General features: G+C 34.3%; 1 pseudogene; it reads left to right on the top strand.

Moving 5' to 3' along the window:
* Positions 1-33970: 33970 nt before the first annotated feature.
* On the top strand, positions 33971-34069 carry LOC132315223 (small nucleolar RNA R71; annotated as a pseudogene).
* The last annotated feature ends 38020 nt before the right edge of the window (positions 34070-72089 follow it).

Raw genomic sequence — 72089 nt, 5'->3', positions numbered from 1 at the left:
ATCTTTTCTTGAATTCTTCAAGAACTTAAACTCTAAATTTGTAAAATATAGTAAAAGGCTTTGTCCTATACCCAATTTAGGGCTTACAAAAAAAAAAAAATTAAACAAGATTGAATAAATAAATCCTATTCGACAATAGGGAAAACCAATCCTTATTGGATTAGCCATTTACAATGCCGCCTCTATTAATCATGTAATTTAATAATAAATTAAAATTTGTACTGGACCATGAGAGAGATTAAATTAATTAATCTGCACCTGCAATCAAATTGATATGCACAGAAATACATGTATATGTCCATGGAAAATTGAACATGAAAACTGATTGCATTTTAAAACTGGTATTAACAGTAACAGTGCATAATTTCAACTCTAAACAAATATAATAACAAAATATTTTATTCATTAATTATAAACCCATTAACCACAAGTTTAATACCAGATTCATAAGCATTTTGGTGTCATTCTCATGCGTGGCCCACTTAGTTATTATATTATATTATATATATATATATATATATATATATATATATATATATATATCCCTTTATGAACAGCCCATCACATAGGTGTGAACCTATACATATAGGTAATCTTGTATTAAGCAAGAGTATTGTGCTACTCTATTCATTGTTTAATAATAATCTTAAATAAAGTATGAGTTTCCAATTAAACCTCAAACTAATAACCATGTATGGACACGTACAACCATGGTCAATTAATAATTTTATTATGGGCTAAATCATAATTTTATCCTGGTAATCTTTTGAATACCTATTGTTCACGACACCCATCACATGGGTGTGCACTGATCACCATAGAAACCAAAAGCGGCTACCAACATCATGTCATTTATTTATGTATTTTTAATCTGTGAAAACTTACTTTTTCACATTAAACTGAAACACTGAGTTTCAAACACTGAGTTTCAAAATGATCATTAAATAGTAATACATGAAAGACCAATAAAACCCATGCGGTTGTCTATGGTTCATTGAAATAGTCCATCCATTCACTTAATATAATAATATATATTTAAATGAAAATAACAAAAGAACAAAATTAAAAAATTAAAATTCAATGGGTTCAGATCCTTTGCGAACACGTCGACATATTAATGCTATCAAAATTAATTCCAAAATCATCAATAGCATTTAAACAACAACTATAGACATCTACACAGTCAAGAATTAAAAATCATTTCCATGATTTGATGAAAAATACATGAGTGACTTTGATACCAATTGAAAGAAAAACGGAAGCGATTATAAATTTTTTGAATCTTAACACGTGATATTTCACCAAATCAAAAATTATTGAAAAGGATCGCATACCTTTTAACGATTGATTAATCGTCAACACTCCGAGAACAACAGTGAATTGGATTGCTCCTCCGGCCTTGAACACTAGTAAACCTTTACCTCTATAACCCCAGAACATACAAGTTTGTGGAAACCCTATATATCTCACTAGGTTTTTGCGTGAATAACCAAATAATCAACCTGAGAGATATATCGCATATATAGATAGGGCTAGAGATGAGGATCAAAATGGATTCTTATCCTAACTCCAATTGGATAGATCCATCTTATCAAATTAATTACAATAAGCACCACAATAGTATTGTAATTGCACTCTAGGATTTAGAAATTACAACTAGGCCCTATCCTACTAACACATATAAGCCCCTCCACTACCGAATATCGATAAGTAGCCTCAAGAAAAAAAATACTGTCCCACCTAAGGCATACTTACTTCTTATATTCCTTGAGACCAATTTAATCCTTATGATCACTGAATTAAATTCTTTTATAAAAAAGATTTTTTTTTTCAAATAAATATTTTTCTAAATAAATAATAGAAAATTAATTTGGTAAACATTTTACTAAAATGCCCTAGCCAGTTCCAGTGATCAACTTATTAAATTGCATCGAGGGGATATTCTAACTCTTATAATGAGTGTGGATTCCATGTTGAGCATTTGTGTTCCCAGAGCTCCAACATTAGCTACCCAAGATACCGTGGTATTGACCTTAAAAGATCTCATACATTTATAAGTCAAAGTAACTAGTATTGAAACTTGAGTTCACTAAATCCCTTAGAATTTAGAACCTATGAATTTAGCAGATAAGAAACACACCAAAATAATGACAGTACATTATATGGTGTGATCTTATAGTGATCCAGTTCAGTGTACTCCAAGCATACTAACACACTGTCTAGAGTCAACTACCCCAATGGTCGAGACAAACCATTCTATCTTATAGAGTTCAAGTGTGTTATAGTCTTACAGATAAAAGTGCCCAACTTTTATGCCAATTTGTTCATATAAAGATCCATATGTCTTATTTTGCCTTCCACACACTACATGAGAGACGGAATTGAAAAAATATGTGAGAAATGGATTCAACAGTGGTTTAGGGTGTAGAGAAAATCCATGAATGGACTATTCAACTATATATATACAAATGATCATATCTACATGATGACATGATCTAACTCGCTATCCAGTTAATAATTTCATTTCTCTCTTCGCCACCTCTACAAGGCTCCGCCACTAGTGGTACATGAGAGGATCCATTGTCTTAATAACATAGGTAACTCACATATATGATATGGTTCACACCCTTAACATATACCAAAAATGAGAGATTAAGACATAAAAGTGCAAAATGAAAATAATTTTCAGATGATAAAATAGTGTATTCCAAAATTCATTCTCTTGTAACTTACTTTTTCGAAAATATTTTCAAAAACATCTCGCAATGCTTGTAACTAATTACTAACCATACAAGTACGTATTTATATAAGCCAATTATATGCAAATAATTATTCATTCAACAAGCAATGCTTGTAATTAATTACTAAACATAACGCATCCCCATGTATCTGCAAACGATGGCACATGAGCTGTGTATACCAACACTTCTACAACATAATTCACAAATAATGCTTATAATTAATAAGATAATAAGGTATTCTTATTTGAGATGCATTGAAGACTTGTTTGATTGTGTTCAAATCCAGAGAGAGTGGCTTACACTTGAAGACCTGATTGATTGTGTGGTACATCGGTGAAAATACTTCCCTGTGTGTGAATACCCCAGCAGGTCCTGCCTATGCAACATAACATATTTTAATTACATTAAGCAAAATATATACACACATATATTTTGTTATAAATCTGATGTGATATGTTATGATGGTCCATGCTTTCACATAAATTTTGGCCTAAGAGAAGTAGGACCATGAAAAAATTATGTAGTCGAACTCAAGTAATAAAAGAATATATTAGACTTTGTCAAGCTAATAAATGAACATAACCATACTAACAAATTTATTAATAAAATGCATATGACGAAGACCGACTTGAGTGACAAAAATGCCTTGTATGAAATATATGTGCTTGACGATTAGGCATGTCAACGGGTGGGACTAATCAAATTCATGTCCAATTTGTTAATTAAGCTAACGGATTATTGAATTCGAATCGGATTCGAATTAAAATCATATTCACTTACATGTATAATTATAAGGTTAAAGAGAGTGGAGAATTGTACTATGCGTAGTAATTTTACCCCGTATTTGAAAAAGTGTTCAAAAAACACTCATATTCTTTTAAAATTGTGCAAAAACACCCCTCTATCATAAATTTGACATAAAGTAATGTTGTAATGCCCATTTTGCCCTTTTAATCTTTCAAAAATGCCCACGGGTTTGTGTATGCTAATAGTCTCATAATATAGGAGTGTCCCAAACCCTTTTCTCATGGTATATATTTTTGCTAACAGTTTATTATCTTTCAGTATAAATCTCTCTCTCAAAATAAAAAAAAAAAAAAATTTGTTGTTACAGTTGTGAGATTTATGTACAGTATATTATATGGGATGAAAACCTCAGTTCCTTTTATAATTATAAAAAAGAAAAAAATTATTCCCAATTTATTTTTTAATGTAGTTTTCATTTTTCATTAAATATAAAATTAAATTAAATTAAAGATACTTATTCATTATATATAAAAAATATACATTTAATGTTTTAAACTTTAAAATTTTGCAATAAATTTTCACTTTTATATATATATATATAGAACGATTAGTAAGTTGAAGCATCTTCAAGCCGTTGCTTAATAGAACGGTTAGCACGTTGAAGCACAACCGTGCTCATAAGTCAAGGAAAGCTCTCTCAATTGCATTATTTCCAATTATAGAAGGAATAGTAGGAGCACCTGGATCCTTCTACTTGGGAGGATTCACTCACTTGCTCAGGAAATTGGGATGACTTTTTAATTTCCTTTTTTGGGTGCACAATTCCTTTTAAAAGGTTGAGAAAAAAAGAGAGGAAAAGAATCTATCAAATAATCTTTTTGTTTTTGTCATTTTTAATCCGAAAATCATACAATTACTAGAAGAATCCACGAGCTGATGGACTCCAAATTATAAACCAAGTGCAGCAAATCATATATATATCCTTTTAACACCGAGTAGTTTGATAAATATTATCAGATAACCATTCAAAATATATATATATATAAACTAATATCATTTCTACCTGTGTCAATTTTTTGGTTAATTTTAGTTTAGGTCATAATACTATCGCTAGAATTTATATAGACGTGCTCATTCCTGATGGTTGGTTGGGATACATTTTACTCAATGGCTAAGATCTTTTCCTTAGAAGACTCCTCTAAATAATCCTAGATATTTTAGAATTCTACAAAATTCTCTTACAACTTTTCTAAAATTTTCCTATACAGTAGTAGGAACAATGGTAGAATCTTCTCTCAAATGTAAACTTGTGAGCATATGCACTCTCACAAATATCAAAATCTTTTATGAATTTAAGAATCCTAGTGGGGAAAGTAAATTTTATAACCTCTGGTTGAAGAAATATAATTTATATAATTCAGAAAAAAAAAATTAAAAGCAAACAAAATAACCATCGACAATTGCAAGAGTTATGATATAAACTAGAATGACTTTTTATTAAAAAATATTCAGATATAACATGCGTAGGAACAGACTCTATTCGACTGGAACTTCATTGTCATTGTCTATTTAGTTGATTTTATTTGGTGCCCTCTTACTTATATAAGGCTATTTTTTTTTATTTTTTATTTTTTATTTTTCTTTTAAAAACAACTTTGTACTTGCGACATTCCTTTTCACATGTTTCAAAAAGAAACAACTAATTTAATTCTTGTTTGGTATGGTAAGAAGGCCTGAGATTTATTTGGTGGTACATTGATGTTGGTCTTATGAGGTGGTTTGGTATCTTGTGGTTGATTGTTTCTACCTTGCGTACAAACGGAAATTAATTCATTTATCTCACTTTTCGAGCATTATCATATCTACTCTATAATTTGTTAGTCTCGAATCAACTTGTCTCAGATTTTTGATTCAACTCATCTCAGATTTACTTTAGTTTCAAGTTAAATATTTGAGCTAAATCTTCTTATGCTAACTTGGTGGGGAGTGGGAGTGATTTAAGTCATTCAATTACTCAATCACAGAATGTTAACGTTGATATGTTTGGACAAGAAGTTGTTTCTATTTAGGAATTCATATTGGGGTGTTATATAGAGGGGTATTTGCATAATTTTAGAAGGGGTAATTTTAAAATTTTATGAGTAAAAATACAAAAAAATTATAAATTTAGAGATATAAAATATAATAATAAAAAAATTTAGTAGGGGCAGATGCCTCCACTGAGCCTTTCATAAATCCGTCCTTGGCACTTCATTGGCCCGCAATATTCAACTCCTGCATGTCTGTGGAGATCATATAGTCTGCTTTGCGAACCTAGGCAAAAGACGAGAGCTAAGAGCCTTTCAGTGAAATCAAGCTGTTGACATAGAATTTGTATATGTTAGATATATGTCTCTCATCACTTGTTTTTTTCCACAATGAAGAAACTTCTCCTGTCTTGAGATTGTAAACAAAATAAGTTTTAAATGTCTTGAGATTGTAAACAAGGTAAGTTTTAAATGGATCTATACCATGGAAGATTACCAAGTCTCTATTTTTCAATGAGAAAACCAAATAATGATCCAGAGACCAATTTTTTTCCTTTTTTGATACGTAACTATTCAGAGACAATTCATCATTTGGGACATTTGTGTATGGATATATTTATCTATAGGAAAAAAAAAAAAAAAAAAAAAAAGAGGTTCAAGACTTTACAAAGTTGTGGATTTTAGTAGCACCAAATTTATTTGATGTGGTGATGAATTTATCTAATAGAGTACGTATTTAAATTGGCACAATTTTCACCAATAAACCAAATTGTAGGTTTAAACATTACCAAATAATTTGTCTTATATATTGGAGTATGCATGTCAGCATCATATTGCAAGCTCACATTTTTCCTTTTCTTAATCCAAAAAAATAACTTTTCTCACTATTTAAAGTTTCTTAACCTAACATCACCAATATCTTCTACAATAAAAAAGTTATTTGCCCAAAAAAAAAAAAATAGTAATAATTACCGAAAAAAACAGAAGGTGTTCATAGGGTATTGACTCTAGTAAATTCAATTCAGTTTGTATCTGTTACAGACAACTGGATCTAACATAATAGCTCAACAAACCTAAATTGATCTATACTAACGATTTTATATTCTGAGCTTTGTTTGATGCGGCAAATTGCAAAAAAAAAAAAAAAAAAAAAATTAAAATTGAATTATATACATGTACCCAATACACAAAAATATTATAATGTAGGATTCATATTAAATCATATTATTTATTTTTATTTCTTTCTTATTTTCTTCCTATGATTAAAAATTTTGGACTTCCAAAGTCAATTAAAATATCATTTTCCTTTCCCAAATAATCCCACAATTCTTATGATGAAACATCCTCGAACATTACTAGATTTAATAAAATAAGAGAATCATGAATCAAAAGTTATTAGAAAGTGATTTGATGGATTTTGTTGATTGTATGGGCCTGGTGGGCCTAGTTGAGTTACTATTGGATCACGTATGTTGTTTCTTTGGGCCTTCCCAAGTGTACGACTTTAGCCTGTTTGGCTTGGAATAAACCATATATATATATATATATATATATATATATATATATTGCTTGAATTTTTGAGGAAAAAGAAAAATCCATAGTTAATCAGAACTTGCACATAGTGTCCTCTCCATTACAATACAGGCTAAAGTTTCTCTACTCTCTTCTCTCTCAATGGGATCTATTTTTATTGATGGTTTATGTACTGGTATATTTTGTTATCATATATTATTTACCAGGGGCGGAGCCAGTATATGCCTAGGGGGGGCACTTGCCCCCTCTGGCCTGGCCCCGTCTACTATAAATATAAAATTTTTTTTATTTTATATTTTATATGTGTATATATGGAATTTTTTATATAATGACCCCCCTCAAATTATTAGTTTTTAAAATTATCTCTTATTTTTTTAGTTTTTTCCTAATTTATTCTTCGAATTCCTTAAAAAAAAAAAAAAATTAATTATTTCCTTTTTAAGTTATCATTTTTCTTACTTTTTTTCCCTTCTACTCCTTTAAATAAGTTTTTTTTTTTTTTTTTCCTTTCTACTCCTTTAAATAAGTTTTTTTTCTTAACATTGTGCCCCTCTTAAACTAAAATCCTGACTCCGCCCCTGATTGATCTATTATATTATTATAATATTTTATTTATATAATTTATAGGATAAAATGCAAAAAAAACAAAAACCCCTAAACTATTGAGAGACATGTAACTAACTCCTTGAACTATCAAAATTGTAAAAAACTCTTGAAACTATACAAATTTGTTGTAAATGACCCCATCCGACGACGTGTCGGTTGATTCTTGCCGTTAAAATGATCAAGTGCGGGCACGCGACACGCAATACATATTTAATGACCACAATGCCCTTATGAGTATTAAATAACTCTATTACCCCTTATTATAACCATTATACCCAAACAACTCTTTAACTTACTGGTACACCCAAACACAATCTTATGTTACTGTTATACCCAAACACACCCTTTTGTCTATAACATTTCTATCTATATACTCACATATATGTATGTATAGTTACAAACACTATTCATCTTCTTTTTTTGTGTCTTTCTGGTAAATAAAAAATCTTGCTGCCCTCCCTTTCTGTAATATTACTAATTTTAAAAGGATTTATTTTATTTAAATTAATTGCTTTACTTGAATTATTTAGCTAATTGTTTATTAAATTATTTATTGTGTAATTATTTAATTATTATTTTAATGTAATTGGTTATTTGATTTCTTGTTTGGTTATTTGTTTTTAATTGTTAAATTACTTGTGATGTGTTAATTGCCATTATTTTTTCTAATTGTTTATTTAATTGTTTAATTTCCTATTTAATTATTTTATTAAATGTTTTAATTAGTAAAGGATTTGGGTTGAATGGTTTTGGGCCAAAGTATTTGGGCTTTGGGGTATTGGAGAAAGCTTTGATGGACTATTTGGGCTTAAAGCCCATGGTTATTTATATATGTGGATATATATACATAGATCTATGTATTTATATAAATTATAATTTATATTACATGTTTATATTATTTTGTGCATCATAGTTATATATATATATATATATATATATATATATATATATATATATGTATACATACATACATACGTATATTTATTTGGATGTCTGACTACTAGGAGGATTAGGCTTATTTTATATTAGCCTATGGGTTCGTAGTAGCAAATATATATGATACAATTGTAGAAGAGAGGGTTTTATGTGAGGAAAAGAGGGGTGGCAGAGAGATAGAACAGAGACGACTAGAGAGAGAGAGAGATAGAGAGAAAGGGAGGCCAGGCCAGGGAGAAGGAAGGAGTAAGCTGGCCTAGGAAGAAGTGCTGGAGTCGGAAAAGAAGGCCGGAGAGTTCGTGTTTGATTTTCGATCTGAAAATCATAAGGCGAGTTATTTTTTACTCTTCTCCTTAGCACCTATAAATTCTACATTTTTTGTTTGGCTTTAGGGAATCTAAACTAAGAAATTAAACATGTTTATATGCTGTAATTTGATTTAAAATTGATCTGTATATGTGTGTATATAGGTATATACAATGTTAAATATTACAAATTAATGGGTTAAATATTTGTTTTAATTGTTATAAATTTGGATTCTTGTTAAACATTAATTATGGGGATCGTAGGGAACTTAGATGCTGATTTAGGATCTTAAAAACCTACTATCGGGAACCAGTGCATGAGCATGTACTGTGATTTGTGCTTCAACCCTAGGCAGCACTCGAGGTAGTGCTCGAATACTGAGGATTTGTGCTCGAGCACTGGGTAGAGCTCGAGCACTAGAAGGCTGTGCTCGAGCCCTAGGACTAAAATTTCACTAAAACTTCCCTTAATGACTCCAAACTGATTTGGGAGGTCCCAAGCTTGTACTTAAGCTTTGGGAATATCGCCATAAGCCTTAAATACATGAAATTGGATTATATTGTCATGATGGAAAAAATTAAATCAACTAATAAGATGTAAATTAATTTATTATGATATTTCGAATGGGTAATTAAATGCATTGACCCGAATTATGATTATAACTATGTATGCTGGTGTACTTATGATCTACAAACACGATCTATGACCGTATTTATATGATTTACCATTATTAGATATGGTTAAGCTGAGAATTAATGTATATATGTGATGGAATTTTTGAGATGACTACTAAGCTTTGTTCTACGTGATATATTGCCGTTGTTTGATATGACTATGATTCAATGTGTGTATGTGATGGAATATGTGTTCTGGCCACTAAGTTTAGTCTCACATAAATTGTGCCATTATTAGATATGGCTTTGATGATTTGATGAGTAGATGGGCTGGCTAATAAGTCTAAACACGCTACATTATACGATTGTTGGATATGGCTTTGTGGATGATATTATATTAGATATGTACGGTCTGATATGAGTTTGCAGTCTCGGAATTAGTGGTTAAGACTGATGCGTATATTGTCGGAGACGAGTAGCGTGTATAGGTGATTTGCTTGCCATGGTAGCATAATGGACTCTTGGCCACTTTGTGCGCGATTTCTCAGGTGATACCCTCTATTGGGTTGAGGCTGCCCTATACATAATGGAGAGTCTATTAGTGTGTATATATATGTATGAGTTTTGGTTAGGGATGTATTGTTTATCGGTTCTCTGAATTGGATTGTAGTAAAGATGACTTGCTTGTGGGTTTGACCTATCACTGTTATATTTTTCAAGTCCACATCACTAGCTTCCAGACTTAGATATTGTTCGTGCAGATCAGAGAGCATTCATCGTCACTCTTCCGGAGTTATTGATGTAGGATACTATCTTCATTTAGTGTATTCACTAGACTTAAACATTATTATTACTTTCAGTTATGGGATTTTAGGGGTCCAGCCTTGATTTACAGATTTTTAAGTTGTATTTTGGAGGTTATTATTGCGATGGATATTATTGGAGGATTTTTATTAGATGGTTTATTTATTTATCATTTTGTTTCCCTTCAGCGTTATTATTTATTTTTATTTTTCTCTTATATTATGTGTTTGATTATTATTAATTGTTTTATATCCTCCGATTTTTGGGCGAGGACTTGATCAACCTGGTGGTTTAAGCCGTGGTTTACCAAAAAGTTTATGCAAAAAGAGAAGATGTTAGACTATGATGAGTGTGGCCAAGTTTTACATTTATAATTTGCCACTACTACCTTTCACTAAAAATATAGTGAGGGCGAGCAGGGATCGTCCCAAGGGATTGGTGGGTCGTATTAGGTTGTGGAATCGAGATTAGGGTTAGTAGGTCGAGTGATCAAAAGATTGGTTGGTGATTGAATTATACAAATATGTAATTTAAACTAAAGTAAATAATTAAATGTAATGGAGAGAAAATAAGAGATAGAGATCTTGGGATTTAGAGATCACCACTAAGTATAGCTTTTCTACACCCTTAATGAATGATTAATGAGGGAGGAAACATGTATTGCAACTATAGTGTGTGTTTGTGGTTGTTTCAACAAGTATGGATGACCAATTAAGTATATATTGTCTAAGCAACATGGTAGATAGCACAATATATCAAACTAAGTCATTAATCATTTCTTTAAGCTCACAATCCAAACACATCATAAGGTTAGAGACATATGCTACTTGTTTTCATAAGTATGGAACATCAAACAATAAGCATAGATTGTCCTCCCATTTAACATCTAAACTACAACTACACTACAATTAAGCTAATGACATAAAATTAAACTAATTAAACTAAGGGAGAGGCACAATCCATCAAAAAATGAGAATGAACCATCAAATAAACCATAAGGGCATTCTATTAAGCACTATGTCTTGACAATCTCTAGATCCATAGCATCAATACACATAGACATGTATCAATAATACAAAATCTAGAGACAAACACATGAAAATCTGTTCTAGTATACATAGACATATGGATAGAATGAAATGATCAATTGGAAGCATTAAACCACACAAATCATTGAATAAACAAGATCTATGTATATAAATATGTCAAAACATGTATCACAATACAAATCCCCTCAAAAATACATAAATCAAAATGTAGAAAGCATGCTTAGGGCTAACTCTAGCCCCAAGAGGATGTCTAGCCACTCATGGATGGTGTCCTCCAACCCTCAAGGGCTAACTTCATGGCAGAGATTGCTCTTCTTCTTGGTTGATGGAAGAACTTCAAGCTTGTGTCTCTAGCCTCCTCTCTTCTTTCCTTCCTCTCTAAGAACATGATATGGAAATTGTGTCTCTAGTGTATGTATATCTATATAAGTATGTATATCTATATGCTCTCAAGAATGGCTCATATTCCTTATATAGGTAGGTTAAATATCACCCCCAATGAGCTGGGCTCGTACTCCAATATTCCCTCAAATGATTGGATATGAGACAACTTTTAATGAGCTGGAAATTGAATTTTCTTGTACTTGGGGAAGTTCGATTGATAAGTGTTTAAATGTTGCACATTTCAGCACCTAAGTTAGGGTATTTCAGTCTTTGCATCTATTTTAATTTCATGTTTTAGTCCTAATTTATGTTTATGTGTATTTCAGGGCGATAAAGTTAAAATGAGCTAAGAACGATCCATTAAAGCCTTTTTGGAGTCAAGCAAAGATATTTAGAAAAAGTTCAGAAAATGAAAAAAAGAGGTCGTAACCTATTGCTCGTATAGTGTGTTTATTCTTTGAAAGCGGTCAATCTCGGGCCTTTGATGATGTTCCCAAGGATGAAGAAGCAAACCAATTAGTTCGGAGCCAAAATGGAGCTAAATAAGGCTTAAAGGAAATTTCCAACTATTGGGGGATCGATCCCCTAGGGTGGGGTGGGGGATCGATCCCCCAGGACTTGGCAACATTACAGATTTTTTTTTTATTGTTTGGGCTTATTTTGTGAACTATTGGGCTTCAATAAGGTTGTTACTTAAGGCCCAGTGAGCCATTAGATTAGAGTTAGTATTTATTTTATTTAGGTGAATATTATTTTGATTATTAAGTTTTTAGTATTCGGTATCGATATTTTTATTCTCTCTGGAAAAGACAAAGAGGAAAAAGCTAGGGTTCTTGAGAAAAGCTCAGAGAAAAAGAAGAGGAGCCAGATGAATCAAGGGATGGGGCTTGTTGACATCTTGCATCCATCAACCATGAGTGGCTGATTTTTCAACTTAGGGTTGGATAAACCCCAAGCATGTAACCTAATTCTTAACTCTTGACTTTTGGGGATTAATTTGTGTAATTTATGTTATAGCCTTGATATATATATATATATATATATATATTAATTGTTTCATTTGATTGTCTATGTCAATTTCATATTGTCTTTTATGTTTTTGAATGATAATCAATTTCTACACTTGATTTCTTTGTGACTTGAATCTTGTGATGGCTATACATTGTATTAATTAGATGTAATTGTGTTTTGATTTGATGGAAATTGCTTTTATTAGATGGGTTGTACTACAAAATTAGGTTAATATCTTGTCTAAATAGTTTAATTTCAGGCTTAGTTAGTTTAATTTAAAGTTAACTAATTTAATTGCAATTTAATTCCTAGGTAAGTAGACAATCCATACTAGTGCTTGAAATCCATACTTATTGTCACAATTGCATTACCCTCTAGATTAATGTGTGTTGAAATTGTAACTTAAATTGATGAATCATGCTTTGAATTGGTGAATTACACTAAACTTAGTTTAATTGTCATTAGGTAGTTGATTCATGCTTGAAATTGATGGTTTATACTTTTTATTGCAATTATTAGCCACATTCTAGATTACACATTTTTATTCCCCAATTAGTTAAAAGTTAATGAGTTAGGGAATGTGCTTAGTGGTGAATCCTATACCCTAAGTCTCTTTCCAATCTTTTATACTGTACTCTTTATTTACATTATTAAGTTTAAAATTAGTCTAATCACAAAACCAAACCTTTTTAGCAATCACATAAGCACTAAAGTAGAATTCAATTCTGAAAAACCTATAATTGTTTAGATCTCTTGGGACGATCCCTGCTCATTTCATACTCCATAGTAAAAGTGTTTAGTGGTTTTATAAATTTTAAAATATGGTGCCCACTTGACATTATTTCTAAACCTAAAGTGTTGTGCATTATTTTGTGCACAGGCTTGGTCGCACCATAGTTTTGGCGTTGTTGTCGGGAATCGCGGTGTGGCAGGCCTTCAATTCCGGCGGCTTTGTTTTCCTTTATAAAACGCTGTTGGGTGCGATGACAAGGGTGGGGTTGCCGTTCCTGAAAAACAGCAGCGCCGACGTTTAAGTTCTTCTCCGGTCGCAGCTGGGTTCTTCCGGCGAGCTTCCTAGCGATTCGCGACTGTTTGCGAATCGGCTGTTCTTTCAGCGATTTTGATTTGGCCGACGGTTTTTGAGTTTGTGAATCACCGTTTTCCTTCCAGCGATTTTTATTTCGCGGCTGTTCGTCTTTCCGGCGTCGCGGCTGTTCGCTGTTCCTTTCGGCGATTTAGATCGCGGCTGCTTCTTCCAACGGCGATCAAGGCTGAATCTTCTCCGGCCGCGATTTTCGACGATTTGGGTTCTTCTCTTCCTGATTTCCGGCACCGGCTGGATTCTCTCCAGCGATTTTGGCTGGATTTCGACTGGTTTTGCTTCAGATCTTGGTTGGGTCACGATGGGTCGCTGTTCTTCACTGATTTTTCTGGGTTGCGTTTCCTACCGGCGAATTTCTGAATTACCGTTTTCTTCCGGCGAGCTTGTGAATCGCCGGGTTCCAAAACTATGGTGCGACCAAGCGTGTGCACAAAATAATGCACAACACTTTAGGTTTAGAAATAATGTCAAGTGGGCACCATATTTTAAAATTTATAAAACCACTAAACACTTATACTATAGAGTATGAAGAGCAGGGATCGTCCTAAGAGATCTAAACAATTATAGGTTTTTCAGAATTGAATTCTACTTTAGTGCTTATGTGATTGCTAAAAAGGTTTGGTTTTGTGATTAGACTAATTTTAAACTTAATAATGCAAATAAAGAGTATAGTATAAAAGATTGGAAAGAGACTTAGGGTATAAGATTCACCACTAAGCACATTCCCTAACTCATTAACTTTTAACTAATTAGGGAATAAAAATGTGTAATCTAGAATGTGGCTAATAATTGCAATAAAAAGTATAAACCATCAATTTCAAGCATGAATCAACTACCTAATGATAATTAAACTAAGTGTAGTGTAATTCACCAATTCAAAGCATGATTCATCAATTTAAGTTACAATTTCAACACACATTAATCTAGAGGGTAATGCAATTGTAACAATAAGTATGGATTTCAAGCACTAGTATGGATTGTCTACTTACCTAGGAATTACATTGTAATTAAATTAATTAACTTTAAATTAAACTAACTAAGCCTGAAATTAAACTATTTAGACAAGATATTAACCTAATTTTGTAGTACAACCCATCTAATAAAAGCAATTTCTATCAAATCAAAACATAATTACATCTAATTAAAACAATGTATAGCCATCTCAAGATTCAAGTCACAAAGAAATCAAGTGTAGAAATTGATTATCATTCAAAAACATAAAAGACAATATGAAATTGACATAGACAATCAAATGAAAGAATTAATATATATATATATCAAGGCTATAACATAAATTACACAAATTAATCCCGAAAAGTCAAGAGTTAAGAATTAGGTTACATGCTTAGGGTTTATCCAACCCTAAGTTGAAGAATCAGCCACTCATGGTTGATGGATACAAGATGTCAACAAGCCCCATCCTTTGATTCATCTGGCTCCTCTTCTTCTTCTCTGAGCTTTTCTCAAGAACCCTAGCTTTTTCCTCTTCGTGTTTTCCAGAGAGAATAAAAATATCGATACCGAATACTAAAAACTTAATAATCAAAATAATATTCACCTAAATAAAATAAATACTAACCCTAATCTAATGGCTCACTGGGCCTTAAGTAACAACCCTATTGAAGCCCAATAGTTCACAAAATAAGCCCAAACAATAAAAAAAAAATCTGTAATGTTGCCAAGTGTGATAACCCCCGATTCTAGAGCCACGGGTGATACAGTCCGAGCACAGATCCGAGAGATATCAGACAATCAATATGTAAATAAGCAGGAATAAAACTGAAGTAAGACTTAAATAATAATAAACAGAAAGAATACTAATATGAAAATCTTTGAACCTTAAATAAATAAATATAATTTAAATCCGTACAACTCGGGAATCCACCCAGTGGACCCCTAATTCCAAAACTTTAAATAAATTTACAGAATTAGAATCCAAAACCAAAATAGAAAGGAAATCCTATGTAACTGGAAGAGTGAGTGTCTGTATCTGCATCAACACGATCAAACTCTAAGCCTGGTACTGGCGAATACCTGAAAAATAGAAGTGGGTCAAGCCCACATGCAAGTTCCAATCTACTACAATCCGTACATAAACCCGATACGCTGATACATCATTGATAGCTCGGTAATATCTACAATAGTCCATATATACATATATACACACTATAGGATGCTCACTAGCCTATAACATAGTTCAGCCTAGGTAGAAGGTGACCTATAAAACACGCTTTTCAGCGGCCAAGTACCTAGACCTACCAGGGAACATTAGCTATATCCAACTACTCAACCTTTGTGATATACGGACCCTAACCGTGATCAAGAGACTTAAGCTCGTATCATGGTACCATAAATATATATATAAATTCCTTCATAATGCAGAAAGATAAAACAAACATCCGTTATGTCGTTCAACTGTTTTAGTTGACAGGACATGCATCCATGTAGGATTTAACTGTTTTAGTTAATCCATTCCGTATGTATGAAGGGGTAGGACTTAGCATTTTGATCTAATCCATCCCTGATATGTCACCGTCCCATACTGGTACATATAATGCATATGATTCGTGTACAATGCAGAATCACTTAAACATCCAATCCATCCAAAACCAAACATAATAGAAATTAATTATAGACAAGATCCTATTATGCATCCAACATATGATTAGAATCATAAATCCTCCAAATAAACTGTTAAAGTACTGATAAACACTTTATATTATTCACATCCATACAGTTGATAAACAACAATTGAAATAGTTCATCAATTAACATCGATAGCACGGTATAATGATTGTCAGAAGTAAAACCTGAGCATATTATGCTAGCATTCCCAAACCATCCTTTTCCATACTAGTTCGTTACTATAACAAAGGTTAGTAACTAACTTCTCCTTAATCCTTGACGGCGTGTAAATTAATAACTACATCATACGACGTCTATTTAATCCTCTATCTTTAAACCTGTGCATGATATTATGACATGCAGAAGTCCAATCTGCACCGTAAATAAAACCCTAATGGTGTTTCATATTAGTCCATTTTTAATGGTTAAAGCACAACCGGCACGTAACACCTCCTCAACTTCTGACAGCATGTGACTTAGGATTTAAAGCTCAAGCTATCTATAACCAGATCCTAGACCAACCTTTCCGGCCTTCATTAAGTTGTATATATAATTGATACACCATTCCACAAATAATTCCTTAGCAGTCCGTTTAAGTTCGCTAACATAAACTAGCAAATTAAACTCTCTTCCACAGCACGCCAATACAAAGTTTATGTTTCATGAATCCTCCAAAGATTATTACACTATTATATATTAATTATTTTTAGAGGCTTATAGGTTAATTCTAATTATTTAGAACTCCCCTTCATTTTTCAGAAATTTCCTTTGGCCCCCTTAAGTCAGAAAGTCACTCGAAAACACCCGTAGGTGTTTTCCTTCAAAAGAGGCGGCTCCCCCATCATGGGAGCCATCTCTAAAGCACCTAGAGCCGGCTCCCCTACATGGAGAGCAGGCTCTCTCTCCATGGGAGCCGGCTCCCTTCATTAAGGAGCCGACTCTCTCCCTGAGAGCCTCCTCCCTCCTCCTCTGATCTTCCTCTCTGCTACTGGTGAACTCTAACCTTCAGTTCTGAATTTTTTTAAAGTTTCATGGTTAAATCAGAGTCTAAACAGCCCTAGGAACCCCTTATATTCAAGTGTAAACCAATTGACAAAAATCGAAACCAAACACAACATAGTTTATGCAAGAAACAGGTTTCAGTTTTTTTTAGACACAACAAAATTTACAGTCTGATAATCTGGGATCAAATTTCTGTTTTTAAGTTTCCAGTGTTCAATTATAGTCCAAACCATCCTAGAAATTCCTTGGATTCCTTACGAATTAATTTACAGAAGTTTAAAACCCTAATCAACATAGTTTTATGCAAGAACCAATTTCAGTGTTTTAAACCATAAACAGATTACAGTCTGATACGTTATGCGTCAACCATTAATTTTAAAGGTTGAATTAGTCCCTGGAGACTAAAAAGAATGCACAGAACACAAGTTTACAAGAAAGAGAGAATGAAACTTGCCTTTAGATTTCGTTTTGAAACCTTACAGCAGCATCGTCTCTAAGTTTCAGAATTCTCTTATACTGCTCCCACCTCTGACCATTGTTCCATTCCTCTGTTCTTCCTCCTTAGCTTCATTGATTAATACTACGTGAATAATGTTTTATTTTAACCCTTGCAGACTACACAAGAATATACACATTGAAGTGTATACAACCCTCTCTATGTATCTCTGTTTTTCCTCTTAAATTACCTCGACGTGAATAGGGTTTTCTCCCAAAAACCCTTGCAACATATATCGTTATATATATATATATAGACTCCTCTGAAACCCTAATCCCAAATCTAGTAATCCTAACCCTAAGTCCAGCCCAACTACAAGTCGGCTACCTAATTACTTAATCATAACACCCTAAACCTAATTATCACCCAACATGGTAATAAACAAGTGACCACAACAGTTACGTTCATTATACATATATCTGGAATAAAATTAACTAACTAATTAATTAATTACCCTTAAACATAATTAAGGAAAATAAATAAATAATTATGACTAAAAACCACACAGAACACACATACAATTTCAAGTCAAATGAATAATAAAATAAAACACACTTAAACAATATTAATTTAAACACACAATTAATCAATCAATTAATTTAAACAAATACAATAAACACAACTAGTCAAATAAGTACATAAGTCACTTAGATAATCAAAATTAAATTTTCATTTTATCCTTTTGAAAACTAGGGGTATTACATTCTTCCCCCCTAACAAAATGAATTCCATCCTCGGAATTCACAAAAATCTGAATTAATGTCTTTGCAAAATTCATTTCAGTTTTCATGTGGCACAGCCCCTTTAGATGAGCGCCACCCAAATTCCAACACATCTAACCATATACAAGATTCCTATGTTTAAGAAATAGCATAAATGTGCAACTCCTAGATTGTATCTAGCAACGATCCAATCTTACCCAATATTTAATGAAGGGTAACCATCCCTCGTCCTTCCAATTCCATAGAACTAACACATAAAAGTCCTATGCATCCAGCGCTTAACAAGTTGGTAACGCTAAACAATAGGCTACTGCCGAAACCAATAACCAAAACCTGTGAAGAGTCAGTGCGATACATAAAACTGACTTTCCTCCAATACACATTGCTTCTGATACGGAAAACCGCTCAACCAACCCTTCCTTGATAGAAAACTCCCATGTACGAGTTCAACTAGCTACAAAATCCGATTGTCGCCTCCAAACCGTGAGCACTCATTACCAAAAAAGAGCATGGTTCTCCAATGTATCCTTACATAAAGTCAAGGTCTTATTAGATAACCTCGCTTCCTTGTCGGACTAACCATTAAGAGATCGACACAACCCGACTATCTAAAATCCCAAACATTGTCGCACGAACCTCCTTGTGCCAACAATAGCACAGATAATATCTGAAACGGTAAGTAACACTTTCAATTACCCATGCCAACCTAGGATACATATCCTAAGCATATTTGCCATGATCAAATATTATTTCGACCAAATGTCCTGTCTAGAGATGTGAAGCATAGTTGTTGCTCCAATACCTTCAGAAAGCTCCTTTGACATAGCACCAGTTATCATCCATATTGAATAACCACATGCTATACCTCCGTTATCAGCGCAATGTACAACTGATAAAAAACGCCAAATATTCTAAGTTGACCACTTCCATTCCTCTGGTAACAGCAGGTGTTATAATTTCCACATGTTAAACCACAGCGGTTTGCGCAATAACCACCGAAGGTTCAATTGCCATACCGGTTGATAAGATCATCCTCTTCCCTATTACTTCCACCAGACGTAGCTTAACGCAAAGTGTGAATCACCACATCTATCCATCTAAGCCGTCCCGTGATCCGCGCTATTCGTAGGAACTGATATCTTACTAGTTCCCAAAATAGACAGCAACTGATTTAATTTTATCAGTCAATGATCTCCCAACCAGAATCCTGACCCTTGTGTAGAATCAGTAATCTCTCATCTAAATCCGTGGAAACTACTCTGTCAGTCCCGCTCTAGCATGAGAAGTGGCCGCAAGGACCTAATGACCTCTGACGGTCCATCTAGATTATTTACCAGATATCAGACTTTGAGACAGATATTAGATGTTCGGTCTTATCTTCAAGTCTTTTACATATTACTTTTCTAACATAAATAAGTGTCGATTAGACATCCCGTCTAACTGCAACCGCATATGGAAATCTTCAAATAGTCAACAATTTCCGAGCAACAACTACTTGTTGCGAACAGTAACCTAAAAAAAAAAAAAAAATTTCCATATTATTTGTGCAAATGAGTGACTCTGCCTCCTCCTTGATATGCAACTCCAGCACCTCCTCCTAATGACACTCCCTGATGAAAATAAAATTCTTGATTAAGAATTGACTGATGACTAGTAAATTCGTCTACTATCCTCAGTCGGTGTCATTCCAACAAGTACTTAAACCAGTACCAAAATCCTCTTACTGACTTAGGAACACCTGTTTAAAATTTTCCTAGAAGATATTTAGCCAAGCCAGTTCCTTCGATAAACCAGCATAACGTTACAGCTTATCCAATGAATCTATATCATTTGACTCAAAACTGCTGGTTTTTTTTTTTCTCTTATCCCATCCTGAACACATACTACAACCACGCATGTCTAGGTTCATTTGATTGACTAAAGTTAGATATACTAACCAAATCCTATGATCACATGCCTACAATCCTAGCGTAATTAACGCTATTCCTCCAAAACGGTAATTAAGTGATACTTGACGAAAAAGAAACGCATAAAGCACACACAATAAAACACAATAAACTCCTACGTAAAACATCGTTCCTCCTAGCAAAGAAAATCTCTTTTACAAATCAACTTTACCGGATTGGTTCACAATCTCCTTTTTTTTTTTACAGTTTCAGAGGAAATCATCCAACCTCGAAACATAAGCTCAAATCGTAGCTCAAATCGTAGCTCAAAGTAAAATCCATTTGCTTTAGCAAATTCCAAAAGCTTAACCTTCATCCTCCTTATACACGGAATGCAAACCGTCTAATGTAGCTTTAAAAAAGCACTTAAACCGTCCCAACCTAATCTCTATACTCCCCGGAATGTTATATAAAATCATTGCCTTATTCCGAGAAGAACCCCATTCAAATCCTGAACCCTTGAAGAGTTCCTTTATCTACCTCTTTAAAAGGTAACACGAAAGGTTAACTATCCACCTTAACTCTATGAGTATCGTTCACTATACTATTAGCGAACAAGATCACTTGCATGTGATCCTTGATTTTCAACATTTAATACCCTCTTTCTTGGGTTTGTTGAAATCTCCTCCACTAGAATCCTCTTTGGACTCCTATTCCTCGGTTGTCTCCTTTATGAGAATAACTAAAATCGTGTTAGTCCCTTTATACGGGGACCTAAAACACTCCTATATCCCTCATTGGCTTATACTTCTAAAAGTAGTGCCAACCGGAACTAAACCTTAAATCCCAATTTCTGCTTCTGATAGAGAACTCGATAACGTACTCCTCTACTCCTTCAGTCTGATTTGCTGTCGCCGCAGACCCCATCCTCCTTCTAGTGTCAACCATTCCATAATTATGGAATATAATTGACATCAGGAGCTCCTCCTAATGAACCGTAAAAGAGTACAACGAATCCTAATATGGCTCTAAGTTTTTAAGAGACGCAACGCGGAAGACTTCTAACAAAAGACACTCCTAAGGACACTAGAACCTGGAGTGCTCTGATACCAACTGTGATAACCCTCGATTCTAGAGCCACGGGTGATCAAGTCCGAGCACAGATCCGAGGGATATCAGACAATCAATATGTAAACAAGCAGGAATAAAACTGAAGTAAGACTTAAATAATAATAAACAGAAAGAATACTAATATGAAAATCCTTGAATCTTAAATAAATAAATATAATTTAAATCCGTACAACTCGGGAATCCACCTAGTGGACCCCTAATTCCAAAACTTTAAATAAATTTACAGAATTAGAATCCAAAACCAAAATAGAAAGGAAATCCTATGTAACCGGAAGAGTGAGTGTCTGTATCTGTATCAACACGATCAAACTCTAAGCCTGGTACTGGCGAATACTTGAAAAATAGAAGTGGGTTAGGCCCACATGCAAGTTCCAATCTACTACAATCCGTACATAAACCCGATACGCAGATACATCATTGATAGCTCGGCAATATCTACAATAGTCCATATATACATATATACACACTATAGGATGCTCACTAACCTATAACATAGTTTAGCCTGGGTAGAAGGTGACCTATAAAACACGTTTTTCAGTGGCCAAGTACCTAGACCTATTAGGGAACATTAGCTATATCCAGCTACTCAACCTTTGCGATATACGCACCCTAACCGTGATCAGGAGACTCAAGCTCGTATCATGGTACCATAAATATATATATAAATTCCTTCATAATACAGAAAGATAAAACAAACATCCGTTATGTCGTTCAATTGTTTTAGTTGACAGGACATGCATCCATGTAGGATTTAACTGTTTTAGTTAATCCATTCCGTATGTATGAAGGGGTAGGACTTAGCATTTTGATCTAATCCATCCCTGATATGTCACCGTCCCATACTGGTACATATAATGCATATGATTCATGTACAATGCAGAATCACTTAAACATCCAATCCATCTAAAATCAAACATAATAGAAATCAATTATAGACAAGATCCTATTATGCATCCAACATATGATTAGAATCATAAATCCTCCAAATAAACTGTTAAAGTACTGATAAACACTTTATATTATTCACATCCATACAGTTGATAAACAACAATTGAAATAGTTCATCAATTAACATCCATAGCACGGTATAATGATTGTCAGAAGTAAAACCTGAGCATATTATGCTAGCATTCCAAAACCATTCTTTTCCATACTAGTTCATTACTATAACAAAGGTTAGTAACTAACTTCTCCTTAATCCTTGACGGCGTGCAAATTAGTAACTACATCATAGGACGTCTATTTAATCCTCCATCTTTAAACCTGTGCATGATATTATGACATGCAGAAGTCCAATCCGCACCGTAAATAAAACCCTAATGGTGTTTCATATTAGTCCATTTTAAATAGTTAAAGCACAACCGGCACGTAACACCTCCTCAACTTCTGACAGCATGTGACTTAGGATTTAAAGCTCAAGCTATCTATAACCAGATCCTAGACCAACCTTTCCGGCCTTCATTAAGTTGTATATATAATTGATACACCATTCCACACATAATTCCTTAGCAGTCCATTTAAGTTCGCTAACATAAACTAGCAAATTAAACTCTCTTCCACAGCATGCCAATACAAAGTTTATGTTTCATGAATCCTCCAAAGATTATTACACTATTATATATTAATTATTTTTAGAGGCTTATAGGTTAATTCTAATTATTTAGAACTCCCCTTCATTTTCCAGAAATTTCCTTTGGCCCCCTTAAGTCAGAAAGTCACTCGAAAACACCCGTAGGTGTTTTCCTTCAAGAGAGGCGGCTTCCCCATCATGGGAGCCGTCTCTAAAGCACCTAGAGCCGGCTCCCCTACATGGAGAGCCGGCTCTCTCTCCATGGGAGCCGGCTCCCTTCATTAAGGAGCCGGCTCTCTCCCTGAGAGCCTCCTCCCTCCTCCTCTGATCTTCCTCTCTGCTACTGGTGAACTCTAACCTTCAGTTCTGAATTTTTTTAAAGTTTCATGGTTAAATCAGAGTCTAAACAGCCCTAGGAACCCCTTATATTCAAGTGTAAACCAATTGACAAAAATCGAAACCAAACATAACATAGTTTATGCAAGAAATAGGTTTCAGTTTTTTTTAGACACAACAAAATTTACAGTCTGATAATCTGGGATCAAATTTCCGTTTTTAAGTTTCCAGTGTTCAATTATAGTCCAAACCATCCTAGAAACTCCTTGGATTCCTTACGAATTAATTTGCAGAAGTTTAAAACCCTAATCAACATAGTTTTATGCAAGAACCAATTTCAGTGTTTTAAACCATAAACAGATTACAGTCTGATATGTTATGCGTCAACCATTAATTTTAAAGGTTGAATTAGTCCCTGGAGACTAAAAAGAATGCACAGAACACAAGTTTACAGGAAAGAGAGAATGAAACTTGCCTTTAGATTTCGTTTTGAAACCTTACAGCAGCATCGTCTCTAAGTTTCAGAATTCTCTTATACTGCTCCCACCTCTGACCATTGTTCCATTCCTCTGTTCTTCCTCCTTAGCTTCATTAAATAAGGGTTTTTTTTTTTTTTTTTTTTTTTTTTTTTTTTTTTTTTTTTTTTTTTTAAGAAAGAAAAAGAATATGTATAGACAACCTACAAAATAAATAAATAAATAATGAGCTAAGTTTAACGTCTCTAGCAAGACCGAATGCTATTGAATTTTTTTTTTTTAAATATTTAAAATAAATCAATTCAAAATTTTATATTATTATTTGTTTTTTATTATTTTTATATTTGTTTATTTTATTTTTATTTTATTTAATTTTTTCCTTTTCTTTTTTCTTTTTTATTTATTTATTTTTATTTATTTAATTTTTTCCTTTTCTTTTCCCTTCCCCCCCCTTTTTTATTTTTTATTTTTTTAAACATCACAAGCTCGCCGGAGAAGACAACCCGCAGCGCTGGGTAAACTCAGTCCAAGAATCGCCGGCGAGACCCAGCAACCAAGCCGTGACGCCGGAGAAGAACTACGAACAGCCGCGAGAAGAGCCCAGCCGCGTTCGTTGGAGAAAGAGCAGTCGCGATGGCTATTAGAGAAGAACCCGGTAATTCAAAAGGTCGCCGGAAGAAAACGGCGACCCAGCCACGACTAGAGAAAACGGCGATGCAGAAACTCGCCGAAAAAATAAAGCCCAGCCGAAATCGTTCTGTTGCTGTTTTTTTTATTTTTTTATTTTGACCCACAAACTCGCCGGCGATAAGCCCAGCCAAAATCACCGGCGAGACCAAGCCGAAATCGCTGGAAACAGCGACCAAGAAAACGGCAAACAGCGACCCATAAAATCGCCGGAGAAGAACCGCGAACTAGCCGCGATCTACGGAGAGAATCCAGCCTTGATTGGCGGCGAAACCAGCCTAAATCGCTGGAAAAACTCAGCCTCAACGCCGGAGAAGAACTACGAACAGCCGCGAGAAGAGAAGAGCGAACCGTGAGGGTTGGACGATGAAATTGGGTTTAGAGATTTTTGGGGGAAGAAGTAGAATTTCAAGCAACAGAAGAGAGGAATGTATTCGTGGTTTCAAGGGCTAAGGTGCGATCGATCTGCTTTGATAGGGGATCGACAATTTTAAGCAAAAAATGTCCCCTTCACTGTTTAATGAGAAGGGGAAAATACAAGTAAAATGGGATCGATCCACATGGACGGGAGATCAATCCACTTGGCCTATTTTTTTGTTGCTCTCTGCCAAGAAAATGGGATCGATCTCCTACCCATTTTGGGGATCGATCTTTCTTTTTTTTTTTTTAATTTTTTTTTTTAAAAAAATAATAATAAAACAAAACAAAACTAAAAAGAATATATACACTAAAATGAAAAATAGACAAAAAATAAAAATAAAAATAATAATAAATAAAATTGAAATAAAATCACTTATCAACCTATACTAACTAATACTTTTTTAATTTTTTTTTTTTTTTTTATAATGTTTTTGAATAAATCAAAACTAACATGAAATATATATAAAAATAATAAAATTAATAATAGTAAAATAGAAATAAAATCAAACACCAACCTACATTACTCATTTACAATTTTTTTATATTTAATTTATTTAATTTATTTACTTTTTTTTAATTTAAAAATGCATAAATGTACAAAAGAAAAAATAAAAATAAAATAATAATAAAATGGAAATTAAAATGCAACGAAGGAGAAACTCGATACAACTAGTGTTTAACGTCGCTAGAAAGACGTGAGATGTTCTCAATCTTCAAAGTAAATGACATCTACCAAGAGGGCAGATTCCACATTTCTTTGAAAAGTTTGTCCATCAATGTATGGTTTAAGCCTTTGACCATTAACTTTGAAGGTCCCTTCATCTTTTAGATTTTTAAGTTCAACCGCCCCATGAGGTGAGACGGAGATAATTTGATAAGGGCCTTCCCATTTGGTTCAAAGCTTTCCAGGGAAAAATTTGAGCCTAGAGTTGAATAACCAAGCCTTTTGACCGGCTTCAAAGGACTTTTTCACAATATGTTTATCATGAAATGCTTTTGTCCTTGCCTTGTAAATTTTTGAACTATCATAGGTATCATTTCTCAATTCCTCTAGCTCATTGAGTTGGAGTAAACGGTCCTTTCCAGCCTTATCAAGATCAAAGTTGAGCCTTTTTATTGCCCAAAGTGCTTTGTGTTCTAGCTCAACTGGAAGATGACAAGGCTTCCCATAAGCAAGTCTATATGGAGACATACCTATTGGAGTCTTGTAAGCTGTCCGGTAAGCCCACAAAGCATCGTTCAATTTTCTTGACCAATTTTTTCGGGTCGGATTGATAGTTTTCTCAAGAATATGCTTGATTTCCCTATTTGACACCTCGACTTGCCCACTTGTTTGGGGATGGTAGGGAGTGGCCACTTTATGTGTGACGGAGTATTTCAAGAAAAGTTGCTTCAAGAATTGATTACAGAAATGTTTTCCTCCATCACTTATCATAGCCCTTGGCATACCAAAACGAGCAAAGATATTTGATTTAACGAATGCAATTACCATCGATCGATTGAACTTGTGGTGAGATCGATCGAACATGGCTGAGATCTATCGAACTTAAGCTGGATCGATCCTCTATGGTGGCGCCTTTTTGGATAAAGACAAATCTGAGATATTTTGGGGAATAAGACAAAAGTGGTAGGTGTGGTGGTACAATTGGATAAGATAGAATCTTTTCGATCGATCGGAAGAAAGTTGGATCGATCGAACTTTGTGGGATCTTTGGATAAGGACAAAATACCTTGGATCCACTTGAAATGTCTAGATCGATGAATTTTCGATCGATCGAAGATTTCTTGAGATCGATGAACTTGCTGAATTTCCACTACTTGATTCCTTTTGCTCCATTCTTTGATTCTTCTCAAGATTACTTCAATTATGCTCTAATTTAGCTGAGTTAGCTTATTTTGGGGATAAATACCTGAAAATGGAAATAATACAAAATCAGTCTAAAACGGGAAAGTAAGATAGATAAAGGTTCTAGAATACCTAAGCCTAAGAGGTTTTAATGCGCACTTTTCAGCGCTCATCACACCCCCAAACTTAAATATTGCTAGTCCCTAGCAGTGAACTAGAAAGTAAATGAATGAAATGAACAACTATACAACTATGACTAGAAAGCAATAAATGAATAGCGCCACTTTTGTAGGAAACACGATTACATTTAGCATATGCAACAAGCCTTTTAAACCCCTAGGTTACCCCTAGTGGACGAGTAAAGTCTCGTGAGGGTTTTCAGAAATGATACCCACAAACATTAAGCTCATTCTCACAAAAGAGATACCAATATTGCAAACAAGTATTGGGAGAAAACTACCTCAAGTATGCAAATTTTTAAATATTTCCAAGCAATCTCCCAAAATTTCAACATTAAGCAAGCAAGTATGGTCCTCCACACATCAAGAAAATGATTATGTAAATCAGAACAACTCTAGAATCCTCCATCAAATCATTTCCCACTTCTCACCTTTTGGGAGAAGTCCTCACTTTTTTATTGCTTTTGCAACTTCTTTTTTTTTTTTTTTTTTTTTTTTTTCAAGTTTAATTATTAACCTAGAGTTTGGGCCTTCCACCTTTCGGTGTGAGAAGTTCAGTGCTTGATGAGGCTACAATCACGGTTACTTAGTGAAAAGGGGTTGTTATCCACCTTTATCAAAATGAAAGCTTTCAATGTACTACTAGCCCAATTGGGATATAACCAATTCAATAATCAACAAAACATATACTCCACAAATGAATGCTAGTGTGCGCCTGTGCTAGTGTAGAATACTAGAGTGAATCTCAAAATAATCACAAAATCAGGATGATGTGGACCACAAGTGCAAGCATGATATTAATCTTTCGAAATATTTACTCCTAAATGGCATCCACAAGGCATATAAGGAGTGTTGGACTCTCAAGTCAAGCAATTTTCAAATTTTAAGCAATATAGTCCTCAAAAGATCAAAATCATATCTAGTTATGGACCAATCATAGAAAATTCCTCAAATATACAAGTCATGTTCAAAATTTTGAATTGAAAGCAAATATTGCAATTAATATCAGAACCCTCCCCCCCCTCCCCCCCAAAACTTAAATGGCACAATGTCTTCAATGTGCAAAGAGAACAAAGGAAATAGTGTACCAGTGTAACTAAGCAAATAATGGCCGGGGCACAAGTATCCAAAGTAGGTGGCATAGCCCCCCCAAACTTGGGATTAACTATGGTTCTGAAAAGATGGCACTAGGATAAAAGTTCATTAGACAACAAAGGGGATAAAAACAGTGCACAATGGACATGCAAGTGTAAATGGGATAAGAAATTGAAGTAAGGAGAGAGGAAAAAGGGTTGTCCTGAAAATTCGGGCAGTACTCTCTTTCACTGAAGTCACTAGGATGCACCTGATGGAGTCAATCATAGACAGATATATCAATACGCATATATGACATCCAAAAACAAAGTATGCATAAAAGAGAAATAAAGTATAGTACAGTACATCCAGTGTCTAGGCCAACAGACTGGCCGCAAGTATATAATAGTAACAAAAATATGGCAGATATCACAGATATATAATAGGAGAAGAAGATATGAAAATATCAAGTAGAGGAGGAAGGACGGGCAGGGCGTGCTCCGCGGATGTCTTTGGATAGATCTCGCAATGCGGCTAAGACGTCTGAGCGGAGAGAAGAAATATCAGCCCGAATAGAAACCATGCTATCCTCCAGAGTCTGAAGATGCTCTCCGAAGCTAGGTATCTGAACTGGAGCCTCAGGTGCTGCTGGATCGGGAGAATGATGATCCTGAGCCTGCTTCTCATCATGAACGGGCGACCCAACTAGAGAGTGATGCTCTGGGTCCTTTGTGGGCTGCTCCAAATTAATGTCCATATGCATGGTAGCCAGATCGACTGGTATATCGTTCGTCGCCTGTTGTGCTGCTACTGCAGCTGCTGCCTGCTCCAACTCCTCTCTCTAGCTCCTCAGCTGCCTCCACAGCATCGTCCTATAGACTCTTGAGAAGAGCCTTGTAGCTCTTATCCCAGTCCTTCTTTTGGAACATGCGGGCCCCAGACTCAGTACGCTCCCGTGGCTAGAAGGGATAGCACTTGTCTCTCAGAATCTGTATGATGAGATGGCCGAATGGGAGATACTTAGCCCGTTTGGGCTTGGCCTTGCTGATGTGATCAACATATAGCTTCATCATAACGCTCCAGATGAGCGCAGGAATGGATAGCCAATGCCCTATATAGAAGGTGTACAGAGCTATCAGATAATCGCCGCACCCCTGTATCTTGTGGCCAGCCATGAAAACATTTCGGAATAGCACCGAATCAAAGAACCAAAGGTCGTTTGGCAGATAAGTCCGAGTAGCGAAAGTCTCATCACCTGCATAGTGACGTGTGAGTGCCACGGCCATGTCTGCATAAGAAGGCCTCCATAAAGTAGACTATGTAGCCTGGAGATCGGGAGGGCAGACGTGTGGACAGCGGCATGATCTGGATAAAGTGTCCACAGTAATACTGATGGGGTAGCCTTCAATGGTAGTCCGCAGCTCCCTCAGTTTACTCGGGGCAGGTCGGAGGTTCTGGAAGAACATCCGGACCAACCTCGGGTACACTGGATAAGTAACAGGTAATATGGCTGAATTGCCCCTCCGGTCTATGTCGTCATATGTTGCTCTGGTAAGAACAGACCAGGAGAAGAAGTCTATATCAAAGACCAACTCATGCGCCACCTGAAGGCGTAAGTATCTCGGCAATGGCCGATCTAAGTCCTGGGCTGGCTGAGCTAGTGGTGGTGATGGAGATGGTATGTGCTCAGGCTTAGTGTCAGCCTATGAAGAAGATGCCTTAGCCAAAGACTGTAGTCTACTGTCAGTGGATGGAGATTGAGGTGCAGTAGGCTCTGCTGGCTCCTCCTGAATATGAGAGGGCTCTGGCTCATGAATGGGGTCCTAGACGTGAGATGGACCTGCTTGGTCGTCTAACCTCTGCCTGGCTCTGCGGTGATAATGTCCACGAGCAACAGTCTTGACCCTAGCCATGGCCTGCAAAATAAAAGAAAACTCAAAAAGGAAGTCAGTACTGGTATAAAGAATTAAAGTACAGTATATAAAATCATGTATGTCAAATAAGATAGACAAAACAGATAAGGAACATGAATCTATACAAGTGACAATGAATAAGTGACATGATGTGAAACATGTTTGACAGTATAAGTATGGAATGCATCCAATGTGGAAAACACAGGCATTGGGCATGTATGAGATAGTATGAAACATAAAAGATGGTGTGTGAAGTGTATGATACAAATCTGTGAAGTTCGATCGATCTTGAATAAGTGAGATCGATTTGTTACAGATCGATCTGAGAAAAAGTTCGATTGATCGAACTGTGACGTGAAATTCGAAAAGTCACAAATCTATGACGTGGATGGCACGAGGGCCTCACGAGCAAGCTCGTGGGACCCACAACATAACAAATCAACAAATTTGGTCACTTTCCTTGGCCCATGATCCCCAAAATCAAGAATTAAAATAAAAAATATAAAACGATATATATACATTTATATACATATATACACAAAGGTTCAAAGCTTCATATATGGAAATAATCATCATCAAAACACCTTAGATCTAACATATAAAGCATGGATTCATGAAGGTAAAACTTGAATCAAAAGAGGGACCTCGGATCTTACCCAAAACAGAGAAATGGGATGAGAGAGAGATTGAATTTGAGATCCGAGATGAGGGAGAGAGATTCGAGATGAGATGGAGTCGCATGAGGGTTCGCTGGAGGTGGGGAAGTGAGTTGCATCGGCGAGGGACGAAGATGAGGGTGTTTGATCAATCTGTGGTATCGATCTAATAACCCTAGGTTTGATTTTTAAAAACGTTCCTTTACCAGTTCGATCGATCGAACTGAATTCTCAGATCGATCAAACTTCAATCGATCTCTTCTCACTAAAAGACAAAATTATTATTATTATTTTTTGAAATATAAATTAAAATAAAAGAAAAGAAAATATTTTTGGAATTTTTTAAATTTAAAATTCAAAACAAAAATCAAACTTAAATTAAAACAGTAAATCAAAGAACAGAGATCGATCTCAGAAGAACTCCGATCGATCGAAAATGCAAAAACCTGCAGACATGTTCGATCGATAGGATAGAGAGGCTTTTTGATGCAGGTTAGATGCAGGTTCAAATTTTTTTTCTAAGTGTTGAGACTGCAGATCGATTCAAGATGAAGTTGGATCGATCAAAGAACTAAAGATCGATCTAGGAACAAGTTCGAACGATGGGACAGAGAGCTGAATTATATAGGTTTTCTTCGAACAATTGGACAGAGAGGTGATTGGATGCAGGTTAGATGCAAGTATGGAGTTCGATCGATCGAACCTCTTTGGAGATCGATCGAACTGATGCAAAATGCTCATTTTCAACATAAAAATGCATGCAATCCTAATCACAGTTGTTAGCAATGTAAATGAACCTAAAGCAAATATCTAAACTTCGCAAGAAATGAAATTTAAAATAGAAATGAGGGAGGAATAGGGTTATGACACCCTACGAAATGCACTAGTCTTTAATGTCTCTAGCAAGACGTTGGGCTCTTTTAGCCCGGATCAAACATCTTGTAATGCATCCCCTCCTTGAGGGTGATAAGTGCTTTGAACTCCACCTAACAAATGGTTCCCTAGAAAACTTGTTGGATTAGGCTCAAAAGAAATTTTTGGTTCTTGGTCAAAATGATCTTTGGGCTTCCATGCCCTTTCAAAACAAGATTTTGAAACAACTTTCTTGGAATTTAGGGTTGAAGATAAACTTTTTGGAATTTTGGTTTCACACAAAGACTTTAGTCTTTCACATTCATGGTCATGATATTTCTCTACAACATTCACTTCTTCATGCTTGTTAATTGAATTGGGGGTCGGATTGAAGATATTCAACTTCACCTTCATGTGGCTAAATGAGATCTTCATTATCCCCGTTCTACAATTAATGTTGGTGTTCACAGTTGCCAAGAAAGGACGGCCAAGGATAACGGGAATTTGGCTCTTGGCATTCGGGACTGGTTCCGTGTCAATGACAACGAAATCAACGGGGAAGAAAAATTTATCAATCTTAATCAATACGTCCTCAATGATACCCCTAGCCTTTTTGATGGATCGGTCGGCAAGTTGCAAGACCACCGACGTCGGTTTTAAGTCTCCTAAGCCTAATTTGACATATACCGAGTATGGAATAAGGTTAACACTTGCTCCTAAGTTTAAGAGAGCCCGATTAATAACATGGTCACCAATGATGCATGAAGTGGTAGGTGAACTGGGTCCTTGAACTTTGGAAGATTGTTATGTTGCAAAATTAAGCTTATTTGCTCGGTTAAGACCACTTTCCTAGGTGCTTGGGTTTTGTTCTTCCTCTTTTGGGTGCATAAGTCTTTTAAAAACTTGGCATAAGCCGAAATTTGCTTGATTGCATCCAAAAGTGGAAGATTGACTTTTACTTGCCTAAACACATCCATAATTTCATTTGTTTTGGCCTTTGCTTGTCAATTGAAATGGATCCTTTTAAGGCATCCAGAAATGGAGCTCTTGGCTCAAAAACCTTTTCAGAAGTTTTTTTTGAAGTCTCTTCATCATAAGAAGTTTGAAATTATTTTGCAAATCACTTTTCATCAAATCAGTTTTCAAATCGCTTTTCAACACTTTCTCACTTAAATGATCATGTATATGCAATGAATGAGGAATATGATAAGAAACGGGATGGGTGTCAACTTTGGGTTGCACCGGTTCACTCTCTTCATTGGACATGCCCACTTAGTTGTCCATAATCTTCCCATTTCTCAAGGTAGTCACCGCATTGGCATGATCAATTGTGTGACCTTCCAATAAGGAATGAGTCTCCACAACACATTGTTGCTTGGGTGGGGTATTCAAAGGCATTTTCCCTTTCTCTCTAGCATTTAAAGTACTAGCTATTTGCCCTATTTAGGTTTCTGGCTTAGTAATGGATTGAGAATGAGAATGAAGCAATTGAGTGTTCGCCTCTAGAGTGCCTAGAGCGGTCAAAACTTTCTCTTCAAAAGCAGGAATCCTAGAATTTCCTTGAGAATATGATGGTTGATTAGGAAAATGAGAATTAGAAAATGATTTCCTTGCGATTGAAATGATGATTTAAAACCTTGGGAACCTTGGCTTCGCATCGGAGGTGGAACATACTTCCCTTGAAAACCACCTTGGGAAGGGTTTGAGCCTTCCCCTTGGTTTCTCCAAGAGAAATTCAGGTGATTCCTCCAACTAGAATTATCGTGATTGCCATAAGGATTGTTCCCTTGATTAACAAAAGCTGCATTGACTTGTTCATGATGCTCACCTTGCACATATCCATGGGGACAATTGGAAGTAGAATATAAAACACTTGAACAAGTCATACATGTCTTATTGGATGCATGATGGGAATGGTTAGGGATGGAAGATACTTGATTTTGCCGAGTTTTGGTTGATCAAGAATTGATCAAACCTTTGAAATAAGAATTTCATCTCGGCAGCTATTTCATTGGAATTGTCAACTAGATGTAAGCCAACACTCTTCCTTCCATTTGAATTCCTACCATTCTTAGAAGATAAAGTTCGATGCAAGGAATTTTCACTCATGTTCTCATAAAGATGCCACACGTCATCCTCATACCTATCAATGTAAGAGCCACCCATGGAAGTATCCACCATGCCCTTGTAATTATCGGATAAACTCTCAAAGAAATATTGAACTAATTGCCATTTAGGCATGTCATGATGTGGACACTTCCTAAGCAATTAATTGAATCTTTCCCATGCCTCATGGAACGTTTCCCCATCCTCGTGTGAAAATTCTCGAATTGAGGTTCTCATGGCATTGGTCTTAGAAACCGGATAGTACTTCTTCAAGAACTCTTGTTGCATTTCTGCCTAAGAAGTTATTGAAAAAGGCCTAAGATTGTTAAACCAATATTTTGCCTTGTATTTAAGGGTGAATGGAAAAAGTTTAAGCCTTAAGACTTCTTCCGGCATGTCCGTGTATCTCACGGTGAAACATACTTTAAGAAACTCATCCAAATGCTTGTAAGGTTCTTCACTTGGAAGTCCATGATAGTTAGGAAGCATTTGAATGATTTGTGGTTTGATCTCATAGTGGTGTGCTCTAAATGGTGGCAATTGAATACATGTGGGTGCATTGTATTCATTAGGCATATAGTGATATCTTAAAGTAAGGGGAGGATTAGCAATTAGAGGTGCAACATGGGCACCTTGATTGCCTTGAACTATGGGAGGTTGTGGAGCATGCATTGGCCTTGGCATTCCCAATGGAACTTGGCCTTGTTGTTGTGGTGGGTGAATGAATGGCCTCGACATGGCTAATGGTACTTGCATGTTATCATGGTGCACATTGGGGTGGAGGATACCTTGTTGGTCTATGTGACCAAGGTCCTCCACATGGTCCTCATTATATACTTCCATTGATGGAATGGATTGACTAGACTTCCTTTTCCCCTAGGGTTTCGAACAACAGATTCAAGATGAAAATTAAAAGGGACAAGAGTAGGTTTCAATGATTTACGACCATGCATGCACAACAAAACACAACAAGTAACAAGTAATGAACAATCACTTTACCTTCGCAACAATTCAACAATCAACAAACTTCCTCCACATACAATGTTCTCATATTCCCATGCTATCAATAATATGTAAAGAATAATGAAATTGCCTCCACGTGGGCTCACGATTTTTCTAAGAATTGAAATACAAGTTTCCATGCGGGCCGACGATTTAATTAGAGATTGAGTTAAGAAAGAGCTCACAAATGGTCCTTTAGCACTTCAATTCAATTTTCAATTTTAGCCTTACAAATTTTTTAGATTTTAGCTTTTTCCTTGCTTTTGCTTAGCTCCTTGCTTAAAATGCTCCTTTGCTCACCTTCTAACTCAATGTACCTAGTCAAACAAGAACCAACACAATAAGTAACCAAAATGAAAATGAAAATAAAGTAAAGACACGATCAAAAGAGTACTAATTCCTAATTGATTTTACAAATACGACGTTGCCTTCAATCAATCCCCGGCAATGGCGCCAAAAACTTGGTGGTTTAAGCCGTGGTTCACCAAAAAGTTTGTGCAAAAAGAGAAGATGTTGGACTATGATGAGTTTGGCTAAGTTTTACATTTATAATTTGCCACTACTACCTTTCACTAAAAATATAGTTAGGGCGAGTAGGGATCGTCCCAAGGGATTGGTGGGTTGTATTAGGTTGTGGAATCGAGATTAGGGTTAGTAGGTCGAGTGATCAAATGATTGGTTGGTGATTGAATTATGCTAAGATGCAATTTAAACTAAAGTAAATAATTGAATGTAATGAAGATAAAATAAGAGAGAGAGATCTTGGGATTTAGAGATCACCACTAGGCATAATGTAATACCCCTAGTTTTCAAAAGGCTAATTTGGGTATTTTGATTGAGGATTTTATTGTATTTTTATTTAATTATCTGAATTGTGTGCTTGATTTTTTAATTGATTAAGTGAGTATTTATTTAAGTTGTATTTGTTTATTTATTTTAAAATTAATTGTTTAATTGGTATTTAGTGAATTTATTTTAAATAAATTGTTAGATTGTTATTTGGTTTAATTATTTGATTAATTGGTGATTTAAATGACATGTTTTATTTTACAGCTTGTATGGATTATTTGTATTAAGTTTTGTGTACTTAGGTGGACTTGATGGTTTTAAATTATTATGTGTGCCGTATAGCTTAGGTTTAGGATTTTGATTAATGAGGTTGGAGTAGCCGATTTACATTGGGTTTAATTAAAGCTTATAGAGGTATGGTTACAATCAGACTTAAGATTGGGAAGCCTATATATATTCTTATACGTTGCTAGGGTTAGGAAAAACCCTATTCACGTACTTGTGTCTTAAGAGGAGAAAAACAGAGAGAGGTTGGAGAAATAAACAGAGAGGGTCTAGAGAGTTTGGTTAAGGGTGTTGCTCGTGGGTTGAGTCAAGAAGCAACAGAGGAAGAAGAACAGTGAACAGAGGAGGAAGGAACGATCTTAGGATTTACCAGAATTTAGAGACGATGTGAAAGGTTTCAAGCCGAAACCTTAAAGGCAAGTTTTAGTCTATCTCTTTCCTATAAACTTGTGTTCTGTGCATTCTTTATAGACTCCAGGGTTTAATTCAACTCTTAAAACGGATGGTTGATGCATGTTTCACCGGACTGTAACTTGTGTTATATTTATTTAAACTGAAAATGGTTTCTTGCTTAAACTGGTCTGTGTTTGTTTTAAACTTCTGTAAATCAATTAAAAATTAAAATTGAGGTGTTCTAGGACTGTTGGGACTTATCTTGAACCTTAATAACTTTAAGGAAACTTTGGAACAGAGGTTAGAACTTTACCGGAATCAAGGAAGACGAACAGAGGCAACGTAAACTGTTTTTGGTTTTGGTTTAGATTTTTGTTGATTAATTCATACTGGAAGGAGAGGAGTTTCTAGGACAATAAGAACTTAAATTGAACCCTAGGTATGTTAAAAATATTTTGGACAGGGATGTTGAACTTCGCCGGAAGCACAGAATATCACCGGACGAAGCAGAGACGAAGCAGAGGGGGCTCTCAGGGGGAGAGCCGGCTCCCATGAAGAGAGACCCAGCTCTCCATGGGGGAGAGCCGGCTCTGGAAGTGTTAGAGCCGGCTCCCATGGTGGGGGAGCCGGCTCCCTTGAAGAAAACCCCTACGGGGTGTTTTCGGGTAAGTTCCTGAGTTAAGGGGCTTAAATGGAATTTTTGGAAATTGTTGTGGGGTTTTAAATATTTAAAATTAACTTAATAAAACCCTAAAATAGTTGGTTTATGCTAGGGTGCTAATCCTAAGGGGCGTCATGAAACCTAATCATATAATGCTCATGCTGTCCGAGAAGAAGGAGGATTGAGTTGCTATTTGTTTTAGCAAATTAAATGAATTGATATAAAAGGGATTTTTAGGATTTTATATCAATGATATCTAAGACATACTTAAGTCTCAGGAATGTTGGTTAGGTTGTGGTTATGGGCAGCATGAAATCTATACATGAATTGGCATGCTGTCAGGGATTTAGGAGGATTTAATTGCTAGTCTTGTTGTATTAATTCAAGTGAACTAGTATGGAAGGATTGGTTGGAATTTCTAGTATAATGTTGCTCAGTTTATAATTCTGATAATCATTATATCATGCTATGAATGGTAATTGCTGAACTGTTATAAATTTTTGTTCTGTCAATTATATGGAGATGGATGGATTAAATTGTTTATTGTTTTAACAATTTCAAAAGGAGTTTTCATTATAAATATAGTCATATACTGGATGCATAATAGGATCTTGTCTATAATTGATTTTTATTATGGTTGGTTTTGGATGGATTGGATGTTTGAGTGATTCTGCATTGTACATGAATCATATGCATTATATGTACCGGTATGGGACGGTGACATATCAGGGATGGATTAGATCAAAATGCTAAGTCCTACCCCTTCATACATATGGAATGGATTAACTAAAACAGTTAAATCCTACATGGATGCATGTCCAGTCAACTAAAACAGTTGAACGACATAACGAATGTTTGTTTTATCTTTCTGCATTAGGGAGGAATTTATATATATATTTATGGTACCGTGATATGAGCTTGAGTCTCTTGATCACGGTTAGGGTGCATATATTGCAAAGGTTGGGTAGCTATTTATAGCTAATGTTCCCTGGTAGGTCTAAGTACTTGGCCGCTGAAAAGCGTGTTTTATATGTCACCTTCTACCCAGGCTGAACTATGTTATAGGCTAGTGAGCATCCTATAGTGTGTATTTATATATCAATGGACTATTGTAGATATTGCCGAGCTATCTAGGATGTATCTGCGTATCGGGTTTATTTACGGATGGTAGTAGGATGGAACTTGCATGTGGGCCTGACCCACCTTTATTTTTCAGGTGTTCGTGAGTATCAGGCTTAGGGTTTGATCGTGGTGATGCAGATACAGTCACTCACTCTTCTGACTACATAGGATTTTCTTTCTTATTTTGGTTTTGGATTTTAATTCTGTAAATGTTTTACCAGTTAGAATTATTAGAGGTCTACTAGATGGATTCCCGAGTTGTACAGATTTGAAGGATTTAAATGTTATTAATTTATTATTTTAAGTTGAGGATTTGTATTTTAGAATTCTTTCAGCGTTTTGTTATTTTATTCTTAATTCAAATTTTATTCCTGCTTGTTTACATATTAATTGTCTGATATCCCTCGGATCTGTGCTCGGACTTGATCACCCGTGGCTCTAGAATCGAGGGGTATCACACATAACTTTTCTACACCCTTAATGAATGATTAATGAGGGGGAAAACATGTATTGGAACAATAGTGTGTGTGTGTGTGGTTGTTTCCACAAGCATGGATGACCAATTAAAATTTATATTGTCTAAGCAACATGGTGGATAACACAATATATCAAACTAAGACATTAATCCTTTCTTTAAGCTCACAGTCCAAACACATCACAAGGTTAGATACATATGCTACTTGTTGTCATAAGTATGGAACATCAAACAATAAGCATAAATTGTCCTCCCATTTAACATCTAAACTACAACTACACTACAATTAAGCTAATGATATGAAATTAAACTAATTACACTAAGGGAGAGGCACAATCCATCAAGAAATGAGAATGAACCATCAAATAAACCACAAGAGCATTCTATTAAGCACTATATCTTGACAATCTCTAGATTCATAGTATCAATACACATAGACATGCATCAATAATACAAAATTTAGAGACAAACATAAGAACATCTATTCTAGCATACATAGACATATGGATAGAATGAAATGATTAATTGGAAGTATTAAACCACACAAATCATTGAATAAACAAGATCTATGTGTATAAATATGTCAAAACATGTATCACAATACAAATTACCTCAAAAATACATAAATCAAGATGTAGAAAGCATGTTTAGGGCTAACTCTAGCCCCAAGATGATGTCTAGCCACTCATGGATGGTGTCCTCCAACCCTCAAGGGCTAACTCCATAGGAGAGATTGCTCCTCTTCTTGGTTGATGGAAGAACTCCAAGCTTGCGTCTCTAGCCTCCCCTCTTCTTTTCTTCTTCACTAAGAATATGATATGAAAATTGTGTCTCTAGTGAATGTATATCTATATAAGTATGTATATCTATATGCTCTTAAGAATGGCTTATATTCCTTATAAAGGTAGGTTAAATATCACCCCCAATGAGCTGGGCTCGTACACCACTATTCCCTCCAATGATTGGGTATGAGACAACTTTTAATGAGCTGGAAATTGAATTTTCTTGCACTTGGGGAAGTTCGATCGATCGAACTTGTGGTGAGGTCGATCGAACATGGCTGACATCTATCGAACTTAAGCTGGATCGATCCTTTATGGCTGGGCCTTTTTTGTTAAAGACAAATCTGAGATATTTTGGGGAATGAGACAAAAGTGGTAGGTGTGGTGATATAACTGGATAAGATGGAATCTTTTCGATCGATCGGAAGAAAGTTAGATTGATCGAAATTTGTGGGATCTTTGGATAAGGACAAAATACCTTGGATCCACCTTGAAATGTCTAGATTGATGAACTTTCGATCGATTGAAGATTTCCTGAGATCAATCGAACTTGCTGAATTTCCACCACTTGCTTCCTTTTGCTCCCACTTTGCTCGTTTCTTTGATTCTTCTCAAGATTGCTTCAATTATGCTCTAATTTAGCTGAGTTAGCTTATTTTGGGGATAAGTACCTGAAAATGGAAATAATACAAAATCAGTCTAGAATGAAAAAGTAAGATAGATAAAGGTTCTAGAATACCTAAACTTAAGGGGTTTTAATGCGCACTTTTCAGCGCTTATCACAATCCACTCTCGGAGATTGGGGGTATCACTGTTGGTATCAGAGCACTTTAGGTTCAAGTGTCTTTAGAGATTCTTTTGATTAGTTGACTTTCGCGTTGCGTGTTTTGTTTAGAGCCTAAGTATTAAGGTTCATTGTATTCTACTTTTGGTCCGTTAGTGCGTACTAATGTCAATCTTGTTATGTGTTAACAAAATGGTTGGCGTTAGGAAGATGGTGAGTTCAGGAGCGAAAGTAAATGAAGACCTAAAGAAGCGACTGGATACTATATCGGTTTCTATGCCTGGGAGAAACCAGAAATATGGATTGAAGGTCAAAAGTTCGGTTTCATTAGGTGTTATTCCAAAGTAAGACAAAGAAAGTTTCTGGTATGTTAGATTGGGCACCCTATACCGGACCCAATGTAGCTCCAATTGTTCTCAAAGAGGTGAAGAGTGAAAAAGATAATCCCTAAGAGGATCTTGAGGAGGAAACTCGGGAATTTGCATGAGTGAAGGCACGTGAAGCTCGATGATTTTTATGTTAAAGTGATATTTAGAATTAGTAGTGTTAGGAATGACATTTGAAGGATTGTTATCATTTAATATATGCACAATTAATTTTACATTGGCTATAAATGAGATGAATGATGTTAATATATATTTAGAATATCCATTTCGAGGAGATTATTATTAACTAAACTATATATTTGGGGTTCTATTTATCATTCTATAGTATTCTACGAGAATCATACGAGTAATTTGTAATATTATTAATTCTAAATTGCTTGGTGGACCTTACACTACTGTTCCAAAGAGGCTTTTTGTTTAAGTGATTAGCAGTTTTTGCAGGTAAGCTAATTCTTACCTTTAGCTATGTATATGTTTATGTCTTAGAAGTTAGATAATTGTCTATGTTATAAGTACAACATTTATGATATTCCATTATTTGATGGAATTATGGAAATCAAGTATAGACGTTTTATTTCAGAGGTGACATTTGTTAAAGTGCAAGCTACCATACGTATTGTTAGACTTGGTTGTGTTTTGTTTGATGCGGGTGCTACACATTCATTCGTATCTAAATCGTTTGTTACTTCGTTTGGGATGGTTACACAACTATGTGATCAACCTCTTAGTATTTCTATACCACTAGGTGTTAGTTGTTTTTTGCGAAGGAGTTGTGGGCATATGGCCATAGATATTGGTAGGCTCAGATTTCTAGCCAATCTATTAGTCTTGGATATGAATTCTTATGATGTGATACTTGGGATAGATTGGTTATCTCACTACCATGCCCAAGTTAACTATCATGACAAGTCTGTTGTTTTCACTATACCTGGCCACAATATGTACCTTATTTCCATGCCATGACCTAATGGTGGTTCTAGCACTCACTTGTTTTACATAGAGGAGTCTAAGGAGGAGACCACTATATCACTTGTTAGCATTCTAGTTGTAGAGGAATTTCATGATGTTTTCCAAGAAATTCCAGGGTTGCCACCGAGTTGAGAGATAGACTTGATGATTAACTCAGATCCAGGAACTGCACCTATTGATAAGACATCATATAGGATGGCACCAATGGAGATGTGAGAGCTGAAAGATTAGATTCTGCAACTTCGGAGTCAGGAGTTTATTCACAGGAGTACTTCACCGTGGGGAGCACCAGTATTGTTTGTTAAAAAGAAGGACGAGTCTCTTTGCCTGTATATAGATTTCATGGAATTGAACAAATCACTATTTGTAACAAATATCCCTTGCTCAGGATCAATGACCTATTTGATCAGTTGAGAATAGCTAGCTACCTACTTTTCGAAGATTGATTTGCGTTCTGGTTATCATTAACTTCAAGTCAAATAGCAAGATGTTCCATATCATGCCATTTGGGTTGACTAATACCCCAGCTGTCTTTGTTGGGCATGATATATGAACAGGTAGGATTTTGCATTAACAATTGTGTGTATGTGTTTTTCTTCACTTTTTTTTATTATATATTTTTCTCTGTAAGTTAGTTTAATTTTGTGTTATCAAAATTAGTTCAATTTCATCAAGCTCTCTTAAGGGCATCTTAGTGCAAAGCTTGACCAGACAATATAGATGTAAGTAGAGTGAGAAACGGCTGATGTGTATAGGGAGTGGATATATAGCCACGTCAGTGGTCCCACATCTCATTATCTACCACGAACTCCACATATGAATAATTAATTAAGTAAAGAAATGTGTGCAATAGGCTTCCATTTCCTTCCATTTTTGGTAAATGCTGATGATCAATGTCTGCAATAGGCTTGTTAAAATCTTATTCCTCTTTCAATAACGATTTTAGACAGGTTAGGATTTTAAATTACAATTTTACCATTTATTTAAACAAAAATTACAAAAATAATCATACAAATTAAAAGGTAGGAACAAAATGAAATGTCTACAAAAGTGTTACGTCCTAGAGGGGAGGGTTTGGGTTATATATATTTATTATATATATAACAAAAAAATGAGCCAACCTTTTGTTTTAGAAAATTTATAATGAGGTGCGCCACATAATTATGACAAGTTATTTAAAGTAAAATAAATAAATAACATACAAGTGATATCAATATTTATCAAACTATTAGAGTGCTCATGCACAATGTAATGATTCCTTTCCCTGTGTGGATGCTTCGTCTTCCTTTTCTATATAATTAATTTATCAGAGAGAGAATTTAACCTAAGATAACTTGGGTTAAAATAAAAAATAAAAACCTAAGATAAATTGGAGTATGAAAGAAATAAAGAGAAAAGTTAAATTAATTTCCAAATTGTAAACCAAGTGCAACAAATCATATGTATCTTTAACACCGCGTAATTGGATAAGTATTATCAGATAATCATTCAAATATATATATATATATATATATATATATATATATATATATATATATCTCATGCAACAAAGTTATAAACTAATATCACTACAATTTTTACAGTATTAATTTTCTCTTTCTTTCTCTCGGCCCTCTCCCCTCTCCGTGTTTGTGGGAATCATCATCTCTTTCTCCGAGTCCTACGTCAATGTAGAACCAAGTGATGAGACAAAGTCACAGTCCAATAAGTCAACTGCAACAACCTCTTCCATCTCTACCATTTAACGGTCCAAAAAGTCGACAACAACAACATCTGCAGCATGTTGATTTAGATTCTTTTCCACCTGGTTATCGATTTAAGCCCAACGACCAAGAACTCATCGAATGTTACTTGAAAAGAAAAGTGAAGAATCTAATCTTGCCAAAAAACAGGATCCACGAAGTTAATATATATAAATATAATCCCGATCAACTTACAGGTTTATATATCTATTACTTGTTTCAATTACTCTACATATATTTAGCCAGTTATGATCCATTATATGTTTAGCTTTTTTTTTTGCTTTTGATAAATCTAGAAACATGTATCTATGTTTGCTCATATATATTTTCATGATGATAATAACTTTTGATGGCGGTATGCAATATTTTTCTTTTTCTTTTTTTTTATTCATATTTTTTCTTTTTAGTTTTATTATTTGTTCGCTAGGGTTTTAACCCTATTTTTATTTTATTTTATTTTATTTTTTCCAGAAATTTAAGCAATTGTGTTAAGACACGGTAAAAACCAAATTATCATTTAATTGGTTTGTAGGGTTGGAGAGTTCTAGGGTTTGTAGGGTTTGAGAGTTCTAGGGGGTTTGAGATTTTCAGAAATTTAAGCAATTGTGTTAACACGGTAATTCACTTCATTAGTTGACATGAATATTATCAACACGGTAAAAAAGCAAATTATCATTTAATTGGTTTTTTGATTTTAGAGTTCTAGGGTTTGTAGGGTTTTAAAGTGGTTTGAGAGTTTTTAAGATTTATTTTTAGAGTTTTATGGTTTTATAGTGGTTTTAGGGGGTTTATAGTGGTTTTAGGAATTCCCTAAAAAAAACTTTAAAACCACTATAAAACCCTAAAACCATTATAACTGCTATAAATGTCTCCTTCAACTTCTTCTCGAGTGATCCGGTGATATGGGCTTTAATTTGTTATCTTATTTTTCAGATGAATTCTGTTCTCATATATACATAAGTGTTTAACATGCATATATGTATGCATCTTAAAATTAATACTTTAACAATATTGAAAATTAAATTTTTTTTTTTTTTTTGGGGATTAACAGTGAAATACCAAGCTCAAGGAGAAAAAGAATGGTACTTTTTCACACTAAGAGAAAGAAAGTACGCAAATGGAACAAGACCAAATAGGACTGCAGGGAATGGATTTTGGAAGGCCACAGCTGCTGATAAGGGTGTCAAGTTTAATGGCCGCAAAATTGGATTTAAAAGGCCATTGGTATTCTACGAAGGGAAACCTCAAAACGGAAACAAAACATCCTGGCTTATGCAATAATTTACAGTGGAAAGTCCTTCCAATACTCAAAGGAATCAAAATGAAGCGAGGGTACATATACATAACTATATATCTCAATATATATTAAGCTTCATATATATTGATTACTTACTAATTAAACATATTTATTGCTACTGACACTTACGTACATTTCTTAATTTCTTGCAGCTTGATAATTATGTTTTATGCAAGATATATAAGAGAGAGAACAAAAATCGACAGCTAGTGATCATTGATGATAATGAAGGAGCTTCCATGCACACAGTCGCTGAGACCGAGCCCATTGGAATGGACAGTACTGGTGGTTATGATCAGCCTCCCCATACCACAGAAGTTCCTCAATATTCTCTTAGCTTTGATGGAGTAAATGGCAACAATAATATTGAAGAAATTTCGACATCTGAAGGAACTTTCATGTACAATCTCTCCGAGACTGAGCTCATTGGAATGAACACTAGTGGTTATGATCAGCCTCCCCAAACCACCAAAGTTCCTCAATATTCTCTTAGTTTTGATGGAGTCAATGACAACAATAATTTTGAACAAGTAATAAGATATGAAGGAACTTCCATTCACAATCTCTCCGACACTGAGCTTACTGGAATGAACACTGGTGGTTATGATCAGCCTCCCCAAATCATAGAAGTTCCTCAATATTATCTTAGATTTGATGGAGTAAATGACCAATTTTCGACATCTGAAGGAACTTCCATGCACAATCTCTCTGAGACTGAGCCCCCTAGAATGGACAATGGTGATTATGATCAGCCTTCCCAAACCAGTACAGAAGTTCCTCACTATCTTTGCTTTGAAGAGTTGAGACATCACCAAAGTTATCAGCAGGATATGGATAGCACATTCTTCGGCAACACATATCGCATCAACCCTAATGCCTCTTGGTCAATTGATTATCACCAGCTCTTGCAAGATGCGTTCACATGAGTTCTTCATAATGAGCTCGACAATACAGATGCCGTCAACTTATTGATGCAACCACTAATAACAACAGAGCCTCCATGATTCCAGCCATCCCTTTTTGATGTATTTCCTATGTGAGTCTGCCACAGAAATTAGTACTTACATTAATTATCTAACGGCATTCAAGTAGCTAGGGTAATATATATGTTGCTGTCACAATTAGGCTTACTCTCTATGTTTAAAGTTCAATTGCAACTTTTTAAAAATGTAATGGCTTTTTACATCAAATATATGCAATTTTTGTTACTATCTTGGATCTTTGTTTCCCAGTTTTAGCAGCGTTATTTTACTTCAATTGCATCTTGTGTCAATTACGAATCTTTTGAAATACATTTCAAAATGTTTAGGCCTTCAAATAGCCCAAGGACTCTCATATATGGTCATCAATTTGAGGAAAAACAGAAGTAAAAAAGTTTGACATACATTTTGAAACCGAACCATGCAATATATATGCACTGATGAATAAAACCGAAACAACACAGTCTTGCCTTGAAATTCAGAATATCTTGTAGCTCTTCTAGCCTAGCTATATCAAGTTAAAACTCCCCTATAGTATATTCCAAAAAGGATGTCAAACATATATATGAACCTGCTCTCTCTCTCTATATATATAGACATATATTGCTGAATTTGCTCATTTTGAGCTTCAATCTCCCTCTTGGACTTTCTATCCTATCTGATTTATTGCTGAAGTCTCCACCTACAAATCAGTTCTGGCATGTCTTCATCAATGCAATGATAGTTCATTCCATCTCTGGTTAATGTGGATTTGCTTAATAGCTTTGTTGGGAAGGGGCTGTGAAGCCTCTCAATTAATTACTTTTTAGTCACATTAATCCAACATATCTATTTTTCAATTCACATATTAGGTGTACGTAGTCATCAAAGATTTTTGTAATGTGTCTATTAAAATTTGTTGAAACTAAGTGTGTACCGATTGGCATGGCTATATATATATATATATATATATAAAGCTGGAATGTATAATACTTAGTTTTCAAATTGCTGACAATAAATTTTAAAATTCTTGCTGAAAAAGGAGTCACTCAAATAAAGAACATATAGAATTTTGAGTTGTCAATTAAATCATTTGTTATGTAATATGGTCAATTTTGTGTGCTTGTGAATTCATAAATAAGCAATTGTATATTGTCAAGAAAATTTTTTCATGTAATTCATGTTTTATTTTATTTTATTTTACTTTTTTAACTCTAATATTTTAATCTATATTTGTTTTACAATTCAAATTTTTCTTTTCCTTTTTTTTTTTATTTTTTATTTTTGGTTAAATGGTAAGCTTTATAAAGTAAAAGGAAGAATGTACAATAAGGGAGAGGCTTCCTTGGAGCAGCAACCAAACAGAGCCTCACAAGGGGAGAAACATACAACAAGGCCATGGCCTCTCTACATATATAGTATATTCCAAAAAGGATGTCAAACATATATATGAAGCTGCTCTCTCTCTCTCTCTCTCTCTCTCTCTCTCTATATATATATATATAGTGCTGAATTTGCTCATTTTGAGCTTCAACCTCCCTCTTGGACTTTCTATCCTATCTGATTTATTGCTGAAGTCTCCACCTACAAATTAGTTCTGGCATGTCTTCATCAATGCAATGATAGTTTCATTCCATCTCTGGTTAATGCAAGTGGATTTGCTTATTAGCCTTGTTGGGAAGGGGCTGTAAAGCCTCTCAATTAATTATTTTTTAGTCACATTAATCCAACATATCTCTTTTTCAATTCACATATTAAGTGCACGTACTCATCAAAGATTTTTGTAATGTGTATAATAAATATTTTTTCTAAAGAGTGTCATTTTCTTTTCTTTTGGAAATAAAACTACCAAGCCAACTAGTAGGATAATAAAATATGCAAAAGAACAACCTTAATTTGTATTGATGAAGCCAGCCATGCATATTAGGTGATCCGTGGATATATATTAGTTGGAAAAATTTAAGGGCTAAAATTATAAAATCCCCCTATTGTTTTTGAAAAAGACATATAACCCCCTCAATTATTAAACAACTTTCTGAACTAATAAAAACTATCACGTTGCTCCCTTTTCGTGGCGGAACAGTTAAGTTGTTATGAAATGACAATAATGTCCTTGATAGTATAATATTCCACACTCGCCATGTGTCATCAAACTATTGGCTATTGACTTTTTTTAAAATTTTGTCTTCAAGGTCTTCCTTCCCCTCTCTCTCATCTTTCTCTCTCTCTCTCTAACCTAACCCCTTAGTACCCATTGTCACTAAGGTGTGTTTGGTAGGGTTGATTTAGAGGGATAGGGAGAGAAGAAAAGAAAGGATAGGGTGGGAGTGTGTTTGGGTGGGTTAAGTGGAGAGAAAAGAGAGGATAGGGAGCGATAGCTATCCCTCCCTATCCCTCATTTGGTTTTTTTCCCAATTTGAGAAAACAAGGAGAGAAAGAATAGTGGAGTAAGTGATTAATTGGTAATACCAAAAATAACCTCCACAAATCAATATACAGAAAATGTGTGAAGTGGTTATAAAACGGTAAGACAGTAATTTGGTCACTATCAAATTTTTTTTTTTTTTTTTTACCTCTAGCTATCTTATCCAAACAATAATAACTATAATTTCTTTTCTTTTCTCCCCTATGTAGCCAAACACGAATAAAAATTATTACTATCATTTCATTTCATTTCTTTTCTCTCATAACTAATATTATCCTTTCTTTTCTTTTCTCCCATATCTATCCAAACAGACTCTAAGGAGCCACCGCAACCTCCCTTCTCTCCTATTTTTTCGCTTTCTCTATTTTATTCCCTCGCTCCTCAAACACATCTAATAACCTGCTATTTATATATATATATATATATATATATATATATATATATATATATATATATAAAACCCAATTTCTATTCAATCTTACTTTGTTGAAATTGGGTTCTTTTTTAAATTGGATTTTGTGTGAATGTTCCATTGTTTATGTTCAATCTTGTTCCATTCAAATTGGGTTATGTATATGTATGCATGTGTGTGTGTGTGTGTGTATATATATATGGGTTTATATATATAAATGGGTTGAACTATTATATATATGAATATATATGAGTTTATATTATGTTATGTCAAAAAAAAAATTTCAGCTCTGCTGTTGTAGTTTGGTTGCACAGATTGGTTGTTAATGTTGATTTTACCAGGTAGTGGTGGTGCTGGTGGTGGGTGGATAGGAAGAAAGGAGGACTGTGTAATTGTGGGTTGAGAGATGGTGTGGTGCCGTAGTCGAGCACCCCAAAGCTTGCAAAGTGTGGACTAAGATGAGTGTGGCCAAGTTTTACATTTATAATTTGCCACTACTACCTTTCACTAAAAATATAGTTAGGGCGTGTAGGGATCGTCCCAAGGGATTGGTGGGTCGTATTAGGTTGTGGAATCGAGATTAGGGTTAGTAGGTTGAGTGATCAAAAGATTGGTTGGTGATTGAATTATACTAAGATGCAATTTAAACTAAAGTAACAATTAAATGCAATAGAGAGGAAATAAGAGAGAGAGATCTTGGGGTTTAGAGATCACCACTAAGCATAACTTTTCTATACCCTTAATGAATGATTAATGAGGGGGAAAACATGTATTGCAACAATAGTATGTGTGTGGTTGTTTCAACAAGTATGGATGACTAATTAAGTATATATTGTCTAAGCAACATAGTGAATAGCACAATATATCAAACTAAGTCATTAATCCTTTCTTTAAGCTCACAATCCTAACACATCACAAGGTTAGAGACATATGCTACTTGTTTTCATAAGTATGGAACATCAAACAGCAAGCATGGATTGTCCTCCTATTTAACATCTAAACTACAACTACAATATAATTAAGCTAATGACATGAAATTAAACTAATTAAACTAAGGGGGAGGCACAATCCATCAAGAAATGAGTATGAACCATCAACTAAACCACAAGAGCATTCAATTAAGCACTATGTCTTGACAATCTCTAGATCTATAGCATTAACATACATAGACATGCATCAATAATACAAAATCTAGAGACAAACACATGAACATCTATTCTAGCATACATAGACATATGGATAGAATGAAATGATCAATTGGAAGCATTAAATCACACAAATCAATAAACAAGATCTATGTATATAAAAATGTCAAAACATATATCACAATACAAATCCCCTCAAAAATACATAAATCAAGATATAGAAAGTATACTTAGGGCTAACTCTAGCCCCAAGAGGATGTCTAGCCACTCATGGATGGTGTTCTCCAACCCTTAAGAGCTAACTCCATGGTAGAAATTGCTCATCTTCTTGGTTGATGGAAGAACTCCAAGCTTGTGTCTCTAGCCTCCTTTTTTCTTTTCTTCCTCACTAAGAATATGATATGGAAATTGTGTCAAAAATCTTTTTCAAGTCTATCTTTCAATAATGGCTCATATTCCTTATATAGGTAGGTCAAATGTCACTCCCAATGACCTGGGCTCGTACACCCATATTCCTCCCAATGATTGGATATGAGACAACTTTTAATGAGTTGGAAATTGAATTTTCTCGCACTTGGGGAGGTTTAATCGATCGAACATTCTCTGAGATCGATCGAACATGGCTGAGATTTATCGAACTTAAGCTGGATCGATCCTCCTATGGCGGCGCCTTTTTGGATAAGGACAGATCTAAGATATTTTGGGGAATGAGGCAAAAGTGGTAGGTAGGGTGGTATAACAGGATAAAATGACATCTTTTCGATCGATCTCAGAATTGTTGGATCGATCGAACTTTATGGGATCTTTGGATAAGGACAAAAGAGCTTGGATCCATCTTGAAATGTCTAGATAGATGAACTTTCGATCGATCGAAGTGTACTTGTGATCGATCAAACCTGCTGAATTCCATACTTTGCTTCAATCTGCTTCCACTTTGCTCATTTCTTCCATCCAGCTTGAGTTAGCTTCTTTTAAGCTCTTATTTGGCTGAATTAGCTTATTTTAGGGATAAGCACCTAAAAAGGGCAATAACACGAAATTAGTCTAAAACAGGAAAGTAAGATAGATAAAGGTCCTAAAATACCTAAGCTTAAGGGGTTTAAATGCGCACTTTTCAGTGCTCATCAAGAGAGAAGAAAAAGAGAATGGTGCTGCAATAAAGAGGCTAGGTTAGATAGAGGTGTTTTATAAGGGTAATTTAGTCATTATGTGATTAGAAAGGTAGTATGCTCATATACAAGTGGAATAATATGTATATGACAATCACGTGCTTTTCTTTTATTAATTTTAGACGAACTATTAACGAAATGGTGTGACGTGATAGTTTTTTTTTATTTAAAAAATTAGAGGGTAATATGATAGTTTCTTTAGTTGAGGGGGTTAGATGACTGTTTTTGAAAACAAGAGAGGATTTTATAATTTTAATCTAGATTTTATTGACATGCGTGTTGCATCCTTCCAGTAGAGAGATGTGTTTCAATGTAATTAAAATTTTAAAAATAAATTGTAATATGAAATTTTTTATAATATTATTCTTATTAGTAGATATATATTGAGAAAAATTCAAATATATATATATATATATATATTGAGAAAAATACATCTAAAATAATATAATGGATATTACACTTGCGCATATGTAAATGTGAGTAAAACAATGATATATTGAAGTAAAAAATACCAAAAATGAACTTCTATTTTTATTTGTGAAGATTTAAGCTTTCAAAAGTAGGTTAAAAATGTCCAAATTAAAATTTATTATGAGTTTTGAGATGACACAAGTCATATTTATTTATAAATTTATAATTATTGGGGAATAAAATAAGTGTTTAGAAATTTTTTGAGGGGACCAATTAATACTACAAGAAAAGTGGGTTTTTACGACATAGTGTTTACGGGGCTTCTTTATTTTGCGTCGTGATTACCACCATTTACGGAGTTTTTAAAAGAATCCTCGTAATAGGACATTTTTTCACGAGGATTTTATAAAATCGTTATAGAAAAATATTTTTACGGCATATTTGTACACCTTTAACAGGATAAATGTTCCTCGTTGATAAAACACACATCTACGGCGCCTTTTTTGCTCCGTAAATAAGCAATAAAAATTTTCACATCTGAGGCGCCTTTTTTGCCCCGTAAATAAGATGAACTTATGGTGTATTAAACAGCTCGTGGATAAATTTTACATCTACGGCGCTTTTTTTGCTCCGTAAATAAGCAATAAAAGTTTTTATATCTAAGGCGTCTTTTTTGCTCCGTAAATAAGCAATAAAAGTTTTCACATTTAAGGCACCTTTTTTGCCCCGTAAATAAATGGATAAATTTCACATCTACGGCACCTTTTTTGATTCGTAAATAAATAATAAAAGTTTTCGCATCTAAGGCGCCTTTTTTGCCCCGTAAATAAGCTTTTACCAGCACTCCTTCCACTTTTTCCCTTCCCTCCATTTTTTTCCTCCGTTGATTTGTAAATAAACAGTAAAATTTTTGTTGTGCCTTGTTTTGCGGGACCATACGCACAAACACATAATACACATGATTATTTTATTTTGCAAAAACTATAAAGGGCTATTAAACTACACCGTTTTATGTGAAAATTTTATAAACTTATAATTGTAAATCACTCTTCATCTTTGATCTAGAATACCCGAGAGTACTCAACCCCTTTGCTCCTCTTCTCAAGGAGCGTGTAAGCCTCTTCAATCTTAGATTTAGCTGATAATGGAAGAGAGAGGGAGAGGATGGCATCGTCGTCGAGCAGCGGACTGACATTCAAGCTCCAGCCACTTGTAATAGTGAACATATCCGACCACTACACGAGGGTCAAGTCCCAGTCCTAACCGCCTCACGCTACCCCGGACGGCGGCGAAGAAATGTCACCGCCTCCGCCTCCGCCTCCGCCAAGAGGGGACACATGGTCGAGATTTTCAACAGCTTCGAGCTTATCTACGATGCGTCCACCCATTCCGTTGACTAAACCTTCCTCTTGAAGAAGCAAGAACTCTGTCAGTACTTTCTCAAATTATATTTTCCCCTTCCCCGTATATATAGATGCTTTTCAATATAGAGGCTTTTCGAAAAAAAATTCTAGGGTTTGCCACGACATTGAAATAATAACGATCTTTTTGTAAACTACATAAGAAAGTTTTCCCCAATTTTATATTCTTGGGTGCTATTCTACTGGGAGTGATTCTCAAGAATCAAATATGCACATCCACAAAGCTGTAAGTTCTCGATCATTGTATTATTTTAACCTAATGCTCTTACGATACATAGAGGTGCTTATATATTATACAACCTTTTTTTTTTAGTTTCAAAATTTTAGGTTTATTCACCTATCAAAAAAAAAAAAAAAAAAATCGGGGTTTATTCTGTTTGAACGATGCAATTTGTATTGAGAGAGTTTCAAGTGCTAGGGCTTTCTTCGATCTTCAGAGAACCCCCCCGATTGATTGGTAAACCTCTCGGGTCTCATCTTAGGTTTGATCTTTTCACTCTCACCCTATTTTATTTTAATTTGTTGATTTTTTGCTGGTTGCTGATTTTTTAATGTGATGATACGAATATCTATATATTTGTTAAGGTTTCAAAATTGCTAAAAGCCCTAACAATCGAAGGGAGAAATTTGATAGAGAGCTTGTTGTTGATTTAATTTATTTTATTTTATTTTATCGATGCTCTATTTTCTTTCTTCTGCTTGCATGGGCGGCTAGACTATTTTGTTTTGGAATTGGATGTATGAATTTGTTTTTCTGTTCTTGAATGTTTGAATGATATTATATGATTTATTGATGCATTTTTTTCATGTTTGATATTAGTTTTTAAGAATTTTGCTGACAGAGAAAGTCATTTGTAAATTCATATTTTTCTTTTATTTTGAATTCTGTATTCTGTAATCTCAATGGACCTTAGGCAATGTGTGGAGTATATAGTTAATTAATTAATTAATAAGACATCATCATTCTAGAGTGAATGTGAAGGTTGGGAAGTTAATAGCTTCAGATTATTTTTTCCTCTAATTCATTTATTAATCTAAAATGGACATGGAATTCACCAAGTCGACTAGAATCATCACAATTCCAAATTATTTGTCTCCAATCTTGTAGGATCTTAAGCATAGCAAGATAATGTACTTGGTGTGATTTGCTTGGGACAGCAAAATAAGCATAATCTATATATCGTGCATTTTAATTTAGCCCTTGGCTAGCTGAAACTTACAAGAGATGTTGTCTACTTTTGGGATAGTGTCTGCTTTATCCAAAATGGGATTTTGCTTTTTAATTTTTTATGATCTTTAGTTATAGACAATCAGCTAATTTTAAAATTTGCTGAAAAACAAATTGTTTGTTTGTTTGTTTGTTTGTTTTTATTTATTTATTTATTTTAGCTATTGTGAGACTATCAATCAAATTGTGCTTTTTTATAGTCACTGTCTTAGTGTCTTAGATAGTTGAGACTAATCAACACATCTTACAACCATTTTTGCTATATCTTTATGCTTATGATGAACTTATCCAATTCAGACTCTCACTGTAAGGCTTCTTATTGAAAATCCCTAAATTTACATTATGTGTTCATATCTACTTAATTATTTAAAATTATAAATCTGATTGTGCTTCTACATATTGGTGATGTGTAAAGACTGTGTTTTAGTTCCAACAAAACGGGCCTTGCTAGGAACATATTGCAAAGAGCTTTTAGTTCCAAAGTTTGGAATAGCCTTTCTATTTCTTTTATAAGATAGAGGTTAGCTTTATTGTGGGCCATACAATGATTGAAATGGTAGCTTTGGCCCTTTTATTCTGTCATTTGGTTAAAGAGAATGGTTTGTGAAAACCCTAATTATATATATGTTTATGTAGTAAATATACTTTTGTTGCTTTTTGAGGACATTCTTTAGATCCATTATGCGTCTATATCTTTTTTATTTTTATCTTTTTGATGACATGAACATTGTTGTTTCAAATCGGTAATATCTAAATTTACCTATTTTGGGAAGAAACAAAATAATGGGGCTGAATTATGGATAACTTAGTATGCTCTGTACTCTGCCCCTTGACTTCTGTGTATCTCACTAATTTAGTTTTTATTTGATATAAAATGCTAGGCTCATTCTTGTATTGGTTCTGCTTTTTAGGGGTGGAAAGTTCAAGTGAAAGTAAAAATTAAGACCTATTGTACTTGTTTCAGTTTTTGTCCTTTTGAACTTTCTAAAACTTTATAATACTTTTTTGAAATCAAAATTGGAAATGATGATTTTTTTGCTCTAATCCTCTTGTTTATTTTTTGAGATAATGTTTCTTTACTAAATTGATTTGGATTACTCTACGTTTTTGTTTATATACATATGAACTGGAGGCTATGTACTTTGATGAAGGCGTGAGAGATGCAAAACGATGAGAATTGGAGTCGAAAATGTTGCAGGTGACACATTTTTAATCATTTCCATCATATTTTTTTTAGGTCATTAATAGATTCCTTATTAAGTTGTGGCAATGGAATGCTTTGTTGTTAGAATTGGTTTGGAGAAAATATATTAATGTATTTTTTTTATTTGTTGTGTTTTTTATTTGTTGTGTTTGTTTCTCAAGTTGTCTAACCCCAGATTCCTTTATGTGTCTAGTACTTCTGAAATTAATTCTGTGATTTTTGGCCAAATTGGTATTTATATAAAAATCCAGCATTAGCTACTATTTGATTTTTTACACTAGTTGTAACTTGATTTTTGAACATTTTACTTGACTGACTTGTTGACCTCTGAAAATTCCAAGAACTTATAGATTTATAATATCTTAAGTCAAATTTCAAAATAAATTAAGTTTTCTCAATTTGGATATCAAACGAATGTTCTAAAAATATTTGAAGTATCAGCTGCTCTGATTTTCTTCGAACAGGGGACTATTGTCCCAAGTTGCATTCTAACACCACTATGGTTATTTGGTCTCATTCTGACAGGATTGATTATCACCAATTCATTAGGAGTAGAAGAATCAGAATTTCTATGATTCCAGTCTACAACAAAGGTCAAATACTATGCTTCTTTTATGATTGCACAGTAATGCTTTTTTATACTCACACTTAGGGGGGTCACGTGCCTTTAAGTGACCAATTTTGCGGTGTATCTTGAACTTTATTACCTTATTGGTACATCGGCCTGTGTGGAGGCCATTTTTATTTCTTGTTTTAAAATGTTGAAAGCATGGGAGTATGGGATCATCGTATGTAGAGGTTTTGATTGATTGTTGTGGAGGAGAAGTTGTTGATATGTTGTTTATACCTTTAAATAAATTCATAACATTTTATGTAATAACTAAATTTAAAAAATTTCAATCCTAGGAAAACAATATTTGTAGGTAAATTGGAGAATGACTTCTCCATATTCTAATTATTTATGACCCTATACTAATGAGCAGACATACCACATATCATCAGAGATAATGAGAACCAATCCCAGAATTATAATTTATTTCAGGCCTTATCATGAAAAATCATTCTTGAGCACACAAATATGTTGCATCCCACATCTAAAAGGATTTAGACCAAAAAAATATCATACTAAAACCTTTAAAATAACACTTCCCATGCCCTCTCTGGAGGGTAATTGCTTAGTTATATATGGCCGGTTCTATTGATCCATAGATAATTAACGTGTAAAAGACTTGTTAACATAGCGTAGATCCAAACAACAAAACAAAGAAAATCAGTTGGTAAATAGTTGAAGTGTAAACCTAGAGAGAAAGAGGGAGGGAAGGAGGAAAAGAAAATAGACCTTTGCCGACTGGAGTTCCATCCCCATGTAAATTGATTATGAATAATAGCTGAAACTTAGGTTTAAACACAATAGGAAGATGGAAATGATTTAATTAGGTAGAAGATTTAGGTGCTAAGATCTCGTATTAGTGGGCATAACGCGGCAAATTTTATTTTTCCATAACTCATTGTGCGAGGGAAATAAAAATTTTGGCCCGATATACACGACTTAACAAACAAGTCATTAAAATAAATAATGTAAGTCATTAAAATAAATTTAAAACAAATTTAAATAGGCAAATATGTGTAAATTATTTTTCCATGAGTCATTATGCGAGGAGTGAGTATTATCATTTAAGAACCTTCAGATTTTGATAAGATGTCATCTGTTAGTTTTCACTTTTTAGATATTGCTTTTAAATAGCATGAAAGAATTATCCACACTACGACTGATTTTATCAAACGAGGACAAAGTACAAGATGAAATCCACATTTGAAAATAATAAAAATTGTGACTAATTGATAGTTTTCAAATGAAACGAGGATAAAGTACAAGATGGAATCCAGATTTTAAAAATAATAGAAACCTGTAAAAAGCTATATATGTAATTCACATTTTGAATGTGATAGAAAATTATAAAAGGCTATATGTAATCGATATTTTGGATGTTGTGTTTATGTGCTCTTTCTTAATGGATTATGTGGCAAAAGAGAGCTAAGTGGTTAGTTTTGCTTACAAAATGATAAGGCAATTTATAAGGAATGACATAGAAATTTAAAATATTCATATTTGTGCTTTGTGAATATAAGATAATTTACAGGTGTTCTAAAGCTTCAAAAGCTCTTTTAAAAAACTATTATATTTTGAAAGTTTATTGGGACAAGCTATCAAAAGAGAGATTATAGGGCCCCAACTGTCTGTTTCAAAGCAGATTAACCTGACTTCTTGCATGTCTTTAAGGACCTACATGGACTACACTCTCTGTAAAATAGAAATTTTAGGGCTCTACCTCTTTGTTTCAAAGCAGCAAACTCCCTCCCTCCCACCCACTACACTCTCTGTAAAAGAGAAATTCCAGGACTCTACCTCTCGATTTAGAATTTAGATGGGATTGATTAGCTTATTCATTGCCATTTTGTTAAAAAGTGAGAAATCAAATTAACCACCTCATTCTATTTAATTATCTTTTGTACAAACGAATATACAAGATATGAGTATTTTCTAGGCTGTAGCAGAACTATGAGGGAATTATTAGAAGAATATGATGAATTTGTTTCAGATTTGCTCATAATCGTTGCACCAAAAACCTACAATGTTTCAGATTTGTTTCAGATTTGCTCATAATCATGAGATAAAGAGACTACATATTATGATATTGTAGTATTCATGAATATAAAGAGATTATGATATTATCTGTTCTCATACATCCTTGCAAAAATCTAGTATTCAATTAAGGAAAATTATCTGCTTGAAATATTTTTGGCAGATCTAAGGAAGAAATTCTTAGCAAAATGTTTGTGTTTGATTTATAAATGATAATCTTGTTATTTCTCTTTTTTTATTAACATTCTGAATTTGAGACTTGTGTGATGCAGCTACTTCCTTGGGTTTTGTACCGTGGATTTTGCAGCTACTTCTTTGGATTTTGTACAGTGAGGTGATTTTTTGACAAGTGCAGACTGAAACTTCAGTGCTAGAAGGTTTATCAATTTTTTAACAGAAGTGTTAAGAAATTGATGATTTTCTTGACAAATGGATTTATTTTCTATTTTGGAACATTGTAAATGTTGAATTATTTTGGCACATTAATAAATGATGAATTGTAAAAATGTTTTAACTCTTTTGATATATTTAATGGAATATGTATATTTTTTGAATTGAATTATAGCTGAAAGTGATATGAATTATAGGTAGTGGATGATTAATTAACATTAATTAAGGGTGTTTTATTTATAAAAAATATATATATATTTTATTTACGAGGAGCTTGAAATCCCGTAAATAAGTGAAAATCCTCCTAAATAACTTTTTTACGGCATACATGGCAAGTCGTGAGAATGGTTTATATTATTTACAGGTACCTAAAATTCGTTGTAGAAAAGTTTTTTATGGCATACTTTAACGCCTCGTGAGATTATTTACGAGTAGTTAAAATTTGCCTTAGAAAACTTTTCTACGGCATGCTTTTGTACCTCGTGAGATTATTTATGGGTAGTTACAACTCGTCGTAGAAAACTTTTCTACGGCATGCGACGATACCTCGTGAGATTATTTACGGGTACTTACAATTTACCGTAGAAAACTTTTCTACAAAATAGATTTTTTCCCGTAAAAAAAATTGAGTATTTACGGAACCCTCATACACGAGGGCCTAGAATGCGTCGTGAATGAGTTTCCACGGCGTTTTTGGCCCCTCGTAGAAGACATTTTTTCTTGTAGTGAATGTTTTTTTATGAATTTTGGGGGCCACAAGTAGAGGTATTTAGATTAAAAAAAAAACAATTTAGTAGGGGAATAAGAAAAATTTTGGTGGGGCCATCGCCTGTGTCCAACCTAGGGATAGCAATGGGGCGGGGTGTGATTCTCATTCCCCATCCCTATACTCGATGAATTTTTCATTTCCATCCCGTTTAAAATTTCACCCGCATCCCCACACCCGCCCTGCCTAGCTCCTATAACCGATTAACACACACTATAATTTTTTTTAGCACATAATATTTCTAATTCTCAAATTTCAAGATTCAGCACAACCAAGATTTAATTTTTCTTAAGTGTTTTTAAGAAGTGTGTTTATCTATACTTAATCTAATTTAGTAATATATCATAATATATAAACGTATTTTAATAAATGTATATTCTAAAAGGGGCGGGTTTACCTTATCCCTACCGGGGTTTTAAAAATTACCCCCATCCCCATCCCCATGCCCATGCCCATGCCCATCCCCATTTACACAAAAGGGTCTCCAAACCCACCCTAAACGAGGCGGACGGGAATCCGGTGGGTTTGGGGATTTTGCCATCCCAAGTCCCACCCATAGCTCCGAGGGTCTTTTGTGAAATTTTAAGAGTTTAGTAGAGGCATTTCTATAATTATAAAAAAAAAATTGTGTTTTTGTCAATCATACAACTAATACTTGGTAATTAAATACTACATAAAGTCAATAAAGTGTTCTTTTGTATTTAGATTTGGGTTAAAATCATAAAAACTTCTAATATTTTCAAATTTTTATCATAAAATTCCAATTTGTTTCATAAAATTCTTATACTTTTAAAAAGTGATCACATTGTCTCAATATCCGTGATAGTTAATCAAATTGTGAAATGACAAATTTGACCTTACTATTTAATGTTAAATTAAAAATTATTATTTTTTAAATTACAAAAATACCCTGAGTTGTCTTATTCTCTGTGGTCTTTCTTTTCCACCCTCTCTCTCTCTCTCTCTCTCTCAAACAAAAATAAATTGAACCCGGCCACATTGCAATACATACACATATATATACACACATACACAATGGACTGAGCGCAAAAACACTCTATAAAAGTTCTCTCTCTCTTTCTAAAATCAACCCGCTGACCATAACGATGCCACCCCCACACGAAGCGGAACAACGATTGCTTGATTAATTCGTTCAACAACAAGAAGAAAAAGCGTATGAATCGACACAGAAAGTCCACATCGTCTAAGCCAGTGAGGACGCCGACGTCCACCACCACCACTTCTCTTTCTTCCTCTCCGAAGCACCCCAATTCCATCCCCCACCACCACCACCTCCTCCTCATCCTCTCGCCGCCAAGAACCCCGTCTCATCCGCTGTCGGCAACGGCAACTGCATGGATGACAACGACAACAACAACGAGCCAATGCAAGACGACCGCGATGACGAGGAGGACAAGACAGAGCAAAATTTGAAGATGACAGTTGATAGTGTAGTGGAACTTATGAGAGATTGCTTCATTTAGAACAAGCCGCTTGATCTTTCAGTTTCAAGGTTGGGTTTGAGTTTTAATGCATTAATGAATCATAATCTATATAATAAAACTATTTTTGCAATTCAATTTGTGTGATAATAACTTAGATTGCTTTATTTATTTATTTGTGTCTGTTTGTTTCAGTGTATGCTATATATAGATATATATATTAAGTTTACAAATTTAGTAAACTTAATATGTATGTATATGTGTTTGTATTGAAATGTTTGTTGGGTTCAATTCATTTTTTTTTTGGGTGGGGGTGGGGGGAGGGGTGAGGAGCAATTTTTTTTTTAGCAACTTTTTTTTTTTTATAAAAAATTTAAGATTAAATAATAAGATTAAATTTGTTATTTCACATCTAATTTAATGGGTAATGCGATCACTCTTTTAAAAGTGTAAAAAGTTTTTTAAAAAAATTAAAATTTTATAATCAAAATTAAAGTAACTAGAGTTTTATGATTTTAATCCAAAATTTGTCGGAGTATAAATGAAAGTTTCAGTCAAAATTTTATTTGTACATTAGCGTCTCTAGCATGGGATTTAAATAAGCTTCCTTGAAACGATCAGCGTTGTCACAATCAAACGGACACTTAGTCATCCAATGCAAACAAATGATATTAATGTGTTGTATATATATTAATGGTACATTTTACTCTACCGATGAAATTGAAATAAAGATGTTGCAAACAGAAACTTTTTAGCTGTGACATTCCCGTTTTCATTAAACTGTGACATTTTTTCCCCCCCTAAAGATCACACAATAATAATAATAATAAAAAGATATAATGGTTTCTTATTTCCTAAATAAGATAAAAATGGATATAATGGTCGATTGGTCGTTCTTGTGTATTTTATAACAAGGTATAAATGAAACATATTGAAAACATTCATAATAAAAGATTCAATCATAAAATGGAATAGTCTAGTTGTACTACTAACCTTCCAAAATCCCGAAGGACTCGTACCCTAGAGGTATCAGTTCTACCCTTCCAAAATCGAAGGACTTCGATGGTAAAAATTGTTTGTATTTTGTACCACAAATAAAAACAATATAAAAACAAGTAATTTTGCATGACATACAGTGACATATGGACCATACGATTCCTATATGAAAGATGCATTAACTACACTTATTTCAAAGATAAAAAGAATAGTATAATTAATTTTTAAAAAATTAAAATAAATATAAATTCACATAATTTTCCCCATAAAGCAAAAAAAATAAAAAATAAAAAATAAAAAATCTCTTATTTTCATCTAACCAAACCAAACGGACCCTTGACAGAGCCTTGCAATCAAGGGCTAATTTAGGGGTGTGCTTGAACCCACCCCTTACTATAGGCTATTTTAGTCGAACCCAAAGTAAAAAGAAATATTTTTAGTATTAGCCCAACCAAGGTTATATTAACCCACCCCAGTGAAAATTTCTGAATCCACCCTTACTTGCAATCTTTTCATTCCCTATTCCCTATTCCCTAATGTTCAAACAATGGGTTGTGGTAAAAAGACAACAAAACAAAAGGCGGTTTGACATTGTCTTTTCCTTGCAATAAAAGCGACAACTATGACACAAATAAAGCTTTCAAACCCCTCAACTATGCCGATTCATATAATAACATTTAATTTTAAATTGGCAAGATAATACCGATTAGGGCTATACCATCCAAATCGATCCATCTCAAATATATTTTGGTCTAAAAAAGACAAGTCTCCTAAAAAACAAGCACAATCAATATTGGCATATTTCAGCAATCCACACACAGCATTATAGAAGGACACGCTTTATTTTTCATCAAGATAGGCAAGTTAAGCAATGCCACCCTATCCATCCACATATACATATATCTAAAAATATCATTTTTTCAAGGATAAAATGCAATAAACCTCCCTAAACTTTACTCTCTCCTCTAAAAAACTCCTTTGAACTTTTATTTTAAAAAAAAAACCCCTGAACTATTCCCATTTTTGCAAAAAAACCCAGATGACACTGTTCCATTAAGTATTGACCGTAAATCAGTGAATATAGTTTTAAAAAGGCAATTTTACCCTTATTGCCATTACAAAATTAAATCAATAAATCTCCCAAATTAAAAGTTTTACCATTCCCATTCTCAACATCTTTGTGGGTTGTTAAACCTAATGAGCAATAAACCCTAAATAGTTCGCAGTTTCCATTCTCCATCTCCATTAGCATCATTCTCTCTACTTTACTACTTTTTCTCTCTAGGTCTCACCCACTTGCTCTCTTAGTGTTAAGGCATACTTTCCATCTCAACCTCTCTCTTTCTCTCTTTCTACATATATACGTGTGTGTGTGAAACTCCATTTTTTTTTTTAATGGCCAAAATACCTTGGTAAATTTAGCTAAATTCTGTAAGAAATTTTGCCAACAACTTGCATGTTAAAATCCCAATCCCCTCATTTGTCACTCCGCCAACTTTCAATTTCATTAAATAAAAGTCAAAATCCTAATGAAATAATTTAGTCTAAGATGAAAATCAAAACCCCAACTTCTCTATTCCAGTACAAACTCCATGAAAAAGAAACAATCAAACCTAGCACCCAACAAAAAATAAAATCAATGGATGAATCGGCCATAACAATAAAAGAGAAAATTGGAGAACTTCAATTTGGAGAACAAGAGTGGCTGCGGAGAGGAACAAAATCTTCGTCATCTTCGTCGTTCTAGTTGGCCTCTTTGCCATTGCCGTAAATTTTCATGGTTGATAGAGGTGAAGGCTGCCATGGACGATTGGGAAGAAAGGAAGCGAGGGAGAGAGAGGACGATTGGGAAGAAAGGGAGAGAGAGAGAGAGAGAGAGAGAGAAAGAGAAAGGTGGAGAAGGTAGTGGCTGCCATGGACAATGGAGGTGGTGGCTGCCATGGACGATGGAGGTGGTGGCAGCCATGGATGATGGTTTGATTAATTTTACAGAGGCTTTAATTGGGTTTATAGAGGCTTTAAATGGGTAGGAGGTGTTAGAGGTGTGTTTGGTCTGTTTCACGCTAAAATAAGAGGGTGTTTGGCACAAAAATTAAGTGGAATTGTGAAAGGGTGATGAGCTGGCACAATTCTATTGGCCATTGAGATTGCACTTAACACATCAACAACAACTACGAAACGATTATTTTTATTTAAGGGCAATTTGGTAATCTAACATCTTTGATTACCTCAAGTGCTGACTTTTACTGTTGTCCTCAAATTGCACTTCTTAAATAGTTTAGAGGGCAATACTTAGTTCAAGGGAGTTTATTGAGAGAGAAAGGAAAGTTCCGCCCGCGGGCGGAGGTTGTTAATTGCACTTTACTCTTTTTTTTTTAATTAAACTTCTAGTTTTTCCCTCTTTTTCTTTCTTTGGGTCCTCATAAAAAAAAAAAAAAAAAGTACAGAATGAGCTTTGTGCCCAATCATTTCCAAGTAAACATCACCTTTGTATGAACAGGATGCAGTTGCTACTACACCTTTACATCCACTGGTGGAATAATTGCAGTGTGACTACAGTCTGCAATCAAGGGAAGACAGTATACCAAGCTTGTCCAATTCAGTAGTCAGGTTTGGTCTTCCGGGCAGCAACCAGGAAATTGGGCTTCAATGTAAATAACTCTGTTAGTTGTTTAAAAAAAAATAAAACAAAACATATTAGTCGACATGCATGAAAAAGCTTCAATATTTATATATCATAAAGGATAGATATCATATAAATAAATTATCAAATAATAATAATAATAATAAAAAGAGAGGAGGTTAACATATTGAGGGCAAAAAGAAAAATCCAAGTTAAATCCCCATCTACCCCACACAAAAAAACTCACTTACTCTAAAGATATACATGGCCATGAGCTAGCTAGCTAACTTAATATAATCAGGTCGGATAGCTGGTACAGCCATGCCATACATACATGGACTCATCCTCACAATGTTATACAACTTATACCAAACCACCTTTCTGTTGGGAAACGTGCAAGTTTTAAAAACTTTTCGAGGAATTTTGATTCATAAATCTTGATTCATCACATAGAAACAAGTTTTATGCAAAAATAAAAATATGATGTATCATTCAATTAATGGATTGAATACTTACATCAAAGGCCTGAGTAAACCTTTAAAACTTTCCTCTAAAGTGAATGTTCTCACTTATTGTAGATCCCTTAGCAAGATGCCTTCTCCTTGGATCTTCATCTTCTTGGTAATTATTTTGCCTTTAGGAATCACTCATAAGCCTCCATGAATTACCTTGGAAAACTAGGCTTGTGAGAGCCTCTATTAGATGAGACCATAAACCCTAATTTTCTAGAGAGAGAAAATTCATTCCTTATTCCTTCTCATAAAAATCACCACCCTAAAATATACATAGACCATGTATATTTATAGGCAACATAAAAATAAAGAAAAGGAAACAACAAATCCTTCTCCATCTCTAATTCATATGTCTGAAATCTAATATGATTCCAATATCAAGTTGGGCTATGAGTGAGAACCCATTGGGCCTATTATTTTATTGGCTACAATGAATTAATAATCGGCCCGGTCCATGGACCCAATTCAATTAATTCATAAATTAATTTCTACTCCACTAAAAGAAATTAATTGAACTCCAATTAAATAATAAATAACCTCTAAGTCAATATTGCACTTTGACCCCTCTATGCATAATTAGTTATCGGATAAATAAAGCCATCAATCCGACTACTTAATTAATGTATTTATTTTGGTACCTTTGATTATTTCTGGCTCGATCACAATAAAACATTTGTTTGACAAAAATAATAATTTAAATAAATAAATATATAATAAATCATTTTGTCTAAAAACACACGAAGGCCTTCGAATTTACTTTGTGATCAACCATAATCAACACAAAATAAATACAAGTAGCAATGATGCAAATATTGAAAATATAACCCTCTAACTATTAATTACACAACTACCCAAAGTGTCGGTCTAAGGATCCCGAAGAATCCGCCGAACAAATCAAAGTAATTATTAATTAATAAAAGAGTCTATACTTTTCTCATGCTTAAGAGTCAAATGACATGACGGTGATAGGGAGTAATTGCATACGACGGCTCTCGCAATATATCTCAACCTAACGCGGATCCAGTTCAAGTCTTAATTAATTATGAGTCCATCCATAATTACCGACTATGAACAATTTATAATTACTATTTATATATCATGCATTGATTGTCATCACATACATATATATAAATATTTCTTGTAATTAACTGGACACTATCAATTTCATAGTGAATCGAAACATAATACATTGAATTCACCAATTATATAAATCATAAATATTTCAGATATGTCAGGAACATATGTCACTACAATCCAGATAGGAATTTGCTATGCCAGGGCATATAAATCCCAACAGCTCCCACTTGCCCTCATAGCCAATTCAAATTGCACCTAACTCCAATGTTATCCAGATGATGATCAAAATTATTGATCAATGACACCTTTGATAATGGATCAACAAAGTTGTGTTCCAATGCAATGTTTTAACTACAAGTGCATTTTCTTGCCGGACAATATCATGTAGAACATGATACTTCCTCTCAGTGTATCTTGTTCCTCTATGGAACCTTGGGTCATTGGTTTGGACTATTTCTGCACTATTGTCACAACATAGCTCAATAGGCAGGCTAGTATACTCCACAACCTCTAAATCAGTGAGATCAAACTAATAGGCTTCCTTTGCCGCCTTTAAGGCTGCAATATATTCCACCTACAGGTTTGAGTCAGCAGTTGAAATCTGCTTAACAATCTACCAACTGATCTCCCTTCCATTAAGTGAACTTACACTGAGTCATGAACCTCATAGTATCTACTTCTGATTGAAAATCAGAACTAGCATACCTGACTAGGACCATATCATCACATCCATAAATGAATATGATATCATTGGTTCTCCTTAGGTACTTAATGATATTTTTCACAATAGACCAGTTGTCAAGTCCAGTATTGGACTGATCTCTACTGACTATCCCTACTATGTAGCGGATGTCCTGTTTGGTATAGACCATAGCATATATGAGACTCTCATATGCCGAAACATATTGTTCTAGTCTCATTTGCTCAATCTCCTTTGATAGTCTTGAAAAACTACTTACTAGAGAGAGCCATCCATATCAATAAAGTAAGAACTCATTCTTTGAGTTATGCATACCAAACCTGGTCAAAACTTTATCAATGTAGGATTATTAAGATAAGCCTATTTTCCTTTTAACCTGATCTTGCAAAAGCTTGATCCTAGGAATATAGCTTACATCTTGAAAATCCTTCATTTAAAAGTAATTGAACAACTACCTTTTAATTGATGACAAAACTTCCACGTCATTATAAATGAGTAGGATGTCATCAATATATAGAATTAAGAAAAATAATGACATTCCCTTGTACACTCATGATTTATTCACTAAGAAATCTTCTGGTATCTTTTTGTAGATTAACTTGCCTTCCATAGGAATCACCCTACTAGAAAGTTCTACAAGATCCCAGAATTTATTAGAATACATAGATTCCAACTCTGATTTCATAGTAACTCACCAAAACGATGTGTATCCACATCGGTTCACGCTTCCGTGTAGCTTACTGGGTCCAACTCATGTTTAACAGGGATGTCCATAATGGTCTCACCTAAAAACATGATTCTGTCGAATTGGATGATAATCCTCCCACTATATCAATGTACCGATGCAAGAATCTGTGTAATAGATGATGCTAACGCATCAATAGGGAATTCATATATTATTCTCAATCTCTATAATAAGTGTGTTCACATGTGGTACATCTGGTACTCATACCAAATTCTCTAACATTATGCTACTAAGTATGTGATTCATAATATGATTCTCCTATAGATAAACAGTGAGTTAAAACAATTAACTTTTATCTTTGAGATCATAAAATAATCCATCCTAGTGACATTTAGAGTAGTTATCAAATCTAGCATGCCTATGATCTGCTTCCAACTTACTTGTCCATATCAAGCGCACATGTGCAAGACTACCCCATATGTGCATATGATTCAAACTAATATTTAGTCAAAAACACAGCTCAACGGTATCCTTGAGACAGACTAAGATGGAATGCAGTTCATAATGCGCATCGATGTCATTAACGCTAAACTCTTAAATGAAAGAGATAATGTAGCATAGCTGATCATAGATCTACCCATGTTAAGTGGAATTCTATTATTCCTATTTGACACCTAAATACATTTAGCGTCAATTGCGGAAAACTGGTACATCATACCCTCATTGACCATATAGTCTTTGCACTATCCCAAGAAATACTCATATCCTCGATCAGATCGAAGTGTCTTGACAAGTTTACCTAATATGTGTTCCACATCAGTCTTAACCTTCTCAGAAAATACCAAGAGTTTAAGACTTGTGTTGCATCAGATAAACTTATCCAAAACGTGAGTAATATTGCTTGGATGTTCATAAGACCACACGTGTCAGTGTGTACCGACTCCAATTGTCCTTTATGTCTATTTCATCTGGCTGATTAAGCCCTAAGAGTTATCTATCCTTCAAAACAGGGTTCACAAGTTTGGTTTAGGCTCCCCTGCCTTACTAGGTAATTAACCTTCTTTGACCAATCTTTGAATCTTATTTTGATTGATAACAAACCAAAAATAGACATTAAAAATACAATGAGTCAGGAATAACAAATTTGCTCTTAACATTCAATCTAGAAGATGCAACATTAGTTTCTACATCCTGCAAATCTTTAAGAGTTTGTGATTATAGTATATTAACCATCTTTCAACACACCAGAAGTAATCACATATCTATTCAATTTTATAAAACCAGTTTTACAAAATAGCAACATAGTTTTTATAAACCACAAGTGAAACAAGAATAAGATAGCGTCTAACTTCTGTGCATAAAAATAGTTCTCTAATACTAATATCCTCATACTCTCTATTTTCAGATGTAATACTCCCACTGACTTAGTTACAACCTTGGCATCAGGTCAAAAGATAAATATATACCCATATCATCAAGGCTTCTGGATTCCTGAAATCCTTACAATAAATTGCAAACATGTTTAGTGGCTCCAGAATCTATCAATCAGGAATCAATAGATACAACCACATAACATGGCTCAATGATTAAATATATATTTTCCTATGCCACGTCATTGCTTAGACAGTTTGTCCTTTAGTGTCTTAGTTAACGGCAAAAGAAACAGTTTCATTCGCCCTCAACATACACTGCCTTATTCCCTTTAACCTTTTAGATACCTATGTTTTGTGCTAGCCTAGTCCTATTATCATCCTTCTTCTTTGCTTTGCCCATCCACTTGGGCCTAGAAGAAGATGGTATAGACTAGGTTAGATTGATAGGAACGCCCATACTTTTGATTATCCCTTCATCTGTTACCAATTCTATAAGAATATCAGCGAGTGTGAACTCAAACTGATTCCTTATTTAGTTCACTCTAACAGAGTCGAATGAGTTTGGTAACAAGGCAATAATCATGTCAACTTGAAACTTACCACCCAAGTCAACCTTATTGATCTCCAGCTAATTTTTAAATAATAAACAATCATTTTCCAAAATTTGATTTCAAACTGGAGTTCATCAGGCTATCTTGATGGTATTTAAATTTGACACAGTACTTAGGCATATGCTCTATTTAATCTCACCAAAATATCTCATTGACATTTAATATAATGCTTGAAGAAAATAAAATAATACAAATGTTAGCTTTGGAGTATATTCGAGCTAAACTCTAGAATATTGCACCAAGTCATATCATTTGCCTAATCTAATTTATGAAAAGCATTAATGTCAAATTTGGTATCTCAAAGTAAAAGAGATAGGTATAGGAGTAATAAACACATTTTGTACCCTTACGTTGTGAATAAAATATCTAAGTTCATTTTCCAGTCATTATAAATAAGGTCCAATATCATAGAATATGTAAGCAAGTAGATAAACTGGATTAGACATAATTAATCTGAATATAAATACATTCATACAATATGCAAAGTGAACTATTAATACTATCATGCATATTTAAAATTAAAATGAGTTTGTTAACCACATAATATAATAAATCTCAATCGAACAAGAGATCATTATCATTATTGGTGAACAATCCCTTTTAATTAATGCGGGTCCCTCAACTCTGTAGCATAATAAATCAACCAATCAATATGTCAATAACTTATCCTGTTGGAGGAGTTCATTATTACTATTGTTGAGATTCATTTACTATTAGGTGAGCACTTCCATTAAAATAGTATGTGGGTCCCTTAACCACTGCATGAAAAATCGGATAACCAATACACTAATAACTTATTCGGTTGGCGAAGTTCATTATTGCTATTGGCGGGCAAATCCCATCATCTCCATATCTCTTAAGACAATGCCTTGTCTATCTATATGAAATGACTCCCGATTATGTTTAGCCTTTCTAAAATCACCTAGTGTAGACCACTCCGTTGGGGAGCTAACACTATTGATTTTAGATTGAGTGTATAACATTATTAATGCTCTAATGAAAAATAAAACATTAAATATGTTGTCATTATAATCTAGACTCTTTAAATCATGCGTAGGGCCTTTTTTTTTAAAGATCTAATTACAATGAACATTTAATATTTTTATTTTCATGAGACAACCATTCTTGTAATATTAAGACTCTTCAAATCATGCGTGGGGCCTTATTTTTGAAGATCTAATTACAATGGTTTTAATAACGAAGGCCATGGGGTAATGTATAAAAATCCCGGCTCCCACTCAATTTTTAGTCATTAATAATTAGGGTTTTCAATTTACATGATATAATGCATGCAAAACGTCTTGATTTTAATCCCATTAAATTTAGAAAATATTTGGACTTTAAACGATTCACTAATATTTAATTTGAAGCACACTTTAAAAATAATTTACAAAAATAATTTTTCGTTTCCCAATAAGTGCCCTCAAATTAATTAGTAATCTAATCCAATTAATTTTCATAATTTAATTAATATAAATCAAGCCATTTAAATAAATATCAAGGATCCAATGCATGAACAATAATAATTAGCAATTAATTATTTCATGCATCACATACAACAATAAATGACAGATAAAGCAAATTAAATGGCCAATGGATTCAGCTTTTAACATTTAATTACTCTAAGTATTGCGCGAGGATCTTCCATCAGCTTGCAAACACCCGCAGGAGGTTGATACGCGCTAGGAGAAGCAAAACACTGCTTGGAACGCGACTGGAGGGCCCCACACGCGCTCACACGCGCCTGGGGCATGCTGCAGGTGAAGCCACGCGCCCCCACGCGCTGGCACGCGCCTGGGGCGCGTGGGACGCGCCCCCACGCGCTGGCACGCGCGTGGGACGCGTGGGACGTGCCTCCACGCGCCTGCACGCGCGTGGAGGCCATACACACTTGGCTGGCGCGTGCAATGCACGCGCCAGGCTCACCCCACATGCACTACACTTGATTCTAGCCTCCTCCGACGTCTCTTCTCGCCGCCGGTGATGCTTCGGCCACCGAAAAAACGCCGAAAAATCCAGAAAAATTAATAAAAATCTCCAGAAATTAAATTAGGCCTTAAAAAATTCCAGAAAAATTCTGAAAAATTTCTAAAAAATCCTAGAAAATTCCTGAAGCCTAATTTAACCCTCTCAGACCTTCTTGAAGCTTCATAACATCCTTTGATGAAGATTACATGGCTTTAAATAAATTTACAATTTGAAATACAATGGAAAAAATTAAATTACATCATTGAACTTTCAAACGGCTAAATCAAAGCCTTAATTATATTCATCTAAAGATAAAATTACATTCCAATAACCTATAAGCTTCATCCATGGCCCAAACATTCATCATCATTCATTCACAATTATACATACATCATGATCATATAATAATATAAACATATGCATATATAAATTTGGATCCATGATGATGATTTTGATAAAAACATGAACTCTAGTAATGAATCAAACCATGCTCTGATACCACTGTTGGGAAACGTGCAAGTTTTAAAAACTTTTCGAGGAATTTTGATTCATAGATCTTGATTCATCACATGGAGACAAGTTTTATGCAAAAATAAAAATATGATGTATCATTCAATTAATGGATTGAATACTTACATCAAAGGTCTGAGTAAACCTTTAAAACTTTCCTCTAAAGTGAATGTTCTCACTTATTGTAGATCATTTAGCAAGATGCCTTCTCCTTGGATCTCCATCTTCTTGGTAATTATTTTGCCTTTAGGAATCACTCATAAGCCTCCATGAATTACCTTGGAAAACTAGGCTTGTGGGAGCCTCTATTAGATGAGACCATAAACCCTAATTTTCTAGAGAGAGAAAATTCATTCCTTATTCCTTCTCATAAAAATCACCACCCTAAAATATACATAGACCATGTATATTTATAGGCAACATAAAAATAAAGAAAAGGAAACAACAAATCCTTTTCCATCTCTAATTCATATGTCTCAAATCTAATATGATTCCAATATCAAGTTGGGCTATGAGTGAGAACCCATTGGGCCTATTATTTTATTGGCTACAATGAATTAATAATCGGCCCGGTCCATGGACCCAATTCAATTAATTCATAAATTAATTTCTACTCCACTAAAAGAAATTAATTGAACTCCAATTAAATAATAAATAACCTTTAAGTCAATATTGCACTTTGACCCCTCTGTGCATAATTAGTTATCGGATAAATAAAGCCATCAATCCGACTACTTAATTAATATATTTATTTTGGTACCTTTGATTATTTCTGGCTCGATCACAATAAAACATTTGTTTGACAAAAATAATAATTTAAATAAATAAATATATAATAAATCATTTTGTCTAAAAACACACGAAGGCCTTCGAATTTACTTTGTGATCAACCAT

The sequence above is a fragment of the Cornus florida genome, unplaced genomic scaffold (assembly GCF_030987335.1).
Source record: "Cornus florida cultivar Cherokee Brave unplaced genomic scaffold, ASM3098733v1 CherokeeBrave_3.0.0_Hap2_Chr06, whole genome shotgun sequence".
Lineage (NCBI taxonomy): Eukaryota > Viridiplantae > Streptophyta > Magnoliopsida > Cornales > Cornaceae > Cornus > Cornus florida.
The sequence above is the reverse complement of the archived record's forward strand: the minus strand, read 5'-3'. Positions and strand labels throughout refer to the sequence as shown.